Source organism: Pseudoliparis swirei, chromosome 20 (assembly GCF_029220125.1).
Source record: "Pseudoliparis swirei isolate HS2019 ecotype Mariana Trench chromosome 20, NWPU_hadal_v1, whole genome shotgun sequence".
NCBI lineage: Eukaryota > Metazoa > Chordata > Actinopteri > Perciformes > Liparidae > Pseudoliparis > Pseudoliparis swirei.
Window position 1 is genome coordinate 24432093 of NC_079407.1, and position 60948 is coordinate 24493040.

The 60948-nt window shown below is 40.2% G+C and overlaps 3 protein-coding genes across 3 annotated transcripts in view; 2 read left to right on the forward strand and 1 right to left on the reverse strand.

Annotated features, from left to right (window-relative positions):
* The window catches only part of si:dkey-103g5.4 (uncharacterized), a 22903-nt gene extending 4825 nt beyond the window's left edge, over positions 1-18078 (forward strand). The window contains exons 7-23 of the mRNA XM_056442063.1: positions 1-199; positions 1820-1990; positions 2110-2267; positions 3575-3715; positions 4002-4143; positions 4792-4943; positions 5114-5239; positions 7406-7628; positions 8486-8560; positions 9358-9450; positions 12310-12372; positions 12675-12791; positions 14234-14385; positions 14720-14806; positions 16079-16225; positions 16401-16595; positions 17028-18078. The exon at positions 1-199 is cut by the window's left edge and continues 21 nt beyond it. Of these exons, the coding sequence (XP_056298038.1) occupies positions 1-199; positions 1820-1990; positions 2110-2267; positions 3575-3715; positions 4002-4143; positions 4792-4943; positions 5114-5239; positions 7406-7628; positions 8486-8560; positions 9358-9450; positions 12310-12372; positions 12675-12791; positions 14234-14385; positions 14720-14806; positions 16079-16225; positions 16401-16595; positions 17028-17114 (2328 nt within the window). The 3' untranslated portion in view covers positions 17115-18078. The remainder of the gene's footprint in view (positions 200-1819; positions 1991-2109; positions 2268-3574; positions 3716-4001; positions 4144-4791; positions 4944-5113; positions 5240-7405; positions 7629-8485; positions 8561-9357; positions 9451-12309; positions 12373-12674; positions 12792-14233; positions 14386-14719; positions 14807-16078; positions 16226-16400; positions 16596-17027) is intronic.
* A 459-nt stretch (positions 18079-18537) lies between these two features.
* On the reverse strand, positions 18538-20051 carry LOC130210457 (interferon-induced transmembrane protein 1-like). Its single transcript, XM_056440778.1, has 2 exons — positions 19157-20051; positions 18538-18940 (listed from the first exon to the last, which is right to left on the reverse strand). The coding sequence occupies exons 1-2, from the start codon at positions 19268-19270 to the stop codon at positions 18797-18799; spliced, it is 258 nt and encodes an 85-aa protein (XP_056296753.1). The 5' UTR covers positions 19271-20051; the 3' UTR covers positions 18538-18796.
* Positions 20052-31928: 11877 nt separating this feature from the next.
* Positions 31929-60032, forward strand: ttc12 (tetratricopeptide repeat domain 12). Its single transcript, XM_056440777.1, has 21 exons — positions 31929-32046; positions 33641-33795; positions 34573-34594; positions 35245-35322; positions 35440-35561; positions 35866-35925; positions 36187-36258; positions 38223-38283; positions 39795-39983; positions 45314-45383; positions 47388-47476; positions 48038-48206; positions 49331-49426; positions 53036-53099; positions 53191-53325; positions 54330-54416; positions 54757-54825; positions 56369-56470; positions 58130-58229; positions 58865-59093; positions 59685-60032. The coding sequence occupies exons 1-21, from the start codon at positions 31992-31994 to the stop codon at positions 59761-59763; spliced, it is 2103 nt and encodes a 700-aa protein (XP_056296752.1). The 5' UTR covers positions 31929-31991; the 3' UTR covers positions 59764-60032.
* The last annotated feature ends 916 nt before the right edge of the window (positions 60033-60948 follow it).

The window sequence follows — 60948 nt, forward strand, 5'->3', positions numbered from 1 at the left end:
GTGTTGGAGCTCCTGAAGCCGCTGACGGAGGAGTGGGGGTCAGACCAAACTTCTGGTCCACGCCATCATCTGGTAGCTGCAGCCAAAGAGCTCCGGCAGGCCTGGGGGCGGAGCTTGCACTGCCAGCTGCAGCTGCAGACCAGGTTGGGGATCCTGCTGGACTGGGCTGCAGATCTCCAGAAGGATGGCGGGACTCTGGGTGAGGAAATTACCGCGAGAGGGAATGTCATCATTTTGGGAATTTGATATTCTTTTAGGTGTTCGGTTTGTCTCCTGCTCCTCCTTTTGTTCTTGTAAAAAAAAAATGTATGTACCTTTTTTTTTGCTCTGCCCTGATTTTTAAATAAATAAAAAAAAGTGTCCTTTATGGTTGAGAGTAGATTATTATAAAAGTAGGATGAATACATTTTGCTTCTTTTTTTTGCCTTTTCATTTTAATCTCTGCATGCCATCAATGCCATAAATCTGCTCATTGCCGAGTAAAAAACAAAAGAAAACATACCACTTTGCATTTGCTTCTCTTGTTTATTCTTTCTTGTTTATTGTGATATGAGAATATTAATTAATTTATGAAAGGCCGTTGCTGTATTTAAAAGTAAGAGCATTTAATATTTTAGATAAAATACCTTTTTATAGAGACCCAAATGTCACAGTGTTGTCCTGAAGGCCTGAGAACAAAAAGAGTGTCATGCATAAAATTACTTATGCATTTTATTTTAGCTTTGGCAAGGTTTCATGAGCCTAAGGTGGATGATATTTTATCTCAAAGGACTTTTTACATGACCTATAATTGTCAAAGACAACCCCTCTCCACATAAACTAAGCAGCTATATGTAACTCATAGAACAAATGTCATATATCACATTTTGTAAAATTTGTTATATATGTACACATGATTTAATAAGAATGTATTCCAATGTAGTGGTAAGTAACAAACAATAAACACTACTTTTTCCTTCAAAGAATGTTCTTTTTTTACTTGCATAAAATAATTATGCAAAAAACACATATAGGCTGTTATACTTTATCACATGACATATCTGACCACCTCGTGTTTCATGTTCTAAGAAGCCAATTATCCACCTTTTGAACATGACGGATCCTCTGAGATTACTGTGAGAGAAGGTGACCTCCACAACATGTTTAAGGCTATTCTATTATCATAAAAACCTTAAACTAAGGCCTCACATCCATAGTACGCCCACTGACATAACATGCAGTGCAGCACATTACCCACAATTCTAAGATCTGCTTTATTTTATAAAAGGTAGCAAGTGTAAAACAAGTCTAACGGGGATTAAATGATGTAAACATAAATTGCACCATAGACATGTGTGTTTATATGTTTTATTGGTCGTCTTAGCTCCTCACTTATCAATAATCAAAGTACAGAAATATTGTTGACCTGCTTCTCGTGTTCTGTGCATCATTTCAGCTGCTTTGGGTAATTATGATGTCATGTTGTGCTCTGCCTGATCATCTGTTTCCTAGTTTGGCATCTTATCGTATTCAATGTTTTTTTCAGATGTTCCTAGTAACTCATGTTTCATGTACCCCACTGTGTCTGTATATATCGTTTTGCTTTTACTATTGTATTACGGTTAATTGATCTTAGCCAAATAAACAGTCAACTCAATCAAATGTAACTTCTATAAGTCTTTGCTCCGTTGGTTAGAAACATTTTGACCGACTTCTTGAGACTTCTGTCGGCCATGAAGACTTGCAGAAATACTTTGGGGAATACATTTTTAAGCACTATTTCACATGTTGTTTCCTCCCCTCTTTAACGCTCTGACTTCTATTGCCCGGTTCACGCCAGGAGAGATGCCTCTCTTCGGTTCGGATGTGTGCGTTCCAGCTCTGCTGGGGATGGAGTACCCGGACCCCATGGGGTCTGGTCTGAGTGTGCCTGTGCTGGGCTGTCAGACGGACCTCGTCTCTGGGAGAATAACACCGCTGGCCGGCACCATGGAGGACCCTGACGGAAAAGGTAAGGAAGAAAACAACAAGTCACCTGACATAGTTCACCTAAAATCTACTTTGAGATTATATGAAACAATACAGAATAAAGACAGCTGTACCCTTTTTTTTCCATGTTGCGCCCCACAGGCCTGGTGGCAATCTGTTACGCGTCTCAGACTGTCGACCCCGTGACGGGCGTGTTGACCCCAGTGGTTGGCGCCAGGCTTGATATGTCCAGAAAAAACATTGTCCCGGTCACGGCTTCCTATTGGCTGACGGCGGCCGACCAAACCGATAGTGTGCAGGTGGGGAAGTGACTCGGAGAGATTGTTTGCATAAAGGATTTTACACACAAGAAACCTTTAATTTGACCACGGAGAACAGTGGTGATGCAACTCTCTGCCTGCTGTCAGGTTTTCAGCCTCATCAATTCAGTGGGAAGGAATTTTTCTGAATTTGACAAAAGGAATTTAAGTCTTCATGTTAAGTGATGTGAAGTTATGTTAATCCTCCAGCATTTGGTTTTGCATCCAATTGAATTCAGTTAACCCTTGTGTTGCCTTCGGGTCAATTTGACCCGATTCAATGTTTCACCCTCCTGTCGCCTTCGGGTCAATATGACCCGATTCAATGTTTAACCCTCCTGTTACCTTTATATTTACTAACATATTTTACCCTTGAGGTCAATATGACCCCAGCTATTAAAATCTCCAGAAAATTATTAGAATTAATATTGTTTTCCAAATTTAAGTGTGAGGTACTTTATGTTTGTTTGTTGACTCCCGAAAGAACACCGACATTAAACATTGAATCGGGTCAAATTGACCCGAAGGCGACAGGAGGGTTAAATATTGAATCGGGTCAAAATGACCCGAAGGCAACACAAAGGTTAAGTGGTATTTAGCGAAGGCTGCACGGTGGTGTAGTGACTAGCAAGAGGGCCCAAATGTCATGTATAAGTAAATAAAGAAATACATGTGGACACATAAATGGAGACATAAATAAATGAAGAAATACAGAAATGTAGAAATAGATTTATTTAATGATGTCCTGTTTAGGTATAATTTATATATATTTATTCCTTTATACATTTATTTAAGCATTTATATATTTATTCCTATATTCATTTATTTATGCATTTATTTAAGCATGTATTTATTCCTTTATTTATTTATTTATACATTTGTTCAAGCATTTATTTATTTATTCCTGTATTTATTTATACATTTATTTCAGCATTTATTTATTTATTCCTGTATTTATTTAAGCATCTATTTATTCCTGTATTTATTATTTATACATTTATTTCAGCATTTATTTATTTATTCCTGTATTTATTTAAGCATCTATTGATTTATTCCTGTATTTATTTAAGCATCCATTCATTTATTCCTGTATTTATTTATTTTGACATTTATTTAAGCATTTATTTATTCATTCCTGTATTTATACAAAGACATGCAGGTTAATTGAACTCTACATGTCGTGGACCGGCGACCCGTCCAGGGTGAACCCTGCCTTCGTCCAATGTCAGATAGGATCGTCTCTAGCGCCCCGCAAAACACAAAAAATAAGAAAGAAGCGAACTTGACGCACTACCTTTTGTTGCCAGGTGGAGGCGCTGCAGAGGGAGGTGTGTGTGCGAAACACTTACTGGCAGCAGCAGAGGCGACGGGAGGAAGACGTTCTCTCCGATCTGGACTCGGCTCTCTTCAAGTGTCTCTGTAGAGTTACAGAAACAACCTCTTATCAGGTCAGCTGTGTTATGATTGTAAATATCTTACACCGCCTACAACCCTCTGAGAAAAAAGATGTGGAATTCAAAAAAGGGGGATGAGCCTTTTGAAACATTTAGAAATGAGTGAGGTTTTCACATCTTGCACGAGAAGTAAGCTATGTGCTTAAAATGAGGTCACACTGGGCCTCTCATATATATGTCTTCCTTCCCTTGACTGTGTGTCTTTTTTTAATGCGTCAGTATGCAAATATGTGCCACTTTTCACACACACAAAAAAGTAAATGTGTGTACTCTGCTGCAGGCCCAGTGGGCCGGGGGGCCGATGAAGGAGGCGGCCGTGGAGCTGCAGGATTGCGCGCAGACGGAAGCGCAAAGGAGAGCGGCTCAGCGCTCCCACCTGGCCCTGGTCCTGCCGCCGCATGTATTAAACATCCTCACGCGGGGTACGTTGGCTGATGAAGAGCAAGAAGGAAATCACACTCGCGACCCGCCGCGTGGTTACACTCCAACAGAGAGATTCTGCATGCCGGCATCTCGGAGAATATCATAAATTAAATTAAATAAATTAAATAAATTAAATAAATTAAATAAAATAAATTAAATAAAATTAATAAAATTAATTAAATGAAATAAATGAAATAAATGAAATAAATAAATTAAATAAAATAAATTAAATGAAATATATGAAATAAATAAAATGAAATAAAATGAAATAAATGGAAAAAAAAGAAAATGAAAAAAAATTACAATAAAATAAAATAAATAAATAATAATAATAACTATTATTATTGAAATGGTGCACTTGTTGACAACTATTTTCCGGGTATATATTTATATTTCAGGATTTGAGGCTCAGAGTAATTAACCGTGTATCAGGCTTTGACTCAATCGACAATTCTGGAAGCGGGATCAATTGATTGTGGAGATTTGTTGACGATAAGAAAAAAATAAATATTGCATGACATATTGTGCGTGATTTCTGATGTGCTCCAGGTGTGTCCACAAAGCAGGCGTCTCGGAGCATATCATTTGAATGTTTCCATATTTCATCATCGTGGGCAGCATGTCTGTGTATCTCTCTGCTTGTGTAGGCGACGAGCAGGAATGGGATCGGCAGTGTATGTGGCTCTCGGAGCTCGTGGCAGGCCTCGATAAGGTGGATGTGAGGATGGAGCAGCTGCAGCAGGACCAAGACAAGTGGACGGCACAGGGAGGAGACTGGGCGTCGATCCTCCACGCTATGGTCAGAGTGATGGTTTGATGCTCTTTGTTCGGCCCTGCAGCTTAATCGGGAACTCACGATGCCACGGAGAGCTTTACAAAAATGTGTCGTGATGCACAGTGTCCCATTGTCATCTATATGTAAATATGACTTCATGCTTCTTCTCCCTCATGTGTTGATGTGTCCTGCAGGACCGAGAGCTGAGGCAGAGGGAGTTGTGGGAGCAGTGCTCCTCCGGGCTGACGGAGCTGGAAGCGGCTCTCAACGCGCTGCATTGTTCCAGACAGCTCTCGCAACTCCACGCCGACACCGCACAGGTCCAAACACACACACAAACAAAGTGTCATCCAACATAAAACAGTGATAGACAATAAAAAAAACTAAAATTTTTGTTTTGTTTATCGCAGCATGAGTAAAGACCAAAACTAAGACTCAAGTCATCGTATCTAAGTTCACACCGGCGCACATACCGCAGTCAAAAAACCATCTACAACCAGATGAACCTTCCTCCAACTCTTTACATCTATTTTTTTTAAATACTTAAAGAGAACCGGTTCACGTAGACCCAAAATCAATCTGCAGAACACCGAAAACCCTTTTCATATCTAGACGGACGTTAGGGACGGAGAGCAAGAGGAGGCCTCACGCATACGTCACAGAGAGAAGACGGTAGCTTCCAGCATTGTTATGATAAATTAACGTGCATATATAAGATGGATGTACGTTAGAATTGCCTTATAAATAAGGAAATGTAAATCATTTAGTCTATGGATGGACATTGCAGTCCAACCAATGCGATAGCATACAGGGAGCAATGGTGGGTCAGAGCCTTCAACCCTCCTGTTACCTTCACATTTACTAACATCTTTTACCCTTGGGGTCAATTTGACCCCAGCAATTTAAACCTCCAGAAAATTATTAGAATATATATTTGTTTCCAAGTTTAAGTGTCAGGTACTTTATATTTGTTTGCTGACTACCTAAATAGAGCTTTAAATACAAAGAAATCCCCCCCCCCCCCGAAATATCCAGATCACCATTAAAATCTCACTGAATTACCTAAAATTGGAAATAGATATTTACCTTCGCATTGAAAATGCCGGAAGGTTATGTTTTGATCGCCGTGTATTTATTTATTTATTTATTTATTTGTATGCGTGTTATTCGCAAAACTCAAAAAGTATTGAACCGAATCGCATGCAATTTGGTGGGATGATTGTTTATTATCCGGGGACCAGTTGATTAGATTTTGGGATCGATCGGGTCAAAGGTCAAGAACAGGTCAAAATCTTCAGATAACTTCAAAAGTAAAACAAAAATCGCAAAAATTTGTGAGGTCAAGGTCAAAGGTCATGAACAGGTCAAATCTTCTTGAATCACATGGAATTTGGTGGGATGATTGGTTATTATCTGGGGACCATTTGATTAGATTTTGGGATCAATCGGGTCAAAGGTCAAGGTCAAGGTCATGGAAAGGTCAACATCTTTTTTTTACCATAGCACGATAAATTTTTGTCCAATTGGCATGCAACTAATGCCAACATGTTCATAATTCAATGCCCAATCTTGTGATATGCGAAGGTATGCGCTCTACCGAGTGCTCGTTCTAGTTACCTTCGCATTGAAAATGCCGGAAGGTTATGTTTTGATCGCCGTGTATTTATTTATTTATTTGTATGCGTGTTATTCGCAAATCTCAAAAAGTATTGAACCGAATCGCATGAAATTTGGTGGGATGATTGTTTATTATCCGGGGACCAGTTGACTAGATTTTGGGATCGATCGGGTCAAAGGTCAAGGTCAAAGGTCATGAACAGGTCAAAATGTTCTTGAATCGCCTGAAATTTGGTGGGATGATTGGTTATTATCCGGGGACCATTTGATTAGATTTTGGGATCAATCGGGTCATGGAAAGGTCAAACTCTTTTTTTACCATAGCACGATACATTTTTGTCCAATTGGCATGCAACTAATGCCAACATGTTCATAATTCAATGCCAAATCTTGTGATATGCGAAGGTATGCGCTCTACCGAGTGCCCATTCTAGTTTGTTGGTGTTTTAATGGATTTATACTATTTCTTAGTACATATTTTTTATATCTATATTATTTGTAATGAAAAACTAATTTCTGTTATTAAGAATAGTAACATATGGATTATGTTCGGGGTCAAATTGACCCCAGGAAAAACAAAGACAATTTCAGAAATTTAGAAGGATGTTATGCAGCATGGTAGGCAATATCTAAGGAGTGAAGACTTTAAGAAGACGCATAAAACATAATCAATCACAGACATAAAATGGCACTGAATATCAAGAAAACAACAAATATGGTGCAGCCCTTTCTGTTGGTCTTTCAAACCCGAGATGAACAACTAATGCACATTGTACTTTGGAGCTTTTAAAGGAGTTTAGAACATATTTGTTTTGTTTACATCCATCAAGGTTATTCTGAGCGACCTTCATCCTCCTCTTCGTCCACAGGCGGTCCTGTGTGGCCACTTTTGGTATAAGGAGTACGGTCTGGTGCGGTGCAGTGGACACAGGCCCACTGTGGAGGTCAGAGGTTTACTCCACCAGATGGCTCTGCCTCTGCTGGAGAGACTGAACCAGCTCCTGGAGGACAGACAGTCGGCCAGCTTCTCTCCCAACACCTCCCATCAGCACAGCTCTGGTACCAGCGATGCATATTTACTCCATGATAAGGGTACTAATGCATGACAGCAGTCAGAGAAAGGACACGCCCTCATTGAATAATGACATCGTCTGGTATTTATACAAATGTTCTGTTTTTATAAACAATATTTGAAATTGCTGTGCTGCAGCTCACATTATTTGGTTCTTGCACTCTATGTGGAACTGAAGACCAGAAGCCATTACCTAGAATGTATTTATTTGGTTCTTTGGACTTGTGCTATTCTATGTTTTTATTATTGTCAACAAATCCCTTGAAAAGACCAAAACCAGGTACAATAGTTTCTCCATTATACCTACATGTTGAATTAATTTCCCCCAACACACTGGGCCCTGTAGTCACATAATGTATAACACAACATCAGATACACATTTAATTGTTTTAATATGAAATTGTAGTTATTTTTATTGTATATATTTTAGGATGTTTTAATTATGTGATGTAAAGTGATTTGAGTACCTTGAAAAGCGCTCTATACATTTAATGATTTTTTTTAATTATTAGATTTTTAATCTCAATGAGGCATTTCCTGTTTGAAAAAATAAATAAAGAAAAAATAAATAAATAAATAAAATAAATAAAATAAATAAAATAAATAAAATAAATAAAATAAATAAAATACATAAAATACATAAAATACATGAAATAAAATAAAATAATTATTATTTAAATGGTGCACTTGTTGGCAACTATTTTCCAGGTATATATTTATATTTCAGGATTTGAGGCTCAGAATAATTAACCGTGTATCAGGCTTTGACTCGATCGACAATTCTGTAAACAGGATCAACTGATTGTTGGGATTTGTTAACGATAAGAAAAAATTAATATTGCATGACATATTGAGCGTTATTTCTGATGGGTTCCAGGTCTGTCCACAAAGCAGGCGTATGGGATGGAGGTCTCCTCCAGAGTCTGGACAGCCTCCGCGCCCGAGGTGAAAGGTAGATGCTCCTCACTCCAGCCTTGTGATAACACGCCTGTATAGGTGTGTAGAAGTATTGTGAAGAATGTTCATTGTCAAAAGGAAACAGCCACTGTGTCCCATCATCCATGATGTCCAGAGAGAAAAAAACCCCAATGTTGTTTAGTTTCTTTATTGTATCTGGAAAGGAAAGATAGTACAAGGATGTAAGAGAACAGGGAAGAATTAGGTGATTATTATGATGTATTGAAAATAAAATATGCCTATATATATATATATATATATAAGGAATATATATATATAAGGAATATATATATATATATATGTACAGTATGGCAGGTACAAAAATCCCTATATATTGGTAATCATAAATAATACACTTCTTAGTTCTGGGAATATACCAGCATCCCTAAAAAAATAAAGAAGCTAGACTGGACACGAAACACAATACTCATAAAGGTTTTTAACACATTTTCAAGAAATGAAAGTCAAACTATACCCTTTAAGGTCTTTAAAATCATCTTTTAACCACAAGGTTAGTGGTTTGATCAGATGGTTAACTCAGAATTGCATTTTACAAGGTCAAATTTCATGTTTGTACATGACAATTGTAAAGTTCAACTTGACCTTAAAAGATATCATTAGGTAAGTTGTACAATGAGAAAACAAATAGAAAATGTTTCTATTAAAACGTGGGCTTTAAAGTAAATGCATTAAATACAAAATAATGTGTTTCTTGCGTCAGAAGAGAAAGTTTCGCTTGCTTGAGAGATTTTTTTTCTCTCTCCGTGAATCGGCTTGTTTGTGTTTCTCCAGGAATCTCCACACAGTCCCTGAGGGATCCCGTCAATGGAGCTCAATGCCAGGCCGGCTCGCACGACTCACAGAGACACACCGCACACTCCCAGGGTGAGAGCAAACACAAATTATGATGATTGTTATTATTATTATTGTTATATTCAGCATATGTAACACCCCAGTGCTGTCCTGTGCGGTGCATCAGTGCTGTGTGTGTGTGTGTGATAAAGACTGGAGACAATCCAAACGGCACCTTCCAAAGCTCACTAATTCACACGTTATATCTAGAATGTTTATTCAAATAAAGTGTCAAAGTAACGTGTCAAATAAAGTGTGGTTTTTACAATGATTCTTGCCCATTGCCTGAAGTATTTCTACATAAAAACACACATACAACGCACTGTGTCATATTTATTTTCCTGGACACTTTAACCTGCTGGAAATTCACTTTGGTCACTGCCTTGTGTATATATTTGGTTTCCGCTGTATATTTACCGTATTTTTTGCACTATAGGGCGCACTTAAAAGCCTTTAATTTTCTCAAAAAACGACAGTGCGCCTTATAATCCGAAGCGCCGTATATATGGATTAATTCTGGTTTTGCTTACTGACCTCTAAGCGATTTTGTGTGGTACAAGGCGCTCACGGCGCTAAGTCAAAATGTTTTAGTACGACTTTGGTAAACTACAAAGCCGCACCGCTTGCAGCATTACGGCTACCGTAGCCAGGAACGTCGCGGAGTAATACATACTGTAGCGACCCTGGGTCAGGAACGCTACGAGACGTAGATGGCTTATAGGGTGTTTATTCAAGGAACATAGAACAAGCTACTGTTGGCCGTAGCCTACGCCAAAACGACAACAAACCGCCGTGAAACCTCAAAACCAGCTTCACGTCTGCTCCGGGTCATAGCTCCGCCCCGAACCCGCGGAACACAACACACACACAACAACATCACTCGCTGTCCAATCACAGACACGCCTCACAGCTACCAGCTCGTGAGACGTTCACTTACATCCGGACATAACATTTCCCTCAGTCCGTTACAATACTGTGCTTCACCATAATATTACAGTGTGTGTAAAAGGATCCCAAAATACAACTGAATAAGGTTGGTAGTTATTGTGAATACGCTCATTAACGTTTGAATAATGTTGAGAATTATTGTGAACGCGTTTAATAAAGTTTGATCGACTGACTTATCTGACTGTTTTTTTTCCGCTTAATGCGCCTTATAGTCCGGTGCGCTTTATATATGAAAAAAGATCGAAAATAGACCATTCATTGACAGTGCGCCTTATAATCCAGTGCGCCCTATAGTGCGGAAAATACGGTAGTGTTTTAGTATTCGTATTTAGTATTGTTATTGTGTTTTATTTTTATCTTTTATTTTTATTATTTTTATTATTTTTGTTTTTATAAATGCTCTAATGTAGGGCTGCAACAACGAATCGATAAAATCGATTATTAAAATAGTTGCCAACGAATTTCATTATCGATTCGTTGTGTCGCGCGATTATTACGGCGCTCAATAAGTCACGGAGTATAAACAAAGTTGAGTTGAGCGCAGAGCGGCGCAGGAGAAACCAGAGTGGAGGAACGCTGCGTTGTGAGAGCCAATCAGTGCTGAGCTGCTCCTCTGTTGATGAATCTAATTGGCTGCTGCTGCTCACGTGGCGCTGGATGCGGAAGTCCTTCACGTCGTCGGAGACATTCACGGAGCTGAGTGCGCCTCCGGGTGACGTTATGAACCCAGACACCAGGGCGCTACATGTCACGACGTGTGTGGCATTTCCACAAGAGGATAACGTAGAAAACGTGGTTATTTATTCCGTGGCGGATAGCGGAAAATATTTTTCCACGGAGAAAGGCAACGGACATAAGCCACGACGCCACTAGCTGTGAGCGCTGCGCTGCGCGTGCAGACAACATTTAACGGAGCGAAGCAGCGCGTGAGCTCTGATCCCGCGCTCTTTTAATGAAGTAAAAATATGCTAAATCACATCGTGTTTAACGTACGGGTACTTTGTTAGTATCGCTGCAGCGTGACAGCAGCAGATGTAGCGGACTAACATTCAAGCTAACCTAACTTCCCAAACGCTGTGGACATCTGAACGCTGATTGGCCGAGACGCGACACGTCCCATCAAAGATGTTTTATTGTGAAGAGCACCACTTCACATTTTTTCCGCGTCTCACTGCAATCTCAACGGCAGGTGAAAAAAATAATAAATGGGAATGCGTCTCTGATATTGTTCAGGGGGCGGGGCCACATGGGGACCACTGCTCAGGAGAGGAAAGCTGTCAGTCTGTTTGTGACGGTTCATCACCATGGTGACCAGTGAACAGGTTCATCACCATGGTGACCAGTGGGTCTCCAGGACCTTTCCATGACTTTAAACCAAATGTCCATGATTAAACATTTTGTGAAAACTCTGTCTATACGTAACAAAGTGAGAAGATGGAGTATTTAAAATAACAATGACAATTCCAAAGCATACCGTATATATACTGTGTAAATTAACATTTGAAGAAAACAAATTTGCATTACTTTTCCAAATATTTTGGGATTTTATTTTTTCAATTACTTTTCTAGGCCTGCTAATAGCCATTTAAAAATTCCATGACTTTTCCAGGTTTTCCATGACCGTACGGACCCTGTTTTGAATAAAGGGTTGAAAATGATTTTTTTTGTTTTTTTATCCGATTAATCGATTAATCGATAAAATAATCAACCGATTAATCGATTATCAAAATAATCGTTAGTTGCAGCCCTACTCTAACGTGCACCCGCTGCTGTGATCCTGAAATCTCCCCACTGTGGGACTAATAAAGGATTATCTTATCTTATATTTATATATAGATATATCCAGTTGATTTGTCATTTTTAGAGGTACAATTAAGTGGTTGTTGTTGTCAAACTATTCCCTGAATGATAATAAGTCATTTTATTCTTGATATTTCCTACCAGAGGGACAGCCGATGACAGAGTCTGCTCATCCCACACATAGTATCTCCGTCCCCGTGATTCCAGGTAACATCATGACATCATCAGATAACATAAAGTGAGAGTGCGACACTTTACACAATTGCACTATGAAAACAAACTTCACACATCCATCTCATTTTACATGTTTTTATTCCTCGTGTATTTTTTTCTGTACATTTGTATCCTCGTGTGTTTTTATCATGTACAGTATTTGTCTATCTCTGTGTGGGCCATCAAAATAAATGTCTTTGTATAACAACAATGACAATAAAAACCTCTTTATCTTATCTTATCTTATGTGGTTTATCGCATTGACGTTATCCCTCAATGTTGCTTTTCATTCTCAGAAGAGGAGTGGACCCAGCTGCTGGAGCTCTCTCCTCTGTTCCAGTTGTTGAAGGGGGTGGAGCAACAGTTGAGGGGCGGGGCCTGTGGGGCGGGGCTTCTTCCAGGAGAGCTCGCTGGTAGGTCGTTCACACAGTTGGTGGTTTTATTTATTTTTATATACCAGCATGCAGAAAGTCCCATTTATATGCTCACGCAAATATAACCACCACAGCATAATCATCTAATTCAATCAAGCGTAACACAAAAACATCTGATTTCTTAAAATGTATTTTTTTTAGGATTCTGCATATTGAGAATAGGTCCTGTTATATTATGGTGCACTTTTGTGAAATTATTTTTATGTGTGTGTCGAGTCTCAGTCCCAATGAACGAAATTACACACATTTCCGAAGTAATTAATATTTGTAAATACACGTTTGTGTTCATGCAGCTTGTATAAGTATTGTGTATTTATGTATTGTGCACTGCCTGCAGGATTATGTAACTTATTTTCTAATGAAGCCCAGATGGTACTCATTTTCTGAACCTCATGACATTTGAGCTGTATACGCTTGTTTAAATCAAAAAGAGATACGGAGTAACTATTAAAAAACAGCGTTTTATTTTTATTGAACACACTCGTGGCCTCAATAAGGAAAACAGTCTTCACACCCCTTTGGTCCAGACTTAAATGTCACAACAAATATTAGATGACATTTCACGCAAACGTTCACGTTACATACAAACACAGTTGGATGTGTTACATAAAAATATATTACTTTCAAGTATTTGCCAGTTAACAAAAGAAGTGTGGTTTCTGGACACCTTTTATTTAACATCTCCAATGTTAACCTTGTTGTTTTATGCAAAACAACATATTTGACATATTTGTGGTGTATTCTGTATCCTGTATATGTCGAATGACGACAAGTCATAGCTGCAAACTCGAGGAAATCACTCAGCTATACACTACCGTTCAAAAGTTTGGGGTCACTTAGAAATGTCTTTATTTTTCAAAGAAAAGCACAGTTTTTTCAATAAAGATAACATTAATCAAAAATACACTATACATTGTTAATGTGGTAAATGACTATTCTAGGTGGAAGTGTCTGGTTTCTAATGAAATATCTCCATAGGTGTATAGAGGCCCATTTCCATCAACTATCACTCCAGTGTTATAATGGTACATTGTGTTTGCTAATCGCCTTAGAAGACTAATATCTGATTAGAAAACCCTTGTGCAATTATGTTAGCACAGCTGAAAACAGTTATGCTGGTGATATAAGCTATACAACTGGCCTTCCTTTGAGCTTGAAGTTTGAAGAACAAAGTTAATACTTCAAATATTAATCATTATCTCTAACCTTGTCAATGTCTTGACTATATTTTCTATTCAATTTATTTGATAAATAAAAGTGAGTTTTCATGGAAGACACAAAATTGTCTGGATGACCCCAAACTTTTGAACGGTAGTGTATGTTCAGTTAAAAAGAAAGAAAATAATTTATATTATTTTTTTCAGAATCCAAGAGTTTAGGGCTTTTCATGAAGAGCCTGTATATTGTTGTGTGTTCTCCAGAGAGAGGCCAGAGCTTCATAGACGTCCTGGACGCTCAGTGGGAGTGTGAGGGGGAGCTGGTCCCGTTGGACCCGTCGGTCCTGAACCCCAGAGAGTTTCTGGTGTACCAGCACGGACTGTTCCTGATGCACACGTTGCTTAATCTAAAACTGGTTGGTGCTGCTTATTTTCAACCTCATTGCATATTCTTTTTGTGTTTTTTTCTGTTTATTCATTTAAAAAGGTCCTCAAGCTATTTTTTAAAATAATCTTACTTCTGAGCCTCCGTGCAGGAAACCCTCGAACTATCTCGCTATCACACTGAGAGATTGCTTGTTAAATCCCATCTTAAAATAAATACTTGAAATACTTTCTACTGGTGTTTTTTTGGGGTTGTTTTTTTCTTGGTGTCATTTCCTTTGACACCGGTTTAGTTTTTATGGCCTGAGCTTCAGTGAGATTGTTGTAATAAATAAAAGTCTTTAAATAATTCTTTCCTTCCAACAGACTCCAGACATTTCACTTCATATTGCAGCAAGTCTCCCAAACAACAACTACTTCAATAACGCCTTCAGAAATTCTTTCTTTTATCAGGTAAATTAGAGTTTTTCTTTCTGTGAGGGTGTAATTTTAGGATAAAAAAAAATGTTGGACAGTTAATTGTAATTTAGGAATATTGTGTGTGACATAACTGGCTTAAATAAGATAATGAACTGACTAAAACACAACAAATACAGTATGCAGGCATATTAAATGAAAACTATCATAGAGTTGGATGCAAAAAATACTAATAATACTAATCTGCAAAGCTAGTGTTGTGTTCAGTCTCACCAAACGAGGTTTGTAGATTAGAGCGTCTGAAACCCCAAAAAACTGTGGTGATTAGTTTGTGTCTGTAAACTCAAGCATCAAACCACAGGTTCAGTTTCTCAATCGTCAAGAACATTTCCCGTGTTAGCGTGCGGTCGACGGATGTTTAACAATGCTCGTACAAACAATCTGGCACAGTAAGGGTTAAATATTTAAACGTTGCGACACAGTGCTGGCTCATTTGAGAGGATTACTTCAGAATTTCCACTTGTGCTGAAGTTAATTTAGAGAACCGTGTGTTCTATGCGACCCCTAATGGTAATGGAGACCTTCACTCTGCATGGCGGTGATAAATTAACTGACAAATTAACATTTTAAATGCAAAACAAAACACATCAACTCATAGAAATCTACTCATTAGTATGTAAAACTGTTAAAATTAGCTCAACTTTGACACACGCATGTTTATCTCTCTCTCATATATATATATATATATATATAGCCTATCAGAGTAAAGGAGGACACACTGTGTGTTGTTTAATCAGAATAGCTCATGCATTTTATTGATTTCTGAAGTATCTTTCCTTAAGTTGACTTGCAGTTATACAAATACTTTTATTTTTATTCTGCATTTAATACTTTGTATCCCGGTTCATGTCTTGTTTTTACTTTCATTTTCTCCTTTGACTTTTTGTTTCATTTACTTGTAAAGCTCTTTCTAACTTTGTTAATATATATATATATATATATATATATATATATATACATATAAACATTAGGTCTATTTTATTGTAAATATTTTTATTTCCTCAATGTGATAATGATTGATGAGAGTGGATCAAGACTATTTGTATCGTTTAAATATTCCATTTATTCATACAACTTTTAATACAGAACTAACTCTTTAGTTTCCTTTCCAAAGGCTGAAACAGATTGTACCGGGAAAAAATCAACGTGGCCCAGTGCATCTTTGTATTTATTTTTCAAACCCCTGAACGTGTTGCGTGTCCTCGTCCAGCTGCAGCGTGTTAGTGTCTCTGAGCGCTCTGTCCTCAGGAGGCCGAGCAGACGCTCTTCGTGCGTCGCCAGCGGCTCCAGTCGGTCGGAGGCTTCTCTCTGCTGCTGCTCCACTGTCTGGCCCACGTCAAGATTAAAGACATGACCTCCGACTCCAGTCCGGCCTTCCAGAGGCTTTTCTTCAAGGTACAGACTCAAACACTCAAAAGTGTGCATGAATATTTAAGGTTTTGAAGAAGAAGAAAAAAAACTCTGTAGATGCCAGAGAAGTTTTCAAATCAAGTTTGTATTGTTGAGTGTGATGCATTTTTTTTTTTTTGGGGGTGACAATGTCCTCTTTGTTTCGTTTTAATTCATACAGATACTGCAGGAATGTCTCGGGGAGCTGTTTCAGGCCAGACTGGGTGTGCCTTCCGCTGGACGGGGAGACAATCTGTGTGCGTTGTTCCAGGACCGAGAGGCGCCTTCGGGAGTCTTAAAGAGGAATCCAGACGCTCATGTGGACTCCCTGCTTCACACACTCCAGAAACCAAGCAGAGGATTACTCTCTGAAGATGTAAGAACTGAAGATTTCATCCAATTGTTAAACATGTCTTTAGTTATTGTTAATACTGTGCACACGTTTGATTAAATGTGCTTTAAATACATTGTTTTTCAATGCTAATTTAGAACATATACTTTGAAATAAACAAAATATATCTTTGAAAACAAAGTTTAAAGAGGTATATTTAAGTAATTTCACAGAACTTACATTTGAGGTATATTATTCTTTTCATATATTTCTTGAAAGTATACTACAGTATAATTATTAAATAAGTGTGTTAAAAGTTGAAAGTGTGACTTTAGTATACTTTTTATATATTTGCAGAAAGTACATTTTTTTGATGGTATATTTTAAATGTACTTTTGACATTCAAGTATATATATTTAACCGATTAATGAGTAAACACGGCTCTTGCATGTGTCTTTTTGTTTTTTATGGGCACAGGAAGTCGAGCGACTACAGAGGAAGTACGGAGAAACGTCTCTGCTCTCCCATCTTGAAGTACTTCTGAGAAAGAAAAGCTCCGCTTGAGAGAAATACACCCACGCTCTCGGAGCCAACTGCGCGCTATACTCTCAGATCCCTCCTCAAACACACAACACTCGTATTCGGTATAGTTGTTAAGGTTCAACAAAACCAAACGGTTCCCACTCGGGCTGGTGTTTCTCTCTCTCTGTCATCTAGTTAGACCTCTCACCGGACACCACAACTCCAGCCTGCTGCTGCTTAAACGAAATCAGGGATAATTGGCACCAGCTGTGCTAATTAAGCCTGGCATGTGAAACACGCCCACATCTCTGCAGCTGAGCACAGGCCACGCCCACTACCACACTCTTTATTGCAAGCGGCGTGGGAGAGGCACAGCTAAATTGGTACTTTGAATCCCTTTTTGTTTTTCTTGGTTTTTCATTTGTTTTTTAGTATAAGAGGTTTACTTTTATTAAATCCACACTCTAGATTAGTGTGCCGTGGTATACTGCACCCAAAAGCTGTTTGTCAACCACCATAAAAAGAAAAAGAAGAAGAAGAAGTTCTCTATACAAATGTCTCATGGCCTCCTCTCCGTCGGTTGCACCACCCACGTTGATCAGCTGAGCAATTATCTCTTGGAAGATGTATAAACATCTCTTTTCTCGATTGCAGGAACTACACCTCTCATCCACAAAATATGCACGCTGAATGCTGGGTGTAATAATCAAATTTTTTCCCACATGAGCGGGACACTTAATCCACCCCCAATAATTGCCTCTCCTCCTGGGAACTGAGGGAAAATAATCCAACTTCTTATTATTTTGTTGATTTCCTCCCTATTTAGCGTGAAATAAACCTATTACAATTTGAACATTTAGAACATTATTTTAATTTTAAATGTTACAAGCATGTTCACTGTAGTGGAACACAGGACTATTTTTATTTGAAAAGACAGAAAAAATATAGAAGATTAAAAAATAAAAGTTATGGCTGTAAAGTGATATTAAACCAATAATACATTCAACTTGATTATTAAACTAAATCATTCATCCATATGGATTGTTTTACTTGTTGGTTGAAGGATGGTAGAACACGTTCTAATAAAACTCAACCTCTTGTGTCCAGAACTAAATTAGATCAGATATATTTATTTTAATAACAGATATATTTATTTTAATGCTAAACTAATTTTTTGCTCATTCTTTATTCTTCTTCTTTTTTTTTTTTTTACATGTTTTATTTTTAGCCGTGATATTCGTAGAAGCATTTTTTTCTGTTTTTAATAATGCAACGTTCAGCATATTTATACACATTAACCCGCATAAAGTACATTTACGACTACTCCTTCACTTTTACTTTACTTTTTAAAGTGTTGAAATCATAATGCTAAACAATGTGTCCCACATGAACCACGGAGAAAGATCACATTTTAGTAAACACATGTAGAGTTGTTTATAAAAAAACATTTTTTTTTGAAAAAGAAAGTGATACAAATCATCTTTAATTTGGCTATCGCCACCACAAGCAGTGTATACACGTAGCATTCCTGTGAGGTTTTATAAGTGATACACAAACACAATTGAACATCTTGTTCATGCGCACACACACAAATGGGACATCTGTTTTCTATCTAGTGGTCGTTTGTCGGGAGGAGGGGGTGGAGTCGGGCGGGGTGGGGTCGGGGGGGGGGGAGCTCACGATAACAAGAGCTTTTCTGAGACTCCAGCGCGGGCACGTTGTCCTCACTTCAAGTAGGTGGCTTTGAGAGCGATGAATATGATGATGAAAATGACCCCGATAACAAGTGCGACGACATTAAGGATCTTGGCTGTCCTCGACGCGTCCATGGCTTCGGCTGATTTCCCGAGAGCGTTAGCATTTTGTGCCTTTAAAAAAAAAAAAAAAATACACACAAAAAACACATTAAAAAAGTATAAAAATTAGCTTGCGAGAAAGAAAAGTGTTCGATGGAGGACATTAGGTCATCGAGTACAGTCGAAACCAAACAAACACATCTATTTAATTTGTTGTGATGTGTCTAGTTTTTGATTTCAGGACCGAGTACAAAAGCAGCAGATATCTAAAAAAAAAAAGTTCCCTACCTGACAGGAGAAGACGATGGCAGCGATCCCAAGAGGCAGACAGCAGCAGAAGGTGTTAAAGATGGACCACGCGATGTAGGATGGAGCCGCGGCGCTGGTCTGGCCTCCTTCCATAGTTTCTGTCTTTGTCAGCGTTGTCGGTTCAAAGTCGAGATCCAACGGCTGCCGCTCGGTGCAACCCAGAGCCTTTTATCGGTCATGGGTGTGGCTTATCGGACACACACACACACATCTGGGCTGATGATGATGGGGCTTTTGGGGCGTCTCGTAAAAACTTGAGATTTACTGGCTGGCTCATGTTACACTTTCACATCCTTTGAGGGCGCCTCCTCGCACGTCATTAACTTTGCTGACAGTTTTTTTCTCTTTCAGTGAAAGCTCAGTGGCAAAGTTGTGATGCATGACGTCTGTTTGATACAATAGTTATAGCTCGACTTCTATTCTTCCACCATCCTGCAGAGGGATCCCTCCTCGTTGCTCTCCTAAAGGGTTCTTCACTTTATTCCCCGTAAAAGTTTTTTTTAAAAACTATTTCATGGGAGTTTTTCCTGATCCGATGAAAGGTCAAAGGTCAGGGATGTCGTATGTGTACAGGTTGTCACGCCCCCTGAGGCACATTCCTAATTTGTGATGTTGGGCTATGTATAAAATAAACTGAATTGAATTGAATACACTTTACTTAGTTATATTGTGTCATATGTTATGTCACATTAAAAAAAATTACATTTGTGAAACATTCATTCTTTTATTTAACGTAAAAAAGAACTTTGTCTTCTGTACCAAGCATAGACCGTATATAAGAACGGTATCAAGAATGACATACAAATGTTACCTTCTTAAAACTTCTTCTTTCTTCTCTTCATCTAACTGAGAAATTAAGGATATTGTGTTTAAGAATATAGCCCTTCAATCATCATATAATGAAGAATAAAAATTTAAAATTGCATAATCCGGGTTGGTGCTGGTTATTTCCATGGGGTGTGGAGTCAGGCAGCAGGGTTTGTAGTTGTTTGAACTCACCCTGCTGCATGATGGGATATATCTGAAGCCCAACGCCTGTGTACTCATCCAGACTGATGGTCGCCGTCCTGAAAACATCCACGTCTGTGCCGTCCTCCAGAGCCTCGCTGGTCCACTGCCTCCATCTCCCGACAACAGGCGTACAAGAGCTGAACCTTCTGCCTACAGGCAGGAATCAGACGGACCACAGAGACTCCCACAATGCAGCAGGAGGAGCGGCGTGATAGGCCCCCCCACAGTAGTCTAGATCATGTTATTCTTCCTGGTGAAGCCTTTAATACACTGTCTGTATTTGGGGAGCTCATGGCTGAAGGTCTCCTTTAGGTTAAAGTCACTGTTGGAGCAATTTAGTCTGACATTTGTATTTAGTAGTATTGTTTAATCATCGCTTATTACCTTCGCATTGAAAATGCGGAAGGTTATGTTTTGATCGCCGTGTATTTATTTATTTATTTGTATGCGTGTTACTCGCATAACACAAAAAGTATTAAACCGAATCGCATGAAATTTGGTGGGATGATTGGTTATTAACCGGGGACCATTTGATTAGATTTTGGGATCGATCGGGTCAAAGGTCAAGGTCAAGGTCATGAAAAGGTCAACATCTTCTTTGTACCATAGCACGGTCAATTTTAATCCAATTGGCATGCAACTAATGCCAAAATGTTTATAATGCAATGCCCAATCTTGTAATACGTGAAGAGGTTTTTTTTCTCATGATATTTTTATTTTAGTTTAATTCATTGCGAAATATATTTAGTTTGTTTCTATTGGTTCACTGATTGGGTAATACTGGGCACCTGTGGTTGTATGAATGTGTGGGTATAGGCACAGGACCAGCATGCACCGGGGTGGCCTATGGTTTTTCACCAGCACATGTCAACAGGCAGTGTCAACATTTTGTTTATTTGCTTGTTTGTTTCGTAAATAAATTATCAGAATAATGGAATAGCGAACTGGACATTACTTTCTTTTGGCTGCGTCAACTCCAAAACCCTCACAGTGCATCAGTGGCAATTTGATTTATAGTTTTGATTAATTTATTTGGACAAATGGCCTCTACAGTCACCCAAGAACATTAACTAAGGAGTCAACAGCAATTGAGAATATTTTCGATGAATAAGCTGTCTTGCGAAATTCCTATTCAGGTGTGCAACAATGGGAGGACACCGCGTCAGCCCTCCCCTGAGAGAGCACCGCTGATTGGTTGAGAACCATTAGACGTTCGTCATGTCTCACTTGTCATGCTGGTATGTGCAAAACAATGTCAGAACCGCATATCGCATATGACAGTGAGCCACATATGTTAAGGGAGTTTGAGTTAGGCTACAATATATATATATATATATATACACACACATATATATGTATATATATATACTGTATATATACATATAATAATAATAATTTATATTTATTTATATTTATATATATATATATATTTATATATATGAAAATAAATAAATATACACTACCGTTCAAAAGTTTGGGGTCACTTAGAAATGTCTTTATTTTTCAAAGAAAAGCACTGTTTTTTCAATAAAGATAACATTAATCAAAAATACACACTATACATTGTTAATGTGGTAAATGACTATTCTAGGTGGAAACGTCTGGTTTCTAATGAAATATCTCCAGAGGTGTATAGAGGCCCATTTCCATCAACTATCACTCCAGTGTTCTAATGGTACATTGTGTTTGCTAATCGCCTTAGAAGACTAATATCTGATTAGAAAACCCTTGTGCAATTATGTTAGCACAGCTGAAAACAGTTATGCTGGTGATATAAGCTATACAACTGGCCTTCCTTTGAGCTTGAAGTTTGAAGAACAAAATTAATACTTCAAATATGAATCATTATTTCTGACCTTGTCAATGTCTTGACTATATTTTCTATTCAATTTTCAATTCATTTGATAAATAAAAGTGAGTTTTCATGGAAGACACGAAATTGTCTGGATGACCCCAAACTTTTGAACGGTAGTGTAGATATATATATATTTATATATAGCCTAACAGAGTAATTGTAATAGCTCATGTAGTTCCAAGAGTCTTAAAAAGTAGGATGGGAGCCAGAGCCTTTAGTTATCAAGCTCCTCTTTTATGGAACCAGCTTCCACCTTCAGTCCGGGAGGCAGACACAGTCACCTCGTTTAAGAGTAGACTGAAGACTTTCCTCTTCGACAGAGCTTATAGTTAGGGCTGAATCAGGTTCACCTGGTCCAGCCCCTTGATATGCTGCTATAGGCTTATAGCTGCTGGGGGACGTTTAGGATGCACTGAGCACCTCTCTCCTCTTTTCTCTCTACTTATGGATGAATTTTCATCTCTCAATCACACGTTACTAACTCTGCTTTCTCCCCGGAGTCCTTTTGACTTCACGTCTCATGGGGTCATCGGACCCTATGAGACTCCATAGATCCCATCTGCCTGATGGATCATCGAGGTCTGGATCGTGGAATATGCCTACTACCAACTACGCCACTGCCCTGTTGAGACTCCGCCCACTGTTGAGACTCCGCCCACTCCTCCTCTCTACCTCCATCTGCCTGATGGATCGTGGAGGTCTCGATCGTGGAATATGCCTACTATGAACTATTCATACACTCTGTCATATTCATTGATTGTGTTGTTACTGTGTTTTAATTGGTGTATAATGATTCCTTCTGTACACATTACATCTATTGCACCTGTCCATCCTGGAGAGGGATCCTCCTCTGTTGCTCTCCTGAAGGTTTCTTCCCTTTTGTAAAGCACTCTGAGACAAATTTCTAATTTGTGGAAATGGGCTATACAAATAAACTGAATTGAAATTGAATTAAGTTGACTTGCAGCAATACAAATACTTTTATTTGTATTCTTTATTCAATACTTTGTATTCATGTGTGTTCATGTCTTGTTTTTACTTTCATTTTCTCTTTTTACTTTTTTTGTTCAGAATTTATTTTTATAAATGCGTCGTACATTCGGCATTATTGAACAAAAGGATGAGAGGAAAAGAGAAGACGAGCGATCAAAGGAAGCAACATCATGATTCATTTGCATTGTTCAACTATTTCTGCTGAAATTTCTGTTTTTTTCCTCTTAAAACCAGATAAAACCAGATTGTTGAGAGGTCACATGTGCTCATCGTTCACTTCACATGGCGTAACAGTTTTAAAACGGTAAGCACAGCCGAACTAGAAACTCATCTTAACTTGCGGTGCACTTTTAAAGTGCAGGGTTCATCTTTGGAGATAACCTCAGAAGAAAGACCGGAGCCGTGAGCCAGTGCATTTGTGGAAAGGCAGATCAAGAAGAAAGCAATTAATCGGCGACATTGTTGTGCTCCTACATCCGTCGTCCTCTGAGACACTTTGGCCTCCAGAAGAAAAAACGCTATGTACATCTCAGAAATAACGCTATAAATTTCTGTCCTGCTTCAATCTAAACATATTGCAGAGTAGCAGCTGTTTTCTCAAAAGCAATGTACAATGAAGTCTCAAAGTTCATTAATCTGACACACGATGCATCAGCAGCAGCTGGACATTTAATGATAGACTCTTGCTTTATTTTGAGAGCAATTATAAATGCTCTCTCGCCCTCTCTTTTTAAGTATTTGGCCTGTGATCTTTCTTTGCCTGCAACTTCTCCATATTTCATAAAAACTAAATCCGAGTGAGGAATGCGCATCAGTGTGTTGTTTCGCTGGACTCATCGGCTTTGTGTCAATGGAGATAAAGAACCTCACTGTCTGGTGGTTGTTGACTGGGAATCCGTGAGCTTACTGGTCGCTGAAGGATGAGGTCATCGCTCCCATTTCTTTGTCGGACACTTCGTGGAATCCCAAATGATGTTGCATAATGCTTATTCCGTGCTGTGTTTTTTTTTTTAAATATATTTTTTTTATCCAACAGCTAACCGTAACTTTACTTGAGGAAGTTTCCTAATAACAGAATTCATTACATCTGAACGACTACAACTTTTCTTACTAATGAATCATGTATGTGGTTTATATCCAAAGTTATGTTGAGTTTATGCATTAAAAGTAGTTTAAAAAAGTAAATGTGATAATGTGTAGCACATAGGAATACTAAAATACAACATTTGAATTTACAGATTATATAAATACTACTGTTTGCTACTAACTTACTTGATGGTATCTGTTACTAATAATACACATTCTTGAGATTACTAATTTGGCATTTGGACCACATCATCATCTTGTTTTCTCGTTTGTGCCAGTCCAAAACAATGCACAGGGCAAAACAACGACGTTCTTCCACTGTTGGACCCCTCTGGCTTTTTCCATTTCTTAGCTTGAACTTAGATCAAAGTATTTAAACTGGAGTGATTATTGGATTTAGTTCAACACAGTATCCCACTCTGAGGTGAAGAAGGTGTGAACAGGATAGCGTGAAAAGTCAAAAGGCTGGGTAAATAATGAGAATAATAATAAAATATGAATGTAAACCAATGCCGTGAATACTGGAAGGACAAATTACCGCTTGCCCAATTTCTATATTGAATTTAGATTACAAACTGTCTCTTAACTACACATATATAGGGCAATTAGGCAGAAATATGAACTGAAGTGGGATGCAAAATCAATAAAGTACCTTGGAGTGTTAATTACTCAGGAAATTCACAAAATAAATTAAACAAACGGCAATATAATAAATGATATGAAACAGAAAGATGTAAAATAATGGTCAACACTCGTATTGGATTTCAGTTCAAGACTTGAGGTGGTGAAAATGAATGTACTGTCAAGGTTGTCCTGCCTCTTCCTATCCCAGAGTCTCAGTTTACAGCATAGGACAAATAGATATCCTGGTTTATCGGCTAGGAGCAAGGTCAAGGGTCAAATTTAAGACGGAGGGATATAGCTCTGCCAAATCTCAGAGAATATACACGGCTCCATTGAGATGCATTGTTTATTGGTGCTCCCCGGAGTAGCAAGATGGGTGGAAACCATATTGAATTAAATCTGGGCCAATCTCAACCCCAGGTCAGGTTTAGGTGGAAAATAATATACTGACAAAAAAGGAGAAAACTCAATGATAGAAGCATCACTGAACATTTGGAAGGAGATAGTCAACAAATACAAATAGGAAGGAGATAGTAAAGTTCTGATTTGGCCCTCTCAGACCACCACGTTTAGACCGGGACAGACCGATAATACTTTTGTACGCTGGAGAGAAAAAGGAATAATGTATGTACACTTATAGAGGGAAGAAAAACCCTTTAAATCCTTTGAAAAACCTAAAATAATTTATTTTAGGAAATGGGGATCTGTTCACATATTTACAGCGAAGACATTTCTATGATACAGAAATAATAAATGAAAAAATATCAGCCGTCGGGAATGAAGTGATCGAAGTGTTGACGGGTGAATACAAACAAAACACCTCAAAGTTGGTTTCCAAACTGTACGGAGGCAACACACTGTATGTAAATCTGAAATGGGAAGTGGAAGTGAACATTAAACTGTCGAGGAGTGATTGTCAATCCATTCCATTCTATAAAATGGAGGGAATGTGGTTGGAAGAACTTAATCCTCTGTTTTATTACACCCCACATTGGCATTCGTCGAGACGTGGCTCGTCCCGGAGATATCCGACGCGGCAGTTACTCCGTTGGGATTCAGCATACACCGTCAGGACAGGACAGCTGATTCAGGCAAGCGCAGGGGCGGAGGGGTCTGTGTTATGGTTAATTTTTCTTGGGCTACGGACATAGCAGTACTAGCATCTCACTGCTCTCCAGTCCTCGAGCTGTTGACTGTAAAAATCAGACCCTTCTATCTACCGCGGGAGTTTACTGCAGTCGTTCTGAGTGTAGTCTACATTCCCCCCCAAGTAGATAAGGCTACTGCTCTGGATGAACTGTATGGAATTATCAACGGTCTGGAGAATGTGCACCCAGAGGCAGCCTTTATTGTGGTTGGTGATTTCAACAGAGCCAACATGAAGAAAGTCCTGCCTAAATACTATCAGCACATTGACTTCTTCACACGTGGAGATCAGACCCTTGACCATTGTTCTACGACATTCCGGGACAGTTACAAACCCCTCCCCCGCCCTGCTTTTGGTAAAGCTGATCACACCTCCATTCTTCTGCTCCCCGCATATAGACAAAAGCTAAAACAGGTCAGACCGGCTGAGAGGACAGTCCATCAATGGAGGGACGAGAGTGTGGCGACTCTCCAGGACTGTTTTGACAACACTGACTGGCTGATGTTTCGGGAAGCAGCAGATGGGGACATTAATGAGTATACAGACACTGTTTCCAGTTACATCCAATATTGCATTGAGGACATCGTCCCGAAGAAGACTGTCCGGTCTTTCCCTAATCAGAAGCCCTGGGTTGACGCCGCGGTCCGGACCCACCTTAGAGCCCGGTCTGCTGCCTTTAACTCCGGGGATCCTGATCAGTACAGGAAGTCCAGATACGACCTTTTGAGGGCCATCAAAGCTGCAAAGAGGACATACAGGAGCAAGGTGGAGTCCAGCTACCATGGCTCTGACCCCAGGCGCATGTGGAGTGGATTAAGAGCCATTACAGACTACAAGGGGAGGGGCTGCAGTGAGACCCAGTCCTCTGTCCTTCTTCCAGACCAGCTGAATGCTTTTTTCGCTCGTTTTGAGAGGGTCAGTGACCCCCCTGCAGCGGAGCTACCTGAAGGCCCAACCAGTGGTGTGTCTACTATAACTGTAGCAGAGGTGAGGTGCTGCTTCAATAAGATCAACCCTCGCAAGGCACCTGGCCCGGATGGCATATCAGGTAGGGCCCTCAGGGGTTGCGCTGACCAGCTAGCGGGGGTCTTCAGCGACATCTTCAACCTCTCCCTCAGCCCGTCTGTACTCCCCACATGCTTCAAACGGACCACCATCGTCCCTGTGCCCAAGATCACCAAGGTCACCTGCTTGAATGACTACCGCCCGGTAGCACTGACCTCTGTGATCATGAAGTGCTTTGAGCGGCTGGTCAAATCATTCATCTGCTCCTTGCTGCCTCCCACCCTGGACCCGATGCAGTTTGCATACCGGTCCAACCGGTCTACAGACGATGCCATAGCCCTGACCACGCACACCGCCCTCACCCACCTGGACAAAGGGAATACATATGTGAGAATGCTGTTCATTGACTACAGTTCAGCATTCAATACCATCATCCCCTCCAGACTCGTCTCGAAGCTCGTGGACCTGGGACTAAGCACCTCCCTATGCAAATGGGTCTTCGACTTCCTGACGGGGAGGCCACAGGTGGTGAGAATCGGTGACCGCACCTCATCTACAGTCATCACCAACACAGGCACCCCAGGGCTGTGTGCTCAGGGCCCTCCTGTTCTCCTTGTTCACACATGACTGTGTAGCTACGCACAGCTCCAACCTCATTGTCAAGTTTGCTGATGACACAACCATTGTGGGCCTCATCACTGGCAATGATGAGTCAGCCTACAGAGAGGAGGTTGCTACCCTGACTACATGGTGTCAGGATAATAGCCTCTCTCTCAACATCAGCAAGACAAAGGAGATGATTGTGGACTTTAGGAGACGGCAGGTGGAGGAGCACGCACCCTGCATATCAACGGTTCTGCAGTGGAAATGGTCAGCTGCTTCAGGTTCCTCGGGTCAACATCAGCAACGACCTCACCTGGTCTGCTCACACAGACAAGGTGGTCAAAGCGCCCGAAGCGCCTCTTCTTCCTGAGGAGACTGAAGAAGTTTGGCATGGATTCAGTCATCCTCACCAATTCTACAGATGCACAATAGAAAGCATCCTGACTGGGTGCAGTGAATGAGCACAGGAGGACCGCAAGGCCCGGCAAGGACGTGGGACTGGCGAGGCTCATCATCTGCGGGGCTCCCAGCCCTGGCCAGCCCCCACACGCCCACACCAGGAGGCCTGGCAGGATCCTAAAGGACTGCCATCATCCAGCCTTCAGCCTGTTCACCCGCTGCCTTCTGGAAGGCGGTACCGTAGTATCCGGTCTCGCACACAGAGACTGGAGAACAGTTTCTTCCCGAGAGCCATCAGGCTGCTCAATGGACACTGACACACGATCGACACTTTTGCACTCGACACTTTACACTCGTCACTTTACATACACTGTCACTTTCAGCCTTGTACTTACACTTACACTTTCTATTGCACTACCTGCTTTCACTACCTGCTACTCCCATTTGTCTGTAGTTTAGTTATTATGTGTATTATATGTATATATGATATGTAAGTATTATGTTCAGAGTTCTTGTACAGTGTGTATGTCATGTTATGTTATGTTATATTATGTTATGCTACGGTAGTTGTTGTGTGGTGCCTTGTCCTAAGAATTTCAGTGCCCAGTCTGACCCTGTGTCATTCTGTGTATCTGACAATAAAAGACTTGACTTGACTTGACTTGACACCAAACATAAATAATTGGGTGAAGAGCAGCCATGCTGGACAGAGTGTGTGTGCAGATGATTGCCAACCACTCACACATTTTCTGGACATGTGTAACAATACAAACATGCTGGGACCGAGTTATTCAGACCCTGGAGGAGATCCTATGCTACAAGACTCCAAGGGACCCACAGATTGTGTACCTCATGGGACTGATACCTGCCGACATAATTCAAAAGAAGGACATCTACCTCTTTGAAATCCTGATACTCACAAGTTAAAAAGGCCATGACAAGGAGTTGGATAAGAAGTGACCATCCAAGCCCGGGGCAGTGACTGGATATTGTGGAGGAAATAAACTCTATGGAAAAATGTATTTGAAAAAAAATGAGTAATGTTCTCAGCTGACCTAAAAAGAATGGATCATAAATTGTAAATGACCAGCTTGTAGTGAATGTGATAACATAATTCACCCTTGTTCCTGTGTTAGTTAGATTAGGATTAAATAATGAGGCACACACATGTGTGTGTGACTGTCGGATCACGGTCTCTTTAAGTTTTGTGTGTGTTGTGATGTTGAGCCCCACCCGGGGTTTGGTTAGCGCCATACATCGTATTCATTCGTTTTGTATTTTTGTGTTACGACAACGAACAGACACACACTTGTGTCAGGAATTGTGTTTGCCTTTTAATGCAACTTCACACTGGGTGACCCCTGACGCTGTTTTGCTGGCGTGATCGCCAAACGACCCACCATGGCCACGAACGCTGTTACCCCCAAACTCAAACCTCACCCCGGAAATCTTCAGCGCTGGTGGTTTGCTGCTCAGGCGGAGGTTCGGCACTGCGACACGGTACGGATACAGCGGCGGTACACACTACCAGGTCAGCTCTCGTCGCAACTCTCGAACGGTGTGGTGTGGTGAGTCTCCTGAAGCATCCTCCAGCGGATGCGCCAGCACCGCCAAAAACTGAACTAAGCAACTGAACTGTCCGTGTCTGAGAGAGAGCAGTCTGCGCCTCCTTCAAAGCTGGTGACGTGACAAACCGTCCGAGCTAATGGACGATGCTGGACTTCCTGGGTGAGCACAGACCCCTTTTTTTTTTCCAACTTTTCCAACTCTCTTTCTTTCAGCTCAACAGCCAAGCAGGGCGACTGCCTGTCATCGCGACTGGGGGGGGGGCAGTCCATCTGGTTTGGATTACAGCCACATGGCAGCGCCACATGGCACAGACCGCAGACCATCCTGAAGACGACCCAACTCCTAAGACCCTGTCTACAGGTCTGAAAATAGAGGATGTGCCACACCGGCAGTTGCCGGCACCACGCTCACAGTGCTCCGCCGGCCGATCTTCCCCCGGGGGTGGAGAGTTATGGGTGCGACGCCGCACAGCGCCCACCCGGTCCGGTCTCGGCCCGCCCGTGTGTGGCCGTGGCGCGGCGGTTTCAAAAGGCGCCGCCCGAAAACAAAAACCACTTGCCTTGCCAACGGCGCCTTTTGCCCAACGCCCCACAAGCCAAAGCCCCGCACCCTTGTTCCCCGCCCAGGAGTTTTTGGCCAGGGAGAGAGATCTGGTTGGCCTCTGCCCTCCTGGACCTCTTCTACCTCCCCTCCTGGTTTCCACACCCACCCCCTGGTTGACACCGGCACATGGTTGGCATGACGGTCGTGCATGAGTGCCCATTGGCATCGGGTTGGGGCATGCGGTTACGGGCATTTATCGGGCTTCTGTGGGGCTGTTTTCGCCTTCGGGACGGATCCTCTGACCAGCGATGCGCCGAGTGAGCCTCCGCGCGCGCCCGCGCCAGCCCCCGACCGCGGTTTCACAGGCTAACGCGGACTCAGAGCCGGTCAAAGAAAGAAATAAACTCGGTCAATGAAAGCACCTGGTCGTGCCGGTCCGTAGCCCCTGGGTATCCTCAAAGCCACAGACTGGGTGATGGAACTGCATCAGATGCCCACGCAGAGTTCAACCACCCTCAGCCCAGGAGCTCCCTTCCCTCACAGCTCCCCCGTTCCCAGCTCTCCATCTCAGCAGCGCCCTTGGGAGGCGGGGTCAAATGGGCCACGCCACTCCCGCCTCCCCGCCACCCTTCACGCACATCCTTTTCCTCTATCGGCGCTGCTCAGGTTTTTGTCCATCCTCGCCGCCACGGGGGACGCTTCCTTTCATCGGCTCCATTCTCATTCCGAGCTTTAGGTGACACACACGGGTCCATTGACTTGGGTGGGGGTGCCAAACATTTTTAATGACTCCATCAAATTGACACCAAGCAACATCGTTTGACGGCCCTGCAACCATTTTAGCCGCCTCGGGCCACCTCAGCACGTGGCCCAGCTCTCACTCCTGCTCCCCTGCTCCACTCTCCAGTCCCACCTCTCCCAGCTCCCACCTCCCAAAACTCTCCTCTGTCCGGTCCCACCACCATCCTGTCTCTTGTTGCTGGCCATGTTGGCCCTACTTGGGTAGTCTGTTCGTGATTTCTGAATGGTGTTCCGTGGGTTTAGTGAATGTGATAAACCTTATTTGTAATTGTTGACACATAGTTTGTTACACAGTGATAAATGCATGAGGCACACACATTTAAGCTATTAATTTACTATATATTTTCTACTTATGTCTGTCTTTTCTTTTTTTCCTTAGTCACTTCACAGACCCTGTAGCTATATGCTCAGTAACTTTTAGACATTTTCAAATAATCTAGAACTGATTATTACACATGCAATTTTTGAAATAATATTCATCTTCTCATTGTGCTTGTATCAATATTTGTTTTATGTGGTTGATGTGGCTCAAACTGGCAGAGCGTTTAAAAAAAAAAGAAAATAACGTAATTAATAAGAATAACAAATTTTCTGTCTATATTCCATTATATATTTATTCAGTGTATTTTTATATTTGTATGCAAATAGATCATCTCGTAATCGTTCGGAAACATTACATTTTAATTTACCATGTAGCTTTAACCACAAGGAGGCAGTGTAGATCTATTACTGAGAAAACATATATAATTGATTTGGATTGAGGGAACGTGAACACCCAGGTGCTGCCTTAAAGTGCTGCCATGAAAATCAGATAAACAATGGCTTCTGCTTCAATTCTTAAGTCTACGTGACAAATAATTTGTAAGTAACACATTTTGATATGCGAAAAGGACATTGGGTGTGATTTAGTTCGTTTATAGACAACCTGGGGGAATCAATAAACAACTTTAAGCTTTTCTTTCCTTAGTATCCACTACGCCGGCTTACGTTTGCATAACGACAGTGTGTGTTTTCAAGATTAGCGGACATGTTTACGAGCGGCCCTGAATGCATCACGTCACTATGGCAACTCAACGCCGAGACTTCTGACTAGTCACAGTGAAATCTAGCTTTAAATAGAGCGAATTTATTATCTTATTAACGCTAAATAATACAAATCAGACCGGAAAGGGTCAAGCATGACGGACACACTTGAAGACATGGAGAGTTTTTTGAAGAATGTTGACAAAATAAGTGAGTAATATAACGGTTAAACTTTAATTGTGCCAGATTCAAGGGGAGCAATTCACGTAAAACGCTAGCTTAACAGTTAGCGTTAAACTACCAAAGAAGTTAACGCCAGATAGCTTTATAATCGAGTTAGATAATGCAGTATAACGTCAACTAATTTAGAAATATTTCCCAACTCATTGAAATGACTGATGTGGTTCAGTTTACTGTTTATTACGCCACATGTTGACGTTAATAGTAATATTAGCTGCCGAACGTGACCACATTCCAGTGAACGCTGTCGATAACAGATATCTTAATGACGTCAGCGACGTAACGTTTTCTGTAACCCTTCAGAGTTGCAAGGTTAAAATATATTACATTTTTTAAATAAATTGTATGAAACTTCAATCAGGTGAAAATAAACAATAGTGAAAACCAAAGTATTTCAATTGGACATTTCACAACACATGTGATTACTATAAGCAGAATTATAATCACACTTTTATTTCAGACTCAAGGTCCAGATAGTACAATACATTAAATAGAATAAAATACACACAAAATCACACACAAAAATACATAGAACTACAAATGCTTTAGAAATAAGCAGTTGTACTAATGTCTCCACAGCTGGGACTGGTAGCGTTTATAATTCCTAAACTTTATGTCATCAACCCAGAAGATACATTTATTCATGAGATTTCTTAAAACAGCTTGGAAAGCATTAACTCCTGCAGCCACACACATTTCACTGGCACCACTCCATCTCGGTCTCTTCAATAATACTCACATGGCATCATTATTTTTTAAATTTTTTCCCTGTATTTTATTCAGTCAATCAAATCAAATACAATACAATATTATCATGAATAATATACAAAAGAGAAAGACTGAAAAGGTATAGGTATAAGCAAAAAATGCTTATAAATTCCTATCCTAAATTGAAATCAAAATAAATCAGAAAATTAATATAAAATAAAGAAAAAACAACAACAACAAAAGAACAATAAACAAAATAAAACACAAAATATATTTATATATACTACCACATACATCTTCCATATTAATACGTTTTTAATTACATTTATAACTCAAGAATTGTTTTATAAATAATTCCCGTAAAAACCAAAAAGGAGTTCACCAGTCTTACATCCATTTCAACATTATTCCATAATTGGACTCGTACAACAGAAATACATCTTCTTTTAATCCCTTTTTTAGCCTTTTGTACCGTGAACTTACAAACATCTCTCAAATCATATTTACACTCATGTATTGAAAATAAACTTTGTACACAGTCTGGCAGTGACTTTGCTTTAGCTCTGTGCATTGTCTGCATTATTTTATAATAAACCAAGTCATTAAATTTCATCACACGTGAACTGTAAAATAAAGGGTTATATAAGCTCCTCGAAGTCTCTGCAGGTTTGCTTTTTTGTAATTAGACCGCAAGTGTGCAGCGTCGAGACGTGTGCGATTTTACACGTTTGTTCTCTTTGGTTCTCCGGGTCAGAATCGCGTTCTTACTGGCGTCGAACTGGATGTCATGTTGTGCTCTGTGTGAATATGTGAGTCACGCCTGTAAAAAGTCAAACATATTATTCATAACTTTCAGGTGAGCTCGTGAAGGATCTAAAGTCTCCTGATGTCGATGTCCAGCAAAGAGCAATAGAGACGGCTGACTGCTACATCACTGCTTTGGAAGAACCCTGCAGGACAAAAGTCAACAAGACGACAATCAACACAAGCCCCTCCCCTCAGCCTTCATTGGTAAACACATGCACACAAAGTCACCCGAGTCCTCCTTCCATCGTCCTCCGTCTTTCTCACTCTGTCTATACTTCTGTGGTATATTTTCATGCACCCTGTAATATCAGGATTATTCGAATACATGCAATGTCAGCGCCCACGGGTAAATCACCTGTACGACTGTGCCTTTGGCCTTGGGAGATTGCGCCGCTGGGGTGCAGGTTGAGAACATGGCGAGGGGCTACTAGATAAGTTTTAGAACATTAAGTGCTCTCACCTGTCTTCAACCGGGCCACGGAGGCCACGGGGGTTAAATTTAGGGGTTTCACGTGTGTTTAGGTTCAACCCGTTCAGTTCCCAGGATTAGGTAATTACGCCTGCATGTGATTGGTCCACGAAGGCCGGGAATATTAAACTCCACCTCTTTTGTTGTGTGTAAAACGTATGTTAAAATGCTTGTTCGAGAGACTCAACTCGGTGCCTGAAAGTACTCCAAACGGCCTGCAGGCGTTTGTTCCCCGACCTGTGCTCGTTAAGAATAAACCCAATATTCTTATTAAGTTCTGTTGTCCATCGAATCTCTTTTTTCATCAAACTTCTTCAACCCGTCCCACGATCGGCGAGCAGTAACGACACACACACACACACACACACACACACACACACACACACACACACACACACACACACACACCCCTCTTGTTGTGTATCCACCTCATCATTTCTGGTCATGTAAGAAGGGACAAGATGGTTTTTTTGGTTAAAATTCTCTTTACTTCTTATTTTCCTGTTTTACAGGAGCTGCAGAATGACAGTCCAGGTGAGCAGGTTATTTGGTTTTCCCTTGCACTGAATTTAAACCTTATTTCAGCAGACATACATGTCCTCATTGTGCATACAAATACATGTTTTATTCTCAGCCAAACACATTACAGCAATAAATATAACCTCTATGCATCTGATTTCAGTTTTAATTCTATAGTAAGTAGGTATTCTACGGTCTCTGTTTAGCAGGTTTGTGACTCACCATATGCCGCAGGAGGATGAGACGAGGTGTGCCTCCATCGATGGCGGCCCTCTTGAATTTTATTTTTCAAGGGTGACTGTGTTTTGTGCTATCTGCCACTCACCTGTTCAAACCAGTTCAGATGCCCCCACCTTTTGTGATATCTTTGTCAATTGAGTTGTCGGACATTTCCCTCCCTTATCAAACTGTCAGTGTGTCATATAGCAAGGAGTGCTCCACTGTGGTTAAGAGGAAATGAACGATTGGACGCGAGTGATGTGTTTCTGTTGGTTTGTCTGGAGGCCTCGTGCAATGCTTATTTGACAGCGTACTTGTAGTCCTGACTGTTTAACCACCAAGGCCCTAAATATGAGCATTTAGTACCAGAATAAAAGAGAAGTGATCTTAAAAGCTTGTATTTCCATTTCCCCCCCCAATATTTCTGTTTTTTTTCTTCTTACCAGAGACTTTCATGAAGAATATGGAGAGAGATGCTGAAGACAGGAGAGTGAGGAGGAATGAAAAAGCAAAAAAGGCAACCGGTGTGTTATTCTCTGTTCCTTTAAAATGCTGTTGGAGGTGCATCATTTGCTGCACTTGCTGCTCTGTTTGACTACCAATGCATCTGTTTATGCATCTGGTACCGTCTGTTACCGCAGAATGCAAAGACGAGGGAAATGAAGCGTACGCTCGAGAAGACTACGACACTGCGGTGAAGCGTTACAGCGATGGCTTGGCTGAACTGAGGGACCTGCAGCCATTGTACACCAACCGAGCACAAGTGAACATCTTCAAACTATGTTCTTAATCGCTTAAAATGTATCCCAGATTAAAAGGCAAACGTGGAAAAAGAAACAGAAAAATCTGCTTTTGTGTGCCTATAACTGTGAGGCATTAATTAAAACAGGAATCTTTGGATTGTAAAATGTTTCAAGGCAACTGAGGGTTGGCAGTTATTCAAAGCATCTTGAAAGTATGCGCAGTAATATATTAATAAATAAACAATGCTCGCGACTAATCACATTCTCTACTTTGAAAGGTCATTTTTTGATTCAGTTTTTTGTCTAACGTCTAAATCCACTTAGGCTTACATCAAGCTGGGGAGGTACAAGGAGGCCATCAGTGACTGTGAATTGGCCTTGAAGGTAAGGCCTATAGCTGGGAACTAAGGTCAGTCACTTGGTGCCTTATTCATCATAATAATCATAATCTTGGCGTTCAGAGGAGGTATGGTTAATAGGCTAATGGGTCGAGTGGGTAATCAGTGGGCTGCGAAGTATGTATTTACATCAACTGTTGTTTTTCTGTAATCATATCACTGTAACACATTCCTGGAGGGGAGGGTGCCTTTAAAGATCCATATTGAACATGTATTTCTGACTCTGCTATCATTTTCTCTCTCTCAGTGTGATGAGAAGTGCATAAAGGCTTACCTACACATGGGGAAAGCATATCGAGCCGTGAAGAAATATAAGGAGGTAAGAATGAACACTGTCATTACATCTCATCAACCCTGGTTTCTACTCGTCTAATCTCGCTATAGTGTAAATATTGCCCTACAATCAAAAGGTGTGTGCCTGCAATAGATAGCAAGCATACACGCTGTCCTACGCTCACGGCTATCTTCTGGAACACCTTTGTTGTATTGGTATTTCAATCCATTCACGGGGAAGATAAGTTTGCATTTAATATTTAAATCTGGTGAAGATGTGTGTGTAATACACCTGATGGAAAGTCTTTTAGAGTGAACTAAATAATTTACATTTCCACGGGTTTAGAAGCGAAGCACATCATATAACCACATACACTACCGTTCAAAAGTTTGGGATCACCCAGACAATTTCGTGTCTTCCATGAAAAATCACACTTTTATTTATCAAATGAATATAAAATATAGTCAAGACATTGACAAGGTTAGAAATAATGATTAATATTTGAAATATTAATTTTGTTCTACAAACTTCAAGCTCAAATGAAGGCCAGTTGTATAGCTTATATCACCAGCATAACTGTTTTCAGCTGTGCTAACATAATTGCACGGGTTTTCTAATCAGACATTAGTCTTCTAAGGCGATTAGCAAACACAATGTACCATTAGAACACTGGAGTGATAGTTGATGGAAATTTATTTAAATGGTTTATTTAATAAGGGACAGTGCACATTGATAAAAACATTGCAGTGGCTATTTTCATCTGTAGTCCCAATGTTGCTGATGTTTAAGAACAAACCTAAAAACATAAGATTGCAAATACAATCTACAGATAAAGCAAATAAAATAGGGGAGAACAATGTTAAAATGGACAGAATAAAAACATAATGTCAGAGATACAACATAAAAGCTTACAGACTAAATGTGACATACAACTGCAAACAGGTGAAGCAAGTCAAGACATACAGAGACCGGACAACAGACAGACAACAACTGACAGACAGACAAAATGAAAGTCCAACCTGGACAGATGGAGGAGGTAGTTACAGTCTAGTGCTGACAGAGCTCATTTCTTTGTTTCTGCTTTAAAGAGTTGAATGATTGTAGCTCTCTGATAGATCCTGGAATGTAGTTCCAGTGAACTGCTGCTTGTACTGAGAAAGCAGCATGACTCCTCTTGCTGCACCTCTTGTGAGGTGGTGACAAATTGTTTGAGAGGAGGAGAGGTCAATCCATGTATGATTTTGTACATCAGACAGACGTACATATTTAATCAAGTTATCCCAACTAAGCAAGTTGTATTTTTAGAATAGGACAGTGATGAGACAGAACTTTTTTTTATCAAGAGTTTTGAGTGTACGCTGTATAATGACTGTAATGGTTTGAGCGTAGGCACTAGCATGTGACCAGGTTGTTAAACAGTAGGTGATATGGGAAATAACCATTGAATGCATGAATGTTTTAGCTGCCTCTGTTGACAGAATCGGAGGTGGATAGATTGAATTTTCACCTGTGATTTGAAAGACAGATTTGAATCAAAAGTACTCCCAGGTACTTGTATTCAGATACAACCCCCAGATACAAAAACATCCGGTTCTACACTATCAGAGTTTCTTTTGGTAAAAAACATACACACAGTTTTGGATATATTGAGTTGGGCCTCTATACACCTATGGAGATATTTCAAACCAGACGTTTCCACCTAGAATAGTCATTTACCACATTAACAATGTAGAGAGTGTATTTCTGATTAATTTAATGTTATCTTTATTGAAAAAACAGTGCTTTTCTTTGAAAAATAAGGACATTTCTAAGTGATCCCAAACTTTTGAACGGTAGTGTATGTGCTGTCTGTTATTGTTTCATGTTGGTTATGGTCTGTCAAGGGACTACATATGCAAATTAGCTGTAGCTACAATATTGTACGATGCATCAAATGGTGACATTTATGTTTGAACTGTACATGGTCCCTTTTAATAACCAGTGATGAAATGAATTATTCCCTTTTTCAGTCTAGAAACTGCTTTGAAAAGATTGTGGAAATTGACCCTCTAAAGGAGAAGATGGTGAAAGGTAAAGACATTTTTTTCTTCCCCCGACGAGGTTAGGTTAGAATATACTTTATTATATCCGAGTCCTTTTGTGATAACTGCCTTAATTGACAATGTATTACGTCAAGCCATTTAAGTTAGGCCCATCAAAAGAGTGGGATACATTGTCGTGCCGTCGGTTGCCGGTTATGCCGTCTCACTGACTGCAGCTCATTTAATTGCGAGACTTAGTCACTCTCCTGTTGCCCACCAAAAAGAAACATTTTGTCTTCATCCCAGTAATTGTAGTTTTATTCAATAGTTTTGTACTTTGAAAAGAATTCACTCTACATATTGAGCATTTAAACTAGGGCTGTCAATAGATTAAAAAAAACTAACTCATTAATCGCACATTTTGAAATTCATTAATCGAGATTAAAAGTTTTTTTTCTTCTAAAGACTAAATCTTCTAAATGAATGATAAACCACTTCAGACAGCGTGTATTTTAGACACTTGTTTAATTGTATTCTTTTTAAAGACAAACCTTCACACAGAGCTGTGTTTTCAAAGAAGCTCCTACCTATAAAGTGCCAGCGAGGTATTTAATATCGTGGATGATAAATAGTTTCTTCAGTGAAACATCCAGATTAGTAAAACAAGGTGTATTAGAGACCCCATTGGTCCTGTCATCTTTAACATAAACAGCAGAACCAGTGGCCTTGATAAACTGACTGACATTCAAATGTGTCACGTTAACCCTCTGGAGGCATTTTCTCGATTTTACAAAAAAATGTAAATTCACCTTTTAAAGTCTTTTGCATGTGACACATCCCAGTGTTTCCCCCACCATTCCATCAGGGTGAGGCCCCGCCCCCTGTAATCTTCTCTATAGCGCCAGATTACAGCAGAAGTAATGTACGGTTCTTTCCTTCAAGACGTCTTTATTCTTTTATTAAACTAAACGTTTGTTGTTGATCGTCTCTACAGCAGCATGTCATTCTGTCTCGACGTGTCGTTCACACTTCTCGTCTCTCCGGAGCAAAACAAAAAGTCCCCTTTACCTTCCGCCCCGCGTCACCGACACGTCGCCCTCTGTTTCTCTGTGAATATCGAGCAGCAGACGGGAGGAAGGAGGCGGACTGCCACGGTTTGACACTCAGAGGAGTGCAAAAACTTCAACGACACCGGAAGTAAACAAAGTTGCGTTAAAATATTTTAGTGCGATAATCGCGGCCAAATTAATTTTATAGATTAACGCGTTAACGCCGACAGCCCTAATTTAAACCTTTTATTACTTGCATCTGTCGACCACTGTGAAGTCTCCATGCTATCGTTTCCATCTGCTTGTATTACTTTTGTAATCCTGCCCAAGTAGGCCAAATACCTGCATGCCTAAGGTACTCAGGTGCTGCATGTTTATGGCAACTGACAAGTGATTTGTTCATCTCAGGAATGGCTGTTTCACTATTATGACACTTTCCTCCCTCTCTCTTCTGCGACGGGAACACTTCACTTCCTTTCCTTATCGTCTCGCCTTTGCTTTCTCCTTGCAGAATACCTGGACCAGATTGATTTAGAAGAGGGAAGAGAGAATCAGGAGACGAATGCAAGACAAGAGTTCGTCAACGGAGAGGGGAATGGACCGAGAGTGCTCCAGCTGCTGGAGAGCTTTTCAAGACCTGGCCAGATTCCTTTGTACTACTCTGGAGGATTGGAGCTCCTGTCACAAGCCGTTACCGACTGTGAGAGTTCCGAGAGGAGACACTTTGCACAATTCTATTTCACCTCAATCTCTTTAACTTTAACCTGCTTCACTGTTCGGCTTATGGATGTTTTAAGTTTAGTGGCTGGAATGGTCCGAAAAAGATTTAGCCTAAAGTACCGCTTTAAACATCGCCGCCGACTGAAGATATATGACATTACGAAAGGTTATGAATACAGTACTAAAAAGGAATACTGAGAAAAAGACAACAAACCAGCAGGAGACAAGAGAAAGACTGGCTCAATATAGAGGGGGAAAACACAGGTGTACAGCATGAGACAATCAGGGAGACAGAGGAGTGGCTGAGGGCAGGTGAAGGTAATTAACCAATCAAGGAGAGAGAGGAGTAGCTGAGGTCAGGTGAAGGTAATTAACCAATCAAGGAGACAGAGGAGTGGCTGAGGTCAGGTGAAGGTAATTAACCAATTAAGGAGAGAGAGGAGAGGATGAGGGCAATTGAAGGGAATGAAACAATCAAAACAGAGGAGAAACAGGAGAAGCAGAACAGGAAGTTACAAAAATAGGCAGGCACACTTCCCATGCGTGTCCATATGAATACGTTACCTGCACAAACTCAAACTGTTTTAAATAGTTAGGGTTAGTGGAGAGCATACTGCTCAAGTTGTTTGAGAGTTTTATAAAGTTTTGCTCTTACTTGAATTCATCGGGACTTCATTTTTTTTCTTCTTTTTTTCCGATCAACTAAAGGTTGTACCACAGTAATGACAATACACACGGTCATTTTGGGGGTACGGTATTCCTTTAAGAACTCCCGGCGAGCATTTTAGGGCATTGAATCAGGTCAAGCAGGGCTGCAAAATTGATTGTTTCATGTCTGGTTTTATGACGGTGGACGAGAGGGCTGACCTAACGCCGTCCGTCACTGATTCATCTTCACGCTCCATTTGCTTGTCTCCATGAGCAACTTTCCAATATAGAGTCTAACGCCACCCTGAAAGAGCAGCGACTCAGTGCTGCCTGCCGTGGTTGGCCACTGTGCACATGCCAGGTGTACACAAGACAATGTAACACGAACAGCTGCATAGAAATAGCTCTGCGGAACACAATTATTCATGTTTTTATACCATAATCAGCTAAAAAAATATTTGTGTATATTTATGTTTATTTGGTCATACCTGGAGAGGATGGAAATCCCCAATGTGGGTGTGATTTGATTTGTGATCATCTCCATTAGCAGAATTACACGCGTTATAAATGATGATGTAATTTGCTTGCTGTATTGATGCGTGGGTCGTTTTGAGCCAGCAGCATTAGCTGTTCCATCGTTTAAGTGACGTTATGAATAATTAACTTCCAGCTAGTGAAGGGCAGTGGAAGCATTGCTCTTTATCTATTTTGTGTTTTTGAGCCGATGAAGAGGGGGAATTTTACGGGATGACAGTTAACACTATTAAGCCTTCTGGGCTTGTTTAAGGTGCAATTCAATGACACACCTGCGATAGCAGAACATCAGTGGCATTACCTGCACTCAATCCTGTCAAATGGTGTGTAGCTAGAGCCTGTTGGCTGTGTAGATTGATGACGGGCTGGCCTGAGGACCTATAGATGAACAGGGTATTTTATTTTCTAGCAACCTCCCGGATCGAGAATAAATACCTTATTAAATTTCGTTAAAAAAAGAGTATTTGTCCACACCACAACTGTTCATCAAAGTAGTACCAAAACGAGAGATCCTGTAACATGATTGAGGAAATGGCTGCAGGCGACACATCATGTCGATCTTCGTCTTAGAATGAGTTCATTCTGACATGTTCCGGATGAATGAAACCAAACAGGATGAGCAGGAATGTGCCTTTGTGTTTATGATGCACATGATGTTCCTACAACATGTGTTTACCGAGTCCTCTTCTGTATGAAAAGGGGCCATTCTTAGACGAGCTGCAGCTGCTCTCCACCAGGTTGTTCACCCCTCCTCCTCCTCCTCCTCCTCCTCCTCCTCCTCCGTCAGCCGCTGATATCTTTGGAAATGTTTTTGACCCAAGAAAAGACTTTGAAACTGGTGATTTATATCTCTGGAGCTATTGCCAAAAAGGCAGAAATCGCAGCTTTTGAAATATAAACTATTAGTACATCAAGGTCAATGGCCCAATTTATTTTGTTATATCTCAGCTCAGAAAGAACCTGTGAAAAATAGAGTTCTGCCGCGCTGCTCCACGTTGCTGCTCGGATACAGTCATTTTAGGAGTTCAGGTACTTTGAACACAGTGAAGACTGATAGATTTGATCGAGGGAAGCTTGAAGCTCAGCAAACCAGATGTCAACAAACCCACTTCATTGCTAACTCTGTGATTGTGTTTGAACTCCATATTCTTTGCTCTGGCTGCCCACTAAAGCATGGTAAACATTCCTTATCCAATCACTCTTTTCTTCTTCATTTCGATGAATACAAATGTTCTGTCAAAGGACATAAAGCCCGTCTCATGGTGCCATTCAATGGAAAAGGGCAAAACTTACATAACTCCCATCTGAAAGGATCTCAAAAGGGCTGACATGACATGACCTCAAAGTGTTCCCTCACTGCCCTGCTCTACTTCCTGCAGCACACAGAAAAATAATGGTTCTTAAATGGTTCCATAAAAGGCTTTGCGGTTCTACGAAGAACCATCACCTACTGATAACCTTTTTTGTTTGTTTGAGGCACCATTAAAGGTTCTTTGAAGAACTCTTTAAGGATATGGTTCTTTAGAAAACACTGGTTTGAAAGGTTATTTGTGGAACCAGAAATGGTGCCTTAAAGAACCATGTTTTTAAGGTTATTTGAGGCTCCATTAAAGGTTCTTTGAAGAACTCTTTAAGGATATGGTTCTTTAGAGAACCCTGGTTTGAAAGGTTCTTTGTGGAACCAGAAATGGTGCCTTAAAGAACCATGTTTTTAAGGTTATTTGAGGCACCATTAAAGGTTCTTTGAAGAACTCTTTAAGGATATGGTTCTTTAGAGAACCCTGGTTTGAAAGGTTCTTTGTGGAACAAGAAATGGTGCCTTAATGAACCATGTTTTTAAGGTTATTTGAGGCTCCATTAAAGGTTCTTTGAAGAACTCTTTAGGGATATGGTTCTTTAGAGAACCCTGGTTTAAAAGGTTCTTTGTGGAACCAGAAATGGTGCCTTAAAGAACCATGTTTTTAAAGTTCGTTGATGCATCATTATAGGTTTTTTGAAGAACTCTTTAAGTAAATGGTTATTTAAAGAACCCTGGTTTGAAAGGTTCTTTGTGGAACCAAAAATGTTGCCTTAAATAAACCATTTTTAAGGTTCTTTGATGCACCATTATTGTTTTATTTTTATTTTTTATAATTTTGTATTTTTCGTTTTTGGATAGTATCTTAATTTATAAAGTATACATCAGCACAGGTGTAGTATTCAATATACAGGACTGTCTCAGAAAATTAGAATATTGTGATAAAGTTCTTTATTTTCTGTAATGCAATTAAAAAAACAAAAATGTCATGCATTCTGGATTCATTACAAATCAACTGAAATATTGCAAGCCTTTTATTCTTTTAATATAGCTGATTATGGCTTACAGCTTAAGAAAACTCTAAAATTCTATCTCATAAAATTAGAATATTTCCTCAGACCAAGTAAAAAAAAAGATTTATAACAGCAAAACAAAATCAAACATTTGAAAATGTCCATTAATGCACTCAGTACTTGGTTGGGAATCCTTTTGCACGGATTACTGCATCAATGCAGCGTGGCATGGAGGCAATCAGCCTGTGGCATTGCTGAGGGTTTATGGATGCCCAGGATGCTTCAATAGCGGCCTTTAGCTCATTTGCATTGTTGGGTCTGGTGTCTTTCAGCTTCTTCTTCATAATACCCCACAAATTCTCTATGGGGTTCACTGTTCAGGTCAGGGGAATTGGCAGGCCAATCGAGGACAGTAATGCCATGGTCAGTACACCAGTTACTGGTGGTTTTGGCACTGTGGGCAGGTGCCAGATCATGCTGGAAAATGAAATCCTCATCTCCATAGAGCTTTTCAGCAGACGGAAGCATGTAGTGCTCTAAAATCTCTTGGTACACAGCTGCATTTACTCTGGACTTGATGAAACACAGTGGACCAACACCAGCAGCTGACATGGCTCCCCAAACCATCACTGACTGAAGAAGAAGCTGAAAGACACCAGACCCAACAATGCAAATGAGCTAAAGGCCGCTATTGAAGCATCCTGGGCATCCATAAACCCTCAGCAATGCCACAGGCTGATTGCCTCCATGCCACGCCGCATTGATGCAGTAATCCGTGCAAAAGGATTCCCAACCAAGTACTGAGTGCATTAATGGACATTTTCAAATGTTTGATTTTGTTTTGCTGTTATAAATCTTTTTTTTAACTTAGTCTGAGGAAATATTCTAATTTTATGAGATAGGATTTTAGAGTTTTCTTAAGCTGTAAGCCATAATCAGCAATATTAAAAGAATAAAAGGCTTGCAATATTTCAGTTGATTTGTAATGAATCCAGAATGCATGACATTTTTGTTTTTTTAATTGCATTACAGAAAATAAAGAACTTTATCACAATATTCTAATTTTCTGAGACAGTCCTGTATACCATCCAGTCTTTCAAATTGAATAACATTGAACATTTTTGGGAGAGTGTACAAACAAACAGAGAAATACATCAGACAAGGGGGAGACGAGGGAGGGAGAGGGATAGAGGTCGGAGAGGTTTCCTTAACCAGAGCAGCGTTGCAGGGTCATTCATTTATTATCTCCACAGGATCTGTCCGTATTGGTTTTGCATATTTCACCCACTTGTCCCAGAGTTGAATAAACATACTTCTCTGAAGGCGGAGGGAGAAGGTGATTCTTTCCATAGCATAGATGTCATTATAGGTTTTTAAAGAACTCTTTAAGGAAATAGTTCTCTCAAAGAACCCTGGTTTGAAAGATTCTTTGTGGAACCAGAAATGGTGCCTTAAAGAGACATGTTTTTTAGGTTCTTTGAGGTGCCATTATAGGTTATTTGAAGAACTCTTTAAGATATGGCTCTTTAATGAACCCTGGTTTGAAAGGTTCTTCGTGGAACCAGAAATGGTGCCTTAAAGAACCATTTTTGAAGGTTCTTTGTGGCACCAATAACAGTTCTTCTATGGTATCACCCTGAAGAACCATTTTCGGTTCCAGATGGCCCCTTCATTTCTCTGTGTGTACCCACCTCAATGTTCCTTCCTTCCTCAGCATATTTGATCTATATATATATATTCTTTAATCTCGTGCCCATGACTGTGAACAATGCAAACTAAACTAAAAATGATAAGTTGACTGTTCTCTTTTTTGAACAGGTACAGCCCGGACACTCTTCCGACTGAACAATGGCTTTAGTGTCATCAGCAGCAATGACACGGTGAGAAGGTAAGGAGACCAGAGGGAGAGGAAGCTGTCAGCCCTCAGTGGAGCTTTGACAGATGGACCCAAAGAAAGGGGCCGACAAACACAATAATGGCCTAAACTAGAGAGATTATTCTCTGTCTCTCTCTCTCTCTCTCTCTCTCTTTCTCTCTCTCTCGATTTTTGTGCGATTGCCTGAAGTGGAAAGTGCTGAAATGAGAAAAAGTTCCCGTGTTTTGTCCCCGAATGACTCTCTCATGTCCGATCAGGAAGGTTATAATTACTTTCTCTCGTCTGACTCGCACTTTCCATGTTGCCCATTGTTAGCACTGTCGTTTCTTCAATTTAAAAGACAAGAGTGCAACACAAGTTTACCCTGAACCTTCGTGGAAATAGCCAATCAGGATACTGCTGTGAGCCAAATGCAACACTTGTAACCTATGCGAGCCAAAGAAGTCTATTCTATTGTTGCCTTCTACACATTAGAAAAAGACAACATTTATATTAAGTGTTAAAGGAACAAAATAACAAAGTGTTCGGACAAAAAACTGAAAGGTTCAAATTCAAGATGCACCGTGTGGGCAGTGGTGGCCGTTCGAGAAGCCGGGTGGCTATACGTTCCCTTCCCCGGACCATTAGGATACATCTGAGTGAGGAAATAACCATTCATCATTCCCATACCCGGGGGTGCCCTTGAATATGACTTTCAACCCCAGCTGCTCCAGTGGAGCTGCAGCGTGTGGTTGTCGTGAACAGTCAGGTGAGAGTGTGTAGTTGGTGTGCGTGTGATCAGGGTGAGAGCATTGCTCTCTGCCTAACAACACAACATAATTAACATGTCATAGATATTAGAATAAGAAATCATGCAAAACATGAGCCTTTTCATGCAGATTGGACTCTTTAAAAGGCTAACTGAAAGACATCGTCTTCATTCGTTCATTTTTGATAGTCGAGTGCCCTTTGGTAAATACAAACAGAGCCTTGCTAGTGCAGATTGCTTTATAGCCATAATAATAATTAAAGGGCTTCTTGGTCTTGTGGATTGTGTTTAACTGCTACCTGCGTCTGGTATATAATTAACAAATATGTTTCCATAAAGTAGATATTGGACATAAATAATTCATTCAGGAGAGACCAGTTAGGTGAAGAAAGGGTTATAGTTAACAGAGGATGTGTGATGATGAAGTCTCAGAGTCTTTGGTCTGCCCCGATCAGCAATGAGATAAACCCCCCAGTGGAGTCCAGACCTGCTGGTTTATGATGAGGCTAATGGATGTGGAGGGGTTGCGTAACAGCATCATGAATGAACTGAAGGAAGAGAGACAGTCGTATTAAAAAAGAGACAGCAGCGAGATGATTGGCTCACCCTGTCCTTGTTTCCTTGTGCTCATTGGATAGAACAGCTGGTGTCACGATTGACGGCCTCAAACTATGAAAACAAGTAAATAACTAGAATGGGCACTCGGTAGAGCGCATACCTTTGCACATCACAAGATTGGGCATTGAATTCTGAACATGTTGGCATTAGTTGCATGCCAATTGGATACAAATTGACCGCGCTATGGTAAAAAGAAGATTTTGACCTTTTCATGACCTTGACCTTTGACCCGATCGATCCCAAAATCGAAGCAAATGGTCCCCGGATAATAACCAATCATCCCACCAAATTTCATGCGATTCGGTTTAATACTTTTTGACTTATGCGAGCAACACGCGTACAAATAAATAAATACACAGCGATCAAAACATAACCTTCCGCATTTTCAATTCGAAGGTAATTAGTGGTCATGCGTGACATGAGGAACAAATGGCGGTTTGCAAGAGTGAACTTATACGCTGTAACTTCACTTCTGTTGTCGTGATTTTCGTTTTCCTTCCACCCTTTGTGTCGTGTTGAGATCCATTTGTATTGGCATGCCTGCATATACGGAACATTTAGATTATTCGACAGTATCATTTCCAATTTGATTTGTTTGTAAATTAGACGAGAACTACGCTAACGCCACTGCGTCCTGTTTTTCTCTCCAGTTGTCTGTTGCGGGAAACAAAGGATGCAGAGAGCCAGGAGTTGTGTGCGTCCGCTCTACGACTGTGGAGGGTTCTCTGTTGTGGAAACGGTACGCCGTTTCATTTAGAGCACGTCAAAGCGTGGGCAGGAAAGAGAGAAAGGAGAGAAAACATCGGGATACTAATATAACCCTCTGTTATTGCATCGTGGCATCGCTGCCTCGCTTCTTCCGAACTTTAAATCACACACGCTTAGTGCCAACTTTGATGCTTTTCCAGTTCATTTTGTATATCTCACAAATTACGAATTTACCTCAGAGGGCTTTACAACCTGTACACACACGACATCCCTGACCTTTGACCTCACATCGGATCAGGAAAAACTCCCATAAAATAGAAAGAAATATACCTTTTGGGGGGGGGGGGGAGGGAAGAACCCTTCAGGAGAGCAACAGAGGAGGATCCGTCTCCAGGGTGGACAGAAGCAATAGATGTCACGTGACCAGAATGAAGCGTTACATAAACACATTAAATTAATAGTTTGTGCGCGTGTGTTAGTTCCATATATATAAAAAAAGTACCGACACACGTATAGCAACCCAATATTCACCTCCTTGTGTACAGACCAGGCCGTACGACAGAGTGAGCTCATGTTCTCCTTTTGCTTCCAGATGAAAACCAGAAGATGTTGATGACATTCCCACTCAACAGGCGCTCCATTGTTCTCTTGATAACATCGGAGCACGTGGCGGTGCAGCACGAATGCCTGGCGTTGCTCCGCGTGTACTCGCGGTCGCCTCACGGAAGACGTTTGGCCATCGACAGCCTGAATGTGCCGAGGTAAGACATTCCTTTTGGCTGTCATGCACTCAAAAAAATGATTCAAGCCCTTCTTAGAGGTGACACATTTAAATATTGTTTGATACATTTAAATAAATCAATTACAAAATGAAGATATTTATATTGAATGGGTGTAACACAAAATGTATGAATACTTTCATTTATTAGATTTATTTAGGTAAGATGGTGTGCATATCAACTCAAAATAAATGTGTTTTATTGAGGACTACCCTTTGCGCATGCGCCAGCTGAAAATCAGTTGTTTACATGAGGTGAAGACATTTTCAAGGCTGTACAGTGGTGTAGTGGCTAGCACTGTTGCCTCAAAGCCAGAGGTCTGTGGGTTCAATTCCCAGTCAGGGTGTTCCTTCTGTGTGGAGTTTGCATATTTTGTTAGTTAGTTAGTTTTTATTTTGAGTTGGACAAACACAAATTAATTTAATTCAATGAATATCGTTATTTTATTTGAGATGTATTTGATACAAATGAGTTGGACTAACTTAATTACATTGTATTGCACTGATGTGCTAAATTTGAGTTGGAGTTGCATATAATTATTGGATGGAAAACCTGCCAACAATTTAATTGAGTTCATCCAATGAGTCATTTCTTTGAGTGTGAGGTGGAACTGATTGGAGTAAAACCCACTTTAGGATAGCGATAGCAGGCGTAGTATATGTTCAAAAAGAATCACATTTATGTGTAATGCTATTTCCGTTTGCCTCCGAAAATCCTGAGTGTATTTGAATGATTTTCATTTTCACTCGTTTTTTACTATATTAAATTAGCGGTCGGCCTTTGGCCCATATGTTTGTGATTGTCAGACTAATTTCCACGTTCCATTTAATGAGATTTCAGGGCAGAAGGAACCAATAAATGTTGTATATTATTACTGTGGGACACAGTTTGAGCAATTACACCGGGTGGCCTAAGTGCTTTCTCTTATCATACGCATGTCTGTTAATATCTGAGCTGCGGCTAATTGGATTTTCAGAAAATTAGGAAGGATTAAAAATTGCGATGCTCGTCTTTGTCCTTATTATCGTCGTACTGATATCTATTTCCTTTTATCCCTCTCTCTCTCTCTTTCTCTCTCTCTCTTCTTTTTTCCTCTGGATCCAAAGGTTAGTGAGGAACCTCATGGCGTGCGTCTCAAAGCCAGAGCGGCAGCAGCAGAACACAGCAGCGGACATTCTGGAGGACTTTGCAGCAGAAAACAAGTATACACACACATACATACACACACACACACGCCCACACCCACACACACTCACACACACAGACATACATACGCCCACACCCACACAGACACTCACACACACAGACATTCACACGGCCACACATACACACAGACACTCAAATACTCACACACACAGACACTCAAATACTCACACACACAGACACTCGCACTCACACACACAAACACGCACACAAACAATCACACACACAGACACACTCACACACACAAACACACGCCCACACCCACACACAGACACTCACACAAACAATCACACACACAGACACACTCACACACAGACATACACACGCCCACACCCACACACAGACACTCACACACAGACATTCACACGGCCACACCCACACGGCCACACATACACACGCACACACAGACACTCAAATACTCACACACAGACACTCACACACACAAACACGCACACAAACAATCACACTCACACACACAGACACTCGCACTCACACACACACGCGCACACACACACTCACCTCAACAAACTCCCACACGCACTCCTCAGACACACAAACACAAACACACACACACTACTCTCCTCACACCCTCGGAAAATGAGAGATTTAAATCTCTAGATGAGGAAATACACTTTTTCAGATCCTCCCTGGCAGGCGGCCCATTATCAACGTATACATCACATCCATATATATTCAAAGTATTTAAAAATCCATCGCCATCCCGTCGGTCGGGGAAATGGTGTGGCGTCATTATTAATTCACCATGTGCTCTCCCGAGTGTTCATGTCACGTGAAGGCAAAAAGGCAGTTTTTTCAACCTGTTTATTTATATCTCTTCATATGTTTCCTCATGAAAACAAGACATGAAGGGACGAGTCGGCTCTCCAACACAGCGGGAAATAAGTCGAGGTGTCAAGCAGTGGAATGGGGAGATCAATTTCCCCCGTCTATATAGCTCAAATAAAGTCACTCTACAATAATGCGTTATTTTGGTATTTTTCACTTCAGCTCAGCAGAATCAATCAGGTTTTTTTTAAAGGATCAGAATCAGCTTTATTGGCCACGTGCGTGTGCACGTACATGGAGTTTGTTAAACGTACGTTCTCCTCATACGTACATGTCATTTACAATATAACAGGATAAATGCAAAAAAGACATTGAATTCAGCAAAATAGCAACATGTATGTAATCCATAAAAACAACAATAGTGAGAATGAATTGGGGATGTTAGTGCAGAGTTCAGTTCAGTTTATTTGTATAGCCCAATTTCACAAATTACAAATTTGTCTCGGAGTGCTTTACAATCTGTACACATAGACATCCCTGTCCCAAAACCTCACATCGGACCAGGAAAAACTCCCAAATAACCCTTCAGGGGGAAAAAAAGGGAAGAAATCTTCAGGAGAGCAACAGAGGAGGATCCCTCTCCAGGATGGACAGATGCAATAGTATAAAATAATAACTGTTCCAAATCCCATATTGATTTCAAATCTTACAAACCATTTTACAGAATGCATATAGATTTGTACGTTTGTTACCTTCGCATTGAAAACGCGGAAGGTTATGTTTTGATCGCCGTGTATTTATTTATTTATTTGTATGCGTGTTATTCGCATAACAAAAAATGTTTTAAACCGAATCGCATGAAATTTGGTAGGATGGTTGGTTATTATCCGGGGACCATTTGATTAGATTTTTGGATCAATCGGGTCAAAGGTCAAGGTCACGAAAAGGTCAACATCTTCTTGAATCGCATGCAATTTGGTGGGATGATTGGTTATTATCCGGGGACCATTTGATTAGATTTTTGGATCAATCGGTTCAAAGGTCAAGGTCATGGAAAGGTCAACATCTTCTTTTTACCATAGCGGTCAATTTGTATCCAATTGACATGCAACTAATGCCAACATGTTCATAATTCAATGCCGATCTTGTGATATGCGAAGGTATGCGCTCTACCGAGTGCCCATTCTAGTTTTTTATAAAACACTCCTGTAACGCACAGTAAGGCTGGAGAGAGGTGACGTGTTCGGTCGTGCGTGTAACTGTGAGTCTCTCCGTCCTCGACTGAGTGAGTTTTGTTCACGGCTAATCTCACATTCTGCTGCAGCAAACTTTATAATATGTTGTGTGTCCAGTTATGGCTGCATGCTTTAAGAACCTCTCTTGGTTACGGCGGCTCACACTTTCTTAAAAACCGGTTTTCAAGGTTCGTACGGTCATGGAAATCAGTTTTGTTGTTATTGTTTTGCTCGGTGTGTTCAACAGCTCTCAGAACGACCAGTGTACACACGGCAGTGCCTCGCTGCCACTCAGCCGCCGCGAAGAAATGTATTTTATGACAACTTTGAGCCAGCATGACATCGTCACTTTTTTATTTTTTTACTTTTTATTTTGCATTTTCAACAAAACAGAGCACACCTTGACATCCAAATAAATAAACACAACAAAACAAACAGCACACATCCCACAGTGGGTAGTATCAGTATCCGTAGTCCCGCCCACAGCGAGTACAAATGGCAATATCCACATCCACAAACACCTTAACACACACACACACACACAACCATCCATATCCACGTACACACTCGCATAGCATTCCCACATGTACATACTTCTACACATACACTCCCAGAGGAGGCTTCACTGAGGAGGGAGGGAAGGACCGAACAGTCAAACTGAGTACAACCAAATGATATGAGCAAAAATACAAAATAAAATAAAGAAATAAAGAAAAATAAAAGACATTAAAATGAAAGAAAAAAACAACAACACTGACATTCATATCAGACATGGATTTACACATCTGCTTAGCAGTGGCACTCGACCGTCACTTGTTTCTTTGAGTTTGACTGAAGTCTGTTTGATGACGCTGTACAGCTCGACTGGTTGTGTTCACTCGCTCAGGACAGCAGCCGTCGATGCAGGAACATCTGGTGGAATTCTACCTACTTGTTTCAAGCTGCGCTGTCAATAATTTAAACTGAGGATTAAACTTCACTCACTTCTTCCTCACCCGAGTATCACTATTGGAAACACAACAATGAGCACGAGGCTTTTACGTTGGACTGTTTAATAGCTGACCCATTGTGTATGTTTATATATACACACTCATAACTGGATCGTGGTCCATGGCGACTACGAACTATTCATACACTGTCATACTCATTGAATGTGTTTATGTGACTCTGTAACGCTGTTCATTCTGGTCACATGACATCTATTCTGTCCATCCTGGAGAGGGATCCTCCTCTGTTGCTCTCCTGAAGGGTCCTTCCCTTTTTTCCCTGTGAACGTTTTTTTCTATTTCTTGGGAGTTTCTCCTGATCCGATGTGAGGTCAAAGGTCAGGGATGTCGCATGTGTACAGATTGTAAAACCGTCTTGAGGCACATTCATAATTTGTGATATTGGGCTACACAAAATTAAATAAATTGAATACTGGTAACAAATGATAGATAATAATGGCAAATATAAATACAATACACATTCATATTATGCAGCATGAGTAATGAAAGTAATTCGTAATTCCTCATATTGGGCTATACAAAATAAACTGAATTGACTATATATAGTACGTCTATCTTACTTTTTTCTATTTTCTTACAGATTTCGCATTCAGTTAAGGGACGTGTTGACAAACTTGGTCATTGTGCCATTTACAGCATTACTGGTAAGATGTGTAGATACGCATTTTCATATTAATATACACTTTACACTGAATATCTATACATGTGCACACCAGTTTTCTTCTCTTTTGTCAGAGAAATATCAGCGCGTTCAATCGGCACGTCGTTGCAACGCTGATCTCGGCGATTGGCGGTCTGGCCCGAGATGACGTCATCTGCCACAGTTTGGCTCACGATCCAGAATGTTGGAAGGCTTTCGTGGTCGCCATGGTCAGTATCACTACGCACTGGTCCGTCTGCATAGAACAATACAATCATGTGTTCATTGTTCAGATATCAGAAATAAAAACACAAAAGGTTTAGTCTGAATGACATAATGAGAGGGTGTAGATATAGATATTCTAAAAAGGTTGAGCTGGTTTTTAAACTCAATGCATCCCTTTTATTCAGTGTACACAGAAAGATGAAGGTGCCATCTGGAACCGAAAATGGTTCTTCAGAGTGATGCCATAGAAGAACCATTTTTGGTTCCAACAATTCAAGCCAGGGTTCTTGAAAGAATCATTTCCTTAAATAGTTCTTCAAAGAACCTATAAAGTTGTCTCAAAGAACCTTCAAATCAGGTACAATTTCTAGTTCCACAAAGAACCTATAAATGTGTCTCAAAGAACCGTCACAAAATGGTTCTCTAAGGCACCATTTTTGGTTCCACAAAGAACCTTTCAAATCAGGTTTCTTTAAATAACAATTTCCTTAAATAGTTCTTCAAATAAGCTATAAAGGTATCTCAAAGAACCTTCAAATCAGGTACAATTTCAGGTTCCAGAAATAATCTATAAAGGTTTCTCAAAGGACCTTCAAAAAATGGTTCTTTACGGCAACATTTCTGGTTCTACTAAGAACCTTTCAAACCAGTGTTCTTTAAGAACCATCTTCTTAAATAGTTCTTCAAATAACCTATAAAGGTGTCTCAAATAACCTTAAAAAAGGTATAATTTCTGGTTCCACAAAGAACCTATAAAGGTGTCTTAAAGAACCTTAAAAATTGTTCTTTAAGCACCATTACTGGTTCCACAAAGAACCTTTCAAACCAGCGTTCTTGAAAAAATAATTTCCTTAAATAGTTCTTCAAATAACCTATAAAGGTGTCTCGAAGAACCTTCACAAAATGGTTATTTCAGGCTCCATTTCCAAACTGGTTCTTGAGTAGGTGATGGTTCTTCGTGGAACCTCAAAGCTTTTTAAAGAACCAGATCTGTTGGCTGTCATTGCAGAGGCAGAGCAGTGAATACAAGGAGCTCATCTACCCAATGCTTGGCTTGATCATCAACCTCTCAGCTGTCAGCTCCCCAATCATCCAGGTATGTAAGGTGATGTGCGATAACTACTTTCAGCTCTGCATGGGTGTGTTCTGAATGTCAAAATAAACGTGTTATCTTAATAGTGGGAAATGTACCAACTGATACTGAGATAAGTCTTTGATAAGGTTGAGCTGGATGGTCATTCAGTTTGGTGGGCACCTTGGTATAATTATGTGTTTTGACAGAATATTCACGACATAACACTTTGAAACATTCAGTATTGTAAAACCTATATAATAAGACAATGCACAGGGGAGCATGTGTGTGAACTGTGCTGTGATGCCACCTATTAAGAGGTTAAAATACATGTATTAATTGGTTTTCTCCACGTCTCGTGTAGGAGCACGCCGTTTCACTCTGCAACTGCTGCCTGGGCCTGCTGAGGCATCGCGATGGAGGAGTGATAACTGTGAGTGAAACTATTTACTACACGACACGGGGTTCGTACGGTCACGGAAAACCTGGAAAAGTCATGGAATTAATAAAAAAGGTTGAAAAAGTCCTTGAAAAAAAATAAAAATCTGAAAAGTTTTGGAAAATTCATGGACGTTAGTTGTTGTTAATTTACGCAGTTTGATTAAAAGAATACACATTTATATTAATATTCATTGTTTTAATCAAACTATTGTCTCATTTAAGGTATATACTTGTGTAAACAGCGAGATTTCATAAAATGTTTGGTCATGGAAATTTGGTTTAAAGTCATGGAAATTCATTATTGGTCAACTTGTGTATGAACCCTGACTACAGTATTCAAGAGGTTTTAAAACCCCCAACAAGTCATATACTGTATTTTACTGCCTCACTGTTTCATAACTCCCATTTAGTTTTCACTTTTGGCTTTAATACTGTGTGTTGGACCAAGAAAGGTCAGAACATTTCAAGTAATTATAAGTCATTTTTATGATTGATGAAAACTTTCTTAATTTCCATACAAACTATAAGGCATTAAACTATCCTTTCAGTATACTCGGCACGAATAAATAGCATTTGTCTTGAGTAACGGGCTTTGGCAACGTACCACAAAAGGTGTTGCCAACAATCCCCAAAGTTCCGAGGGATCCTCTATGTGTCACTGCGGTTGATTGAAGCTCCGGCTCCAGGTGCTGTTGTCGGTGATAATGGCTGCTACAGCGGTTTTCATACTGCCGATGCAAAACCCTCAGAGTACCACACTTCCACCCATCTGTCTGCTTTTTTTTTTTGTGCTCTCTCACCGCTTTCGCTGGAACTTTTTCATTCTTTTTTTTGTCAGCTTCCAAAATCCTTGAACAAATATTCAATATTTTTCTCTTTTATTCCCCTGTCATTATTTCTCTCATAAAGTTTAAACCAAAGCACTTGAAGGCCCACTTACTGCTGCCGGGATGTCTTGTTTGAACTTTTATATATGAGCTTTTTTGAGTGGAGGGCTTTTTATCTTTTCAAAATTGCACAATAACATTTGAGTATGACGTAAAATTAAGAATGTAGTGCATTCACATAACACAGTAAATGGATTGTGTGACTCAACAGTTGCGAGACAAAACAAGCGCCCATATGAGACCTTTTTAATTCTTTGTTTCTATTCTTTTAGATATTCTCCTCGTCTTTTCTTTTTATCATCTTATCCTCGGAAAGGTTCACGAGGTGCAACTCGCTCACCGTCATACAATAAGTCTAAACACACTCCATCTACTGATTTTATATCTTAAACATCTTAGGTTTATCTTTTCTTTCTCTCTTTTTTTCCGTCAACACCATCAAATTCTCTTTGTGTGCAGCAGAAATGTTTTAAGTTTCTTTTTCCGCTTTCCTTTCATTCTCCCTCTTCAGTTTCCTCTAGTGTGAGCTCATGCTATCTTGTCTATTTATCTTCTCCCCCCCCCCCCCCATCTTTTTTTCTTCTTCTACTTTTCTCTTTCTTCTGTTATCTCCACTTTTCGAATGCCAACATTATTCTCGTCCTCCAGAGAGCCACAGGTGTGCTGAGCTCTGTCCTCCCTCGGTCCCCCGAGGCTGTCCAGCAGGCTATCGAGGGCGGTGCGATCCGGACCATGCGCTTGATGTTAAAGGTACACATAACCAAGTCTTTTTAAATACATCAACACTTATTTGTATTTGACTTGTGGGATTATATTGTATTTCCCAATCATAAATTCAAATCAATTCAGTTTATTTTATACATCGCCCAATATACAAAATTACAAGTGGGCCTTCCTATCATCATGATCAAAAAACATGCTGAGCTAGTTAAATATTTGTATATAGTTTTGTCCCAGGCTGACCGGAACTATATTCAAATGTTTCATATATTTGTATTTGCATTACAAAATCTGTATTTTTTTGCATTTGCATTACAACAAATCAGTTTTTTTAAAACATTTTTTTAAACTATATTTTTTAAATTATATTTTCAAAACTATATTTTTAAAACTATTTTTTAAAATACATTTTCTCCTACTGCAGTCAGTCTCCATGTGATGACTAACTAATGTGTAACTAATTACACTAAATATTAGCCATAAACTTATCTCATTGTCAAGCATATATATATACTGTATATATACTAGGGCTGTCAGCGTTAACGCGTTAATCTATGCGATTAATTTGGCCGCGTTAACGCACTAAAATATTTTAACGCAATTAACGCAACTTTTTTTTTTTTTTAAACCGCGGCAGTACGGTTTGACACTGTTCCGTTTTAAAACAATTATTTATCCGCGAAAATAAGGGCAAATCAGTTTAACTCGTGGATGAATCAGTCGGGTTTCCTCCTGCTCCTCCTTCCTCCCGTCTCCCCCTCTGACACACAGAGGAACAGAGGGGCGACGTGTCGGGTGACGCGGCGCGTAAAGAACTCGACACACGAAACCTTCAACGTGATTTGTCAATCCGTTTGTCTGTCAACATTTCGGGAAAAAAACAACCAATGAACACTCAGTAAATCACAAAGGACCTCCCACCTCACAGGTTAGGCTCATTTAGCAGCCTGTCAGTCAGAGAACCAGATAACACGGCGCGAGGACAATGTGCCTCATTTCAGAGCTGAGATTGTTCTGGAATGTTTGATGTATAACACGTGGGGGTGTGTCACATGCAAAAGACTTTAAACGGTGAATTTAATTTATTTTGTAAAATGTATAAAATGCCCCCAGCCTCCAGAGGGTTAACGTGACATATTTGAATGTCACTCAGTCACCAAGGCCACTGGTTCTGCTGCTGTTCAATGTTAAAGATGACAGGACCAATGGGGTCTCAATATACTTCTTTTTTTTTACTAATCTGATGTTTCACTGAAGAAACAATTTATCATCCACGATATTAAATACCTCGCTGGCACTGTATATGTAGGAGCCTCTTTGAAAACACAGCTCTGTGTGAAGTTTTGTCTTTAAAAAGAAGGAAAACACTTTTAAGCGCTGACATCGCGATTAATGTCATAATTTCAAGATGTGCGATTAATTAGTTAATATTTTTTAATCGATTGACAGCCCTAATATATATATATATATATATATATATATGTGACATTTTAGTTCTTACTAGTGAAAAGAAAAAAAATTATATTTGTAGAAATAATTCTACTCATTGTTCTTATTTCTGACTGGGAACACTATTATTTCTTCTACTAATTCCACTAAAGTTGAGTTTTTTTTTTTTACCTCTTAAGTGTAGACGTAAAGTTTGAGGTTACAAACACGTGATTGCTATTTCTGTGTCTGCCTACCCAGGGAACCGGGCCGACTGCCACCAAGTATGCCATTAAGACTCTGACACTGTGCACAGCTGCCAGTCACGTGGCCCGGGAGGAGCTGCTGAAGTCTGATAAAAGTGAGACGTGATTGACATGTTAGCACTACTTCTACAAACTCTCTCATTAGTTTATGAATACTATTTTAGGATTGACCTAATATGCAAACACAAAGTTAATTTGCATATGTGAGTGCAGTTTATCTGCTGATTTTCACATCCTGCATGTCTATCAGGGTTAATACGGTCATGGAAAACCTGGAAAAGTCATGGAATTGTTGTAATGATTATGTCTAGGCCTGGAAAAGTCCTTGAACTTTTTTTTTACTCACAAAAGTTTTGGAAAAGTCATGGAAATTGTTTGTCTTCACATGTTCATTTACACTGATTTTGAAATAATTCATATGTTTTCAAAAGAAAGACGCTCAAAATATAAGCAGACACACGCTCTTGTCCTCACGGTGCAATTTAGTTTTTTTCGTGCCGCGAGTGAACGCACCGTAACTGAAAAGTTTGGTTGGCCATAGCAACAGTAGCTCTGGGATAATCCACTATCATGTATGCACCGAGTTCTCCAAATGTTTGATCATGGAAATTTGGTTTAAAGTCCTGGAAATCCATTGCTCAAAATGTCTATGAACCCTGGTCTATTTTACTACATTTCAAAACATCCTATTCTTTGCTTATTCCCTATTTATTTTTCTCATTCTACACAGAACTGTCTGTTCTACGTCATTTGCTGGCTTCCAGCGGTGATGAGATGGTGACAGGAAATGCAGCCCTGTGCTTGGCCCACTGCCTTGACTTGGAGGGGACCGGCAGCTCCCTGCTGGGCACCGATATCGTGCCGCTGCTGCTCCGCCATGCTGCAGGGGGCGCTAAGAGGACGGCCGTGCGGCAAAACGCCGCGATCGCTCTGGGGAAGCTGTGTCGATCAGAGCCCAGGTATCGTGCCCTCTCTCCTCACTCTCTCGACACCAAGTGCTGCTGATTGCATGTTACTAGGAGGTAGTCTGAAGGAGCAACTGGCAGAAACACTGAAATGTTATCATGCAATATCTGGTTAAAAGAGACTTCTGGCCCAGGCCGGCCTGAACTATGATCAAATGTTTTATACATTTGTATTTGCATTACAAAATCAGTATGAATATACAATTATAAAAAATAAATATAAATCTATCCTGCAAACATCCACTCCTGCGACGACTGCAGTCAGCCTCCATGTGATGACTAATCAATACACTCATGCAAAGTTTTAGCCATAAAGTTATCTCATTGTCGAAGCATGGTTATGTTTAAAAAGAAATTGGGTTTATTTAATAAGGGACAGTGCACATTAATAAAAACATTTCAGTAAATGTGCCAGAGTTAGCCAAGAGGCTATTTTTCATCTGTAGTCCCAAAAAAAGAAAAAAATAATCTGTAGTGTGAAATACATTTATTTTTTTTACTAGTGAACTGAACACAGGAAATTAATTATACTGTAATTGTTTGGTCCGAATACTTAAGTCATTTAACTGCTTTCTTCAATTCCAGACATATGAACAAACTGCGAGAACTTCACGGCTTGGAGATCCTGCACTCTTGTATGAAGCTCATCGCATGGACGCCATAGTACATTGTTCACTCTCCTTGTTTTCAGTCTTGTTCTCCTCTGTTTGGCTTTACACAGATAACCAAATGACAAAAAAACACCAGTTCTTGTAATCATATAATCCAACTTTCTCTTATCCCTGACGGTTTTTAATTGCTGTTCCAATCACTATATATCCTTTTTCAGATTTTCTTGATTTCATTTTTCTTTTTATGTCTCGAGAATATCCAAAGACATAGAAGCTAGATGCTTCATCTCCATAAACAAGGCTAAGCACTTTAGCAACCTTATTGTGCGTTGTTTATTTTTCATGCAATGTGAATATGTACGTGGTAAATTACCATCACTGTTAGCAGATGGAGGTCCATGTGCAGTAACACATGTAATCGTTGGTAGAATGGCTATTGATCAGCTCCATTACCATACTGATGGGATTTGAATTGAGACACGGGTTTAAGGTGTCAGGCTTTTCAAAGGGACTCGCCCATCTTCAAGGTTTAGCCCTTATTTACCGTAAAGAAGTACGTTAAATGCAAATTATGGAGAACCGAACATCTATTCCTGATTACTGGCAGATCTCAGCTATACCTCTATGCAGGGACGTTTGTAGGAAGGGGGTGGGGCTAAACCCCAAGGGGGTGTGGCACGCTTGGGTATGTTGTGCGTATTGCGTATCCATTTATATTTTGGTTCCCCGGTTATCCATTGTTTCCAACAGTTCATAGATTGGTCCAATCAGAAAGTGATTTTTCTCTGTAGTTTTGCTTTATTCAGTTTATGATAACAAAAGAGACAGAATGTCAGGGTCATAGTGATATGTTATGCTCATTTGGACACAACCACTGAGATAAAGACGAAGGTTCAATATACCATTTAATGGAATAAAAATATTATAATAATATAGATCGACGCAACGAATAGAGAGATGGCGATAGTTTCTGACCTTTTATTTGAAAACCTAAATGTAAGCAGATTACAATCGTTAACAACTACCGATAGACACATTCTGTAACTACCTGGACATACAAGTTCCCTCCGTGCATCATTTACTTTGAGTTAACCTCATTGGCTGTAATCCTGGCTGAGTTAACCTCATTGGCTGTAACCCTGGCTGAGTTAACCTCATTGGCTATAATCCTGGTTGAGTTAACCTCATTGGCTGTAATCCTGGCTGAGTTAACCTCATTGGCTGTAACCCTGGCTGAG

What these genes read in the sequence shown, in the direction of transcription:
- LOC130210457 (XM_056440778.1), bottom strand. Translation starts at nt 19,270, where the DNA reads ATGGAAGGAGGCCAGACCAGCGCCGCGGCTCCATCCTACATCGCGTGG. An exon ending in CCATCGTCTTCTCCTGTCAG is followed by an intron (nt 18,941 to 19,156) that starts GTAGGGAACTTT and finishes TTTTTTTTAAAG; the next exon opens with GCACAAAATGCTAACGCTCT.
- ttc12 (XM_056440777.1), top strand. Translation starts at nt 31,992, where the DNA reads ATGACGGACACACTTGAAGACATGGAGAGTTTTTTGAAGAATGTTGAC. An exon ending in CCTCCCCTCAGCCTTCATTG is followed by an intron (nt 33,796 to 34,572) that starts GTAAACACATGC and finishes CCTGTTTTACAG; the next exon opens with GAGCTGCAGAATGACAGTCC. An exon ending in CCATGCGCTTGATGTTAAAG is followed by an intron (nt 56,471 to 58,129) that starts GTACACATAACC and finishes CTGCCTACCCAG; the next exon opens with GGAACCGGGCCGACTGCCAC.